Below are 72,089 nucleotides of genomic sequence, written 5' to 3' on the forward strand. Positions count from 1 at the left end.
TACTGTGTTCCTCCCAACCAGAGTCGGCGATCGATCACTCTAAGCCGAACCGATTCTTACTACCTCATATGTTAGACTAATACCTTAATTAATTAATCTAGGACTAGGGTACTAATACCTTGATTGAATAATCTAGGACTAGGTGTGAGTTCTTATAAGGTCAACTACAACTTCAATTGAGTCTTTTGACAATTGCATGATGAGACGGTACTACATTCCTCCCGACTAGAGTCATCGATCGATAACTCTGAGTCGAACCAATTCTTACTACCTCATATATTAGACTAATACCTTAATTGATTAATCTAGGACTAGAGTACTAATACCCTAATTGAATATAGGGTCAACTACAACTTCAATTGAGTCTTTTGTCAATTGCATGATGAAGCGGTATTGTGTTCCTCCTAACCAGAGTCGGCGATCGATCACTCTGAGTCGAACGAATTCTTACTACCTCATATGTTAGACTGATACCTTAATTGATTGATCTAGGACTAGGGGTGAGTTCTCATAATGTCAACTATAATAGATGACAACGCCTATTTAATAATTTACAACAGATAGGTAAGCTATTGCAACATATGACTCAATCCATTTGATAATTTACAACAAATGGGTAATCTGTTTCAACAAATGACTTAATCTGTTTGATAGTTTACAACAGATTCGTGATCTGTCGCAACAAATGGCTTAATCTGTATGATAGTTTACAACAGATGTGTAATATATTGCAACAGATTACATAATCTGTTTGATCCAACAAAAAAGACATCTATTGCAACAGGTTGAACGTTTGTTTATATATAATTCAATTGAGTTCATATGTTAGACTAATACCTTAATTGAATGTGAGTTCTCATAGGGTCAACTACAACTTCAATTGAGTCTTTTGTCAATGATGAAACGGTACTGCGTTCCTCCCGACCAGAGTCTGCGATCGATCACTCTGAGCCGAATCGATTCTTACTACCTCATATGTTAGACTAATACCTTAATTGATTAATCTAGGACTAGAGTACTAATGCCTTGATTGAATAATTTGGGACTAGGGGTGAGTTCTCATAGGGTAAACTATCGATTAATCTAGGGCTAGGGGTGAGTTCTCATAGGGTCAGCTACACCAGATGGTAGCGTCTATTTGATAATTTATAACATATGGGTAATCTGTTGCGACATATGACAATTCATTTGATAATTTACAATATATGGGTAATTTGTCGCAACAGATGACTTAATCTGTTTGATAATTTACATCAGATTCATAATCTGTTGTTACCTAATCTGATTGATAATTTACAACAGATGAGAAATCTGACGTAACATGCTGAACATTTTTTTTTACAATTTCAATTGAGTTCATATGTTAGACTCCTAAATTGATTAATCTAGGACTAGGGGTGAGTTTTCACAGGGTCACCTCCTAGAGTACTCGGTCAACTACAACTTTAATTATTTTTATATGATTTTAAAAATTACGCATATATTTTATGATTTAAAAATAATTAAGATCATTTCGGACCAAATTAATATTTTCAAAACTACTTGTCTTTCTTTTCCAAAATACAAATCAATCCATACAAAACGTTTCATCATTTCAAATCTCAAAGTCTGTCTTTTTCTCTCTCGTTCTCACTCAATAATACAGTACAGACAACAACTTTTCAATAAATTTGCTCAACCCTCCATAACAGATCACTTTTCTTCTCATTTTCGACCACATAGGTGTTATTTTCGACATCATTCTTGCTTGCATCAGTCATTTTCTTTGTCTTCATAGGCAACAGAGTTCGAGAAGAGCTCTATATTTATTTTTTTTCTAAAAAATAAGGGCTTTTAATTTAATGATGCAAAATAAAACTTTTAGTTGTATTATCTTCGAGAATGGGTTTACAATTTTGAGTTTTGTGGTAAAATCATAGGAAGAACTTGAGAAATCCCTAGTTTCTATCGCAGTGTTCTGTTGACTGTCGTGGTATAGTTGGATGGTGTTGGTGGTGGTGTTTGTGGTCGTCGTGGTGGCACCGGTGGTGGCATTGGTTGGTGGTGTTTGTGATGGTGTCGGTATTTGTGGTGTTTGTTTGTTTATTGGCGTTGGTTGGTGCTATTTGTGGTGGTGGCTGTTGGTGTGTCGGTATTCGTAGTGTTTGTAATGTATTTTTTAAAATCTATGCATACATCAACTATAATGTAAACTTTTTTTCTTTGTCTGTAGGTAAAACATATCTCCTAAAAGAAAAGAAAGTGAAAGTGGATCAACGTCTAACCACTTAAAAAAAAGGCTACAGTACAGATGGATTCAGCTTCCTGAACAATCTCAGTCAGGAAAAGGTGAAGCTGAGGAGAGATGTGAAAACAACGTTGAAGAAGGTGGACAAGGGTCCATAGATGGTGATGAAGAAAATGAAAGTGAGAAAGAGGAGGAATTAGAGAGTCAGAAAGAGAAAGAGGATGATCATCAACATGATGATAATGGATCACCGACGGGGCATGAGTTAATATCGACATCCCATCATGATCCTGTCAAAACTTTTAGTATTGACAGGTTTGAAGTTGTGATGTCGATAAATGACCCAGAAGGAAAAAAACTAACTGGTCAAATTGTACTTAAATGTCAGATGGGGAAAAATTTTGAACATTTTATGAAAATTATGAAGAACAAAAACATAGGCGGACTTTTTAAGAAGAGCTGCTTTGGACGCTTTCTTGAGCTGCCTGAGGACCCCTCTGCCTGTATCCATTTTCCTATGACGATGGTATATGGTCTTCTCAAGCGCAGGATCAAGTACACGAGGGATGATAAAGATCCGGAGGAGGGGGCAAAAGAAGATGGATGAAATCTGGATCAACTACTGTGGCATGCCTATTTGTTTTGGCTTGCAAGAGTTTGCCATAGTGATGGGCCTAAGATGCCATCATCCAGAAGGACCACTACCCTGCAAAAAATCTAAGGCAAGAAAATGCAACGAAAAAATAGATGGGTTGTTTGACATTGCTCGACGTGGCTACAAAGCATCGGATTTGTTGACAGATCTCGAGGATAAAACTATACCAGAGCAGTACAGGGAGCAATTATGCTTAGTTTGGTTTACCCATTCGGTCATATTGGCAAGAGACGTCAACAAGGTCATAGAAGTGATTTGTTGGCGCGTACTAAGGATTTTAATAAATTCAACAATTACCCCTGGGGATATGACAACTTCTACTTGACTGTCCAATATTTACTGACAAAGCTATCCTCAGGGATGACCACATTATATGGCTTGCCTTGGGCTTTCATGGTAAAATTAATCACTAATTTTACTCATCCATTAATTTATATTGAATATAGTTATTATGATTTATTTTTTTTGCTTGCTTCCTATTTACACTTTTTAGGCTTGGGCATTTGAAGTCATTCCTCCCTTCCGAAAGCAGTTAATGGATTACCTGGATGAGGTTTCTCATCCAAGGATGTTTAGGTGGTTGGCTGCAAAGAGCAACACCAATATTAAGGAGGCTGATCTCTTTAACCCTCCGGATGATGCAGTACATCTTCTTCAAGTAAAATAATTCTACTCAACTATAAAAAAGATATTGAATAGATGTTATATCTGGTGCATGAGATGTTATACCTGATGCACCAGATGAGACATCTGTTGTGATGGGGTATATCTTGCATCAGATTACCCATCTGTGGCTTTGGTTCTCTGAACCCGACTCCTAAAAGATTAACCATCTACTGTAAATTATGCAACAGATGTTTAATCTGAAAATATATCACTCATCTGTTGCGATGTACAGATCATATGTTGCATAACAGATTACCCGTCTTGTGCAGCTATTGCAACAGATGATTGATATTTTGCATCAGATTATCCATGTGTTGCTCTGTTTCTCTGAACTAGACTCAAACGGATTTTAACCATATACTGCAAACTATGCAATAGATGGGTCTTTTTTTTAAATGTAGCCCAACTGCGAAAATTATTATATTATATGATTTAAATGCATCTATCTTTTTTTTCTTTTTTATAGGTTGTGCATCCATGGATCGTGCCTACTGAGGAGGAGTGGGTGATGACTTCTTATATTACTCTAGATCATGTTGATACTATTGCAAACCCAACGGTGGAGTTAATAAAGAAGAAATTAGCTGGAGCAACAGCCATAAGAAGAGCAGTTAGGCAAAGTCAGCCTAATGTTAAGGCTCTTCATGACCAACCTTTTACTAAGGCAGATGCGGGTGCTTTTTCTGGTGGAGTTGTTGGTGTTGATGGCAGGCATGTTGATGCTGCTACCACTCATGATGATGAGCATGTTGATGCTCAAGAAAAAATAAATATATTTGAAAACACTCTTTTTCGTCCTTACACAGGTCCCTCTCACCCCTCTTCACCCTCGTGTTCTCGTTGCGAATGTGATGAGTGCAAGGACAGACAGGATAAACTCTTTGAAAAAGTAGAGGCTATCTCTAAAGCTATCAAAGAATTTAAATCCAAGAGGTGTGTCATATCATCCAAGAAGGTGAGGGATCCACACACTCCTACAGCGTTGGTTAGGAGAAAGAAAAGAGCAATTAGAGACGTACTCTCCGCTCAAAAATCAAAAGAAATTGCAATTCCTCCCTCTCCAAAAGTTGTTGAAGTTTCGGGGCCAGTCAAGAAAGTGGACATATATGCGGAACTTGGCGCTGAAGAGAAGAGGGATCTGGAACAGGCCAAGAATGCCAAGCCAGGCGCACTAGATTAACCCAGGCCTCCCTTTCTTCCCCAAGACTTCCATACTATGACTGATATGCGTATGCTGTATGAGGACACGACAAGTTTACTTTTCCTAACCTAGCCCTTCTAATCTACCCCATGAAGAAGAAGCTACGCAACAGATTTCATATCTGTTGCAACAGCTGGGTATACTGGTACAATTGGTACAACTGGTTATGGTTCTGTTGCAACTTATTATCCATCTGTTGCATAAGTTGCGTTAGATTATTGATTCAGAGAACCCTATCCGTTGCATCTTTACAATTACTAACCTATTTAAAAACTGACTTCTTATCTGACAGCATATTGACATAATTCTTTGCCTCATGAGGAAAAGGCAATTAATGTACCGGGAAGCTTATGATGTTGTCGATAGAATAATAGATCTCGACTTCTTCAAGAAGCTCAAGGATAGGTATGATCAACTCAATGGAGAGGCTTCAGCCCTTGGCGTGGGACTTGATTTCCTAGTTCTTACGTTGGTCTTGGATGAAGGAGAATGCTAAGATATGTTAGAGGGGACAGGCCAAATCCATACGGCAAGAGCTGGACCGAGGCAAAAAGGATTCTTGCAGTCATTAGCGTGAATGGCATGCATTATCGGGCTGTTGAGATACTACTCGAGGAGGGAAAGATCAATGTTTATGACTCCAACGTACCTCTCGTCGACGATTGATCTTTTTCTCCTCGTGAATCCACTGATGGTGATGTTTCCCATCTTATTGAGGGAGAGTAAACTGATGAATCATTTGCCAAAGGAAGTGTTGATGAAGAAATCATGGTATTTTGAAGGTCGAAATAGGGGAATGATCCTTCCAAAAGATGATGTCGCTAAAGCGAGCGGCTCGCACGCTCTTGCACACATCGAATATTTATTGACCGGCACAGAAATAGCCGAGCCAATAACTTTTATGTGCGACAACGCTGTGGCAAACCTGCAAGAGGTCAGGGCTTATGGGGTACTAACTGGACGCTTGAAGCCTGTGTATATAGAAGATCCTGTGAAATAGAAATTTTTAATTTCAAGTCACCCTTCACTTTATTACATGTACATGTAGTGACGATAATTTTTTTCTGATGAAAGTTGAGTTTTTTATAATGCAATAGATTAGATTGTCAATCTGTTGTAAAATATCTTGAATCTGTTCTGGCAAATAGTTTATCTGTTGCAATAGGTTGGTCATCTGTTGCATTACGCCGATGTTATTTCTATGAATATTCTAATAATTTAAGTTAATATGTTGCAACAGTGGGAAGAGCTGTTTGATAATTTTCACAGATGACCTAAATTTTACAACATATGTCTAAATCTTTTTGATATTTTTCAACAGTTACGCTTGAATATCCATGTGCTCATCGACAACAAACCAGTAGCAAATACACACACCACCATAAAAATTTCAGCAATTAGGCTTCAATATCCATGTGCCCAACAACACCAAATTAGTAGCAATAACGGCAACAATGTAGTATCTTCTTGCTCGATTTTGTTTCTCTTCATATGCCTTGACTTTGTTCAACAAACCCCAGATTACACGATTTACTTGTGAAGGGTGTCGTTCTTCATACCAATCAAAGTAATCACATCCACCCAATTTCTATGAAAAAGAGAACACAATTACAAAATAATTACAAGTCAATAATTAATCAATTAATTAAATAAAAAAATATTACCTTTGAAATCTTACAAGTAAAAAACCTACTACCCAGATTTTGTTAGTTCAAGAAGTCTTTAATGGAGCTTTATGATCGTACTTACAATATAAAAAATATTTATCACAAAAGACAGTGGAAGATGTGCTCGACATTGTCAAGGTCAATATTAGACTTAATAATTTGAAGAATTTGAATAGATAAAAGAAGATGATGATGAAGAAGAAGATTTGGGAATTTAGGTTTAAATTTTAGGAGGAAGATGAATATATAAGACAATGTGGGGGGGGAAATAACCATTGGGGGCCAAGTGACGGCAAGTCAGCGAAATGTGTCAGGACTGACACTAACACATTTGATGCCTATTTTATTTTACGTGTTTAAAATGAACATGTCTACTTGATGCCTATTTTATTTTAGATGTTTGAACTGAACACCGTCGATGAGTTGTGCCTTTTTTATTTCAATTCATTTAACCTTTTTACACGTAGTGAAATTTTTTTATGTCCAACGAAAGTTGAATTTTTATAATGCAACAGATTCTTCATCCGTTGTAACAGTTATCCTACCTGTTCTGACATATAGTTTATCTATTGCAATAGGTTGGTCATCTGTTGCATTATCTCAGTGTTTTTATCTAAAGTCCATCTATTGCAACAGTGGAAAGACCTATTTGATAAATTCCAACAAATAACCTGCCTATTGCAACATATGTAAAAATCTGTTCGATTATTCCAATAGATGTGTTGTCTGTTGCAATAGATAAGTCTATCTGTTGCAATATATATCTAAACCTGTTGTTTTTTTCAATAGATGTGTCATCTGTTGCATTATCTTGATGTTTTTATCTAAAGTCCATCTATTGCAACAGTGGGAAGACCTGTTTGATAAATTCCAACAGATCACCTAACTGTTGCAACATATGTCTAAATCTGTTCAAATTTTCCAATAGATGTGTCGTCTGTTGCAATATTTGAATCTAGTATTCCTTTTCAATTAATAAGTTCAAATCTAGGGAATAAATAAAATTCGTAGACAAAATAAAATAAATCGAAGCCTTCATAAATTAGCTGAAATAAGTTAACGAATAAATGAAATGTAAAAAAATTGTTATGGGTATAGATCTCAACAAATACATCAATAACAATTTAAGTATACTGCCAAGGATTGCTTTGACAGGCTCAAGCTATAAAGATCTACTCAGTATGGACAAGTTGTTCTTCATCCGGTGCTATGGAACTCGGCTTTGCTCGTCATGGATCTTCATTATCGCTTGCGTACGGTTTCTGCGCTTTCTATTCTCCGTATTTCCATAAAAAGAGTAGCATATTGTCAATGCTATTCAGCAGTAGCTTCTTCTACATCCACCTGGATAGCCAGAATTGGTCCCAAACATATTATATTTCTGTTGCAATAATGAATCAACTGTTGGGATAAATTTCTACATGAGAAAGACCCTGTGTGATAATTTCCAACGGATGAACCATCTGTTATAACATATGAATCATCTGTTGCAGCAGATAGGTCGTCTGTTGGTACAAATAGAAGTTGTACGAAGAGTTGTTTGATTTGCTAAAATAGACGCGACATATGTTGCACCAGATAAAGTATCTGATGCAACAGGTTAGTCAAATGTTGCAACAGATGTATATATCTGTTTGATAATTTTCAACAGATGTGTCATCTGTTGAAACAGATATGTGTCTGTTTGTTTTATCAGTTGGAAGACATAATATATTCACCTTCTTCAGCTCGTGATGCTCTCCTTTGAACATTGTACGTTTCTCAGTGCAACATACCGAAAGAGAAGTTGCAATTTTGCTTTTTTAGATGCCTGATAATGCCCTGGAAATCACTCTCATTCTCCTCTTAGCCCTAATCTTTAATGGAGCGGATTGAGCGAAAAAAATGAATAATATCATAATAGAAGAAAGAAACATTTACCATGAAAGCCCATGGGAATCCATATAAGTTGACTGTCTTTGGCGCTAACAGAGTCACAAATATTTGACAGTTATTTTAAAGCTTTAATACCCTCATGGATGACTGTTAAACGCCTCAAAATTATCGAAGAGCTTTGTTAAACCGAGGCTTATGTTTTTGTTAACGTCTCTCGCCCAAAGAATATTATGTACAAACCAAACCAAGCACAATGACTGTTTGTGCTTCTTTGAAAGTCCTTTACCTTTCAACGCTTCTATCACATTTTTATTTTTGAAGCTTGGACCAACAATGGACACTAGGTCATCACGATTACACGACTTACCTTTGCCTTTTTTGGGTGTGCGGGGTATTTTTTTGGGTTAGAATAGGTATAACTTGAGAAGGAGGATAACATTTTAGTCAAGTAACTATGGCAAACTCCTTCCAACCAAAACAAATAGGCATGCCACAGTAATTTATCCATACCTCATCCATCTTATCTTTTTTTTCATACATAAACCTACGCTTGAGAAGTTCATATACCATTTTTATTTGAAAACGAGCATTGTTGTCCTCCGAAAAATCAAGAAATTTCCCTAAGCAGCTGTCCCTGAAATAAGCATCCAATTTTGTTCTCGAAGTATTTTTCTAAAGGCGTTGAAAGATTTTTTCATGACTGACTTAACCACGAAATCACCCATTAAATCTGCTACACCATCGCACTGCATTTTCACAGGATAACAATCAATGCTGAAGGCTTTGATCAGCTGTTCGGTGGAAGGGCTATTAGCATCTGCATCATCTCTTTTGAAATATTCCTCCTCCCCGTGTTCATCATATTCTTCCCCCGATTGAGATAACGCTTGTAAAGCAAGCTCATAGAGTGGTGGATGTAGCCTAGCTGTTTCATTTGTTTCTTTACTTGGACTTGATTCAGTTTCTGTTCTTTTGAAAATCATATTATCTAAAATTAACAGGAACATAAAATAATATATTATTGTAGATTAATGCATCGTTAAAAAGGATAACAGAAAATCAAACAAGCAAAACAGTAAAATAACAGTTGCAATAGATCATCGATCTGTTGCACCAGATAGTATATCTATTGCAGCATATAACCAAACTGTTACAGCGGATGAGTAATCTGTTGCAATAATATAAAACATACCACTCATCTTTTAAGACAGATGAATGGTCTGTTCAACAGATCACACAACTGTTGTGATATCATCTGTTGCAACATATAGGTAATCTGTTGGAACAGTTAAATAATCCGTAGCAACGACTGAGTAATTTGTTGCAACAATACAAAATATTTCACTCATCTGTTTGGAAAGATTAATGGTCTGTACAACAGGTCATACATCTATTGCAACATATAAGTGATCTGTTGGAATAGTTATCAACAATCAATATTATTTAGATTTCTTCTGACATAGGATCGTCTATCGCGACAGATGAATGATCAGTTGGAAAAATCAAGTCTTGAACTTTTCCTGTAGGAAGAGTTGGTAGGATTTTATCCAACAGGAGGTTCATCTGTTGCATCAGATCATTAATCTGATGGTTTTTCCATTGCACCAGATGGTTAAATTAGTTGAATCAGATTTTTTATCCGAAGCTTAATCTGTTGCAACACATAGTAAAGCTGTTGCATCAGATTATTAATCTGTTGCATCAGAATTGTAATTCGATGGTTCATCTGGTGCATCAGATGGTTGATTTGTTGCATCATATGATGAATCTGTTGCATCATATAGTTAATATATTGCACCAGATGGGTAATCTGTCGGAGGAAACAGTAGCACGATTTTGTTAAACAAAAAATCGCAATTTCACCATTTTTACGAAGAACAAGAACAGAACAAATCAAACCAAATTGTCCTTTTATTTTTATAAACACAAACAATAAAAATCAAACTTCAAAAAAATGCAACAAACAACAAAATATCATAATTCACTTTGAAAAGAGAAGAGAAGAGAAGAAATACCAGAAATTAGGGTTTTATTCAGACCGCATTTTAAATTAGTGCAACAAATATTGAAATTCTTAACCAATACTATAAGAGAAGTTGGCTCAAGTTCCTCGTTTTCTTCAAAACTAAAAAGGCCATAAATTTTTACCTGTGAAAGAAGAAAAGGACCGATGAAGAATTCAAAGTTGTTGTGGCCGGAGAGCAAGGTTGTTATGTCGATTGAAGTCGAAAAGGAACTGGAATCTCAACTATTTGTAGTCGGATATTGAAGTCGTCGAGGATTGAAATAAGAAATTTGCAGAACAGTTGGTTGGGAGAGATTTGAGAGAAGCTGTCGAGAGAGGGATAAGAAACAGGTTGATTGAATTGAAGAGGAGAACTTGAAGCCCAACTATTTGTCGTCGAGGGTTGAAGGGAGAAATTTTGCAGAACTGTTGGTTGGAAGAGAGTTGAGAGAAGCTGTCGAGAGAGAGGGGAGAGTGGTTGATTTAGATTGAAGAGGGTGTGGGTTGGGTTGATTTGTATTTTTGAAAAGATTAGAAAGTTTTTAAAATATTAATCAAGTCCACAATTAACTTGATCAAGTTTTCTAATAATGTTTGACCCTATCTGTTGGTCAGTATCACCAATCCTTCATTCAAGACTTACAAGACACCTATTCTTCAATTTTCTCGAGTAACATTAGGGGACGGATGACAATTTGTATTTCTTTAAGTAATAGAGTACTCCGTATTATTACTCCTTCCATGTATTACTTCGTTTTACTTGCAACTATTTTTCTATATAAATTTTATTTTTATTTATTATTTTAATATATTAAGAAAATATAATTTTTTTTATTTTACCAATTATTTATGATCCAAATCATTTTTAAGAAATATTACTTTGAAGAGTAGTGACGTAAAATAATTATATCAATAATTATTTTTTTTAATGAATATATCATGTCAAAAAATAACCAGTAAGAGCAAATGGAGGAGGAAGTATATTATTTATTTGGATGCTAATAACGTAAAATTAATTCGTATTGACACCTTTTATACTATTGACCAGTCTTCGTGATTCAATATTTTGTTTTGTTGCTCGCATTAAAGTTCTTTACAAACCCTACAAATTAATTGGGAAAAAGAATACTTTATAACGCTTTTTAAAATAAATAGTCCAAAGAATACTTTATAACACTTTTTAAAATAAATAGTTCAAGTTTGAAAACTTTTTAAAATGTGGACAGTCGGATATACTATTTCCTCTTTATAATCATTTCCTAATTTGGATTATTTTGGCCTACATAGTCCATTTACAATGCTGATACAGTTTATATACAATACTGATATAATATTCAACTTGAGCAATTCGACCCTTTTAAAAATATTTCAATTTTTTTTGCTATAAATTTTTTAACTAATCAAATCTTCTATTTTTTCATTATTTAGAAATAATAATTAAATTATATAAAAATGATATAATTGTTAAATAGAATATGTATCTATGTAAGATATATGTATAGAAATTGTATAGTTCTATTCAAATATGTATATGTATAAAGTATATATAAAAAAATATATAGAAAGTGTATGAAAATTATTTATTTGTTGTATAAAATGTGAAAAAAAATACAGTTATTGTATAAATTGTGTATCAAAACTATATAATTTTCGTATAGAATATTATATGTATAAGATTTGCATAGAAAATGTATAGAAGATGTAGATGCGGTATAGAACAAGTCGGTAAATTAAAATGGCTAACGGTGAAATTTAAATTCCATGGCCATGTCCGTGGAAATAGCTTAATTTGAATTGTCGTTTCTGTCCTTTCCCCAATTAATTAAACATACTTTTCCTCTTTAATTTTCTAATATATTTGCTAATGGATTTCTACCTCATTCACGATAGTGATATTAATTGTATATACTTTTTTTTGTCAAGATAGTAGAAATACATTGAATATGTTATTATATTTATCAGCGGATGAATTATTATTTAACGCCACAAGTAATTAGGAAGTAAATTAAAGTCAATTAACAACTAAGTGGTGTTTTAAGTTGGATATATCTGTTAAGAAATTTACTCACTCTTTAAAAAAATATATTTTCGAAATTCGACAAGTGAAGTATAATAAGGATAAAACATTTCCACAAATGAACTTTGAAGAGAATAGGATATACCTTATCGTCCAAAGTGGACAAGTAAAAAGTGACATAGGGTAACTTAGGATATTTTAAGAAATAAATGTTGGTTGAGTTGGATGAAACATGAAAGTTAACCACTAGCAGATGTGGTACAATGGATGACATTGCTCCTCCCTTAATAAGAGGTTTTAGGTTTGAGTCTTGGGTATGAAAAAATTCTTGGTAAGGAGCATTATACCAGAATGGGCCCTACCTGGTGCGAATGTACCGAACACAAGACGAAAAAACAAAAAATAAACATATTATTTGGAGTATTTAGCACTTAGATCTTATCTTCTTTTTTTTAAAAAAAAATACGTGGATCTGTCTAAAATAAATAGACAAGGCTTAATTTGTTAATTACCATGATCGAGGATGTAAAAAGACGTGCAAATATGTAAATTCCTAGAGGAAAAGTCCTTTTGGCCATAATTTTTTTGCCACAATTTAACCATAATAGGAAAAAGTTATATTCACATTATGAAATATTGATTGTGATTATCTTCAAAACTATGTGCGATTAAAAGAGGGGCCAAATTAGCAAATCCCAAAACATTGATTTTGAGAATTGAGAAAGCTATGTTCAATGATTTAGCACCACCTCCTTTTGATTTTATTTGACATTTGCTAACTTAACAATTTTCTGAAATTAGTTTATTAATTGCTCTTTGAAAATTTAAGTGAGGATTGAATTACTTGAGTAGCGTGCCTTTGTGGATCATTTGCAAAAATAACCTTACTTTGAGAAGGTCTTTAATTTTTATCGTTCAACGTCTTAAAAAATAAAAATATGAAAAATATTCCTGAAAACGAAAAAAAATATATATTTTAGAAGAAAAATTTTGCAAGACAAAAAAATTCTCAAGGCACAAAACCCAAGTTATGTCTTACAAGGCAAAAAAAAAAAAACTCACAAGACGCAAATGAGTTTATTCATAAACTTATACTGATAGAAGCTCAGATTCTAATCTTATGTTCGGACAAGACAAAGATTTTCTAAACTTTTTCACGAATGAGATACTATACAACTTATGCTAGACAAACCAAAAGTTCTACGCCCCAAAATAGGGGCAATCAGCCGGTCATGTGTGGGTCAAGCAGAATGGGCAAACTTTAGTATGGTCCATTGAGGCCCAATAAGTATCTTTTTCTTTTGGGGAAAATAACACTCTATAATACTTTTTAAAATAAATAGTTTAAGATTGATATCTTTTTAAAAAGTAATCAGTCAGGTATATTATTTTCACCTTATAGTCATTTCCTAATTTGGATTATTTTGGTCTAAATACTTCAGATACAGTCCATATACAATATTGATACAGTCCATATACAATATTGATACAATTTTCAACTTCGCCCATTTAGCACTTTTAAAAATATTTTTAATTTTTTTTTGCTATAAATTTTTAACTGAAAAAAATTTCTGCTTTTTTATTATTTAAAAATAATAATTAAACATAATTATATAAAAACGATACAATTATTATATAGAATATGTATCTATATAAGATATATGTATCAAATATGTATACGTTTAAAATATATATTAAAAATATATAGAAAATGTATAAAAATTAAATAATTATTGTATAAAATATGTAAAAAAAAATACAATTATTGTATAAATTGTGTATCAAAATTATATAATTTTCGCATGGAATATTTATATGTATAAGATATGTATAGAAACTATATGATAGCTGTGTAGAAACGGCATAGAACAAGCCAACAAATTGAAATGGATAGAAAGTGAAATTTAAATTCCATGACCATTTTCGTGAAAATAGTTTAATTTGAAGTGTCATTTCTGTCCTTTCTCCTTTCTTTTTTATGTACTTAGATCTTTCTTCTTCTTTTTCTTTCTTTGTGGATGGACTAGTAGTGATTTTTTCTCCAAAAAAATTCTAAGATTTAATTTAACACACGTTTTTCATCTAGTTAATAAGATTTAGTTCACACATATTTCAATTCTATTTTATTTGTCATTTTGTTACTACCCGTTATTTCTCCTTCTTATTATTATATTATGTCATTTCTCTAGATAGTTTTTTTTTTGTGAATCGGGTTTTATCAAAAACATCCTCTCTACTTTCTGAAGTAGTAAAATAGTAATACGGACCGAGTATACTTTATATTTCCCAAAACTCCTCTTTTATGAGAATATACTAGAGTAATTGTTCTTGTCGACTAAGTATGGGAGGTGTTAGAACTTGGCATAGTTTACCTAAATTTCAGTCTGCCAAGTGCCAAAGAAGTAAAAAGCAAAAATAGTTAGCATGCGTTCCAAATTTACTTCCATAACACAGGGTTCATTCGAACTTTCTTCGTCGGAAAATTATACTATTTTTACATGATCAAAAATATTTTTATGTATGTATAGTAGATGTTGAACCCCTTTCGACTAGTTCGTATATTTACTTCTGAAACTCCTCAATAAAAATTCTGACTCCGCCACTGATAACATCACATGCAAAATAACAATACAACAGCGGATGTCAGGCTAGAAAAAGGGGGGGGGGGGGGGGGGAGAAGAGAGATAAACAAATAATTAAGAAAAAATTCTCACTAACGATAACAAAAGTGAATCTGAAAAAGATGAGGGATACGCCAAACCTTAATTTTAACTTATAAGATAGAAAAGTTGTATCTGATAAACTCTTGACTTAAGAAAATTCATCTCTCTTTCTCTCTATATAAATGGGGATGCTGATGTGACATGCTTCTAAAGCCATCATTTTCATTTTTCCTTTTTGTGATATTTTAAAAAAAAATTGAGTTTTTTTTTTTATACATAACCTATTTACTAAATCACTTTAATTACATATAATATGGGCTGACAAGAGAAAGAGGCATTAAAATTTTTAATTGATGGTGATTAAAGTGACGAAGTTAAAAGGCCACCACAATTAAGTAGAAAATTGATCCGATTTTTTTATTTTTGACTAAAAGGTACTTTATCATTTGATTCTTTTCATCTTCCTTTATCTAAGATATCCTATTTAAAGTCACGTAGAAGGAAAATTGAATTTGCAAGTCTCATTTGATTTCTTTGCTTAAGAATCATTTTCTCATCTTTGTTTTATCACTTTTTTCCTTTACATTTAGTTCTTAATAATGTCTTTTTGCATACGATTACATGCTCTGGTGATTAGTGACATTGATTCTGAAACCAGGCAGGCACAGGATCTCATAGAGACCTGATTAGGGTGGGATAGTTTATTATCAAGGCTTCCTTTTCGGTAGTCGGGAATATGTTTTATTAGTGTAAGATATTTATTTGTCCTTTGAAAATATATAGTGTTGGTGATATTACAATAAAATTGCAATAATATTACAACTGAATTACAAATGAATAAAGAAAAATATCTTTCTTCTTCAACGGCTGAGGCGTGGATATCTCGCTCTCTTTAAGGAGATTCAAAATCACTGCGGTAATTGTTTCTCCGGTCTAGCAGTAACACGCTTTGACTTGTCCCCTCCAGGATACACCAGCCTACACAACATAACTCAATACTTTGGACTCGAATTGAGTTCAAAGTTCTGCACAATTAAACACCTCTTTTTAACTATTAAACTCTCTTTTATATAAAATGTTAATTTTTCTTTCTTGCGTTTATGTTTTTCTTTCTTTTCTTCACCTTTTTATGACTATGTATAAGATATCCACTTATATAGAAGGATTTTAAACATACAAAGATGGAAAGTTATTCCTTTATGCATTATATAATCAACAATGCAAAACATAATAATACATATAGGATACTTTTTGAAAAAGTGCCTTTTTAAAAGTTAAAGCAAAAATTATTAAAATAAAGTGTAATAATAAGGTTAGGGATAGGATAAAATAATAATATTAATTAAAATGTTATCTCAATCCCCACTCATTTTTTTAATATTATCAAGAGAGTTCAATAGTTGACGGAAGATTATTATGCATAATGAAGGTGTGCTCTGCATTGAACCTCTACTTAGTAAAATAGTAATTTTTACTCTAGAGTCGTAGTGGTCTCGGACTTGAACTATGACTACTTTGGGAAAATAAAAAGTTACTGCTTACACATAATAATCAAGGTGTTGAAATGAGCTTTTAAGTCAGCACGTTACGGCCTTGTGCTATCCCGATTTTAATGAGTGTCTTTAGAGAATGAGCCTAATTTCCATTAGGAAGCGGCCTACCTCCACACTCACTCCTTCGAGAGTGCTCCTGTAATTTAGTACCCCACTCATAAGAGCTATTAATATTCATTATGAGTTTAATAAACTCAACCTCACAATCATTACATGCAAATGCACTTACATCACACGGAGGGATAAATAAATAGTGCATTTTTCAAAACAAATCATCAGGTGATTCGTTTTTTTCCATTGAACCTGGTTATAGGATCTCTAGTCCCCAAGTTGGGTTTTCTTACATATGACTTGAGATTTAATGGGCTTCAATCCCATCCCCCTCGATGTACTCCATACCTTTTCTCTTGCTAAGGCCTTAGTCAACGAATCTGCAAGATTATCATAAGATTTGACATAATCAACACTAATGGTACCATTTGTCAAATATAATCTCACATTTCTATGCTTTCTCCATATAGGTCTGGATTTACCATTGTAATAACGGTTTTGAACTCTACCAATTGCAACGGTGCTATCACAATGAATTAATATAAGAGGAATTGGTTTTTCAAGATAAGGTATTTGAAATAACAAATCTCTCAACTAATTCACTTCCTCACTAGCTGAAGCTAAAGCAATTAGTTTAGCCTCCATGATAGAGTTAGCAATAATTGTTTGCTTTTTAGACTTCCAACAAATAGCACCGCCACCCAAAGTAAAAACATAACCAGTTATGGATAAGGAATCACCTGATAAAGTATTCCAATCCGCATCACAGTAGCCTTCAAGTACAGCAGGATACTTTGTATAGAACAAATCATAATTTTTTATTACAATTAAATATCTCATTATTCTATTTATAGTATGCAAATGTTCATTACCTGGCTTGCTAGTAAACCTGCTAAGTACTCCAACTACATGTGCAATACCAGGCCTAGTGCAATCAGTCACATATCTCAAACTTCCAATTATGCTAGCATATTCCTTTTGATTTATAACATCTGTTTCACTTGCAACAGAAAACAGGTGAACACTTGAATCAAATGGAGTTACAACATGCTTGCAATTATGAAAATTATATTTTTTCATTATTTTCTCAATATATTGTGGCTGGTCAAGAAAAATTCCATCACATGTTCTAGTAATTTTTATTCCTAACATAAAATTTTCCTCACCAAGATCTTTCATATCAAAATGGCTTCTAAGAATATTTTTAGTCTCATCAATAATATTCATGTTAGAGCCAAAGATCAATAAATCATCAACATATAGGCAAATAATAACATGCGAATTATTTCAAGACTTATGATATATGCACTTATCACACTCATTTGTTTTAAACTCATTTTCAATCATGCAGGAATCAAACTTTTCATACCATTGCTTTGGTGCCTGTTTTAATCCATATAGGAATTTATTAAATTTACACACTTTGCTTTCTTGGACAGCCTCAACAAAACCTACGGGTTGTTCCATGTAAATCTCTTTATTTAGGTCTCCATTTAAAAAAGCAGTTTTTACATCCATTTGATGTATTTGTAAATCAAAAATTGCTGCAATAGCAATTAAAAGTATGATGGATGTAATTCTCGTTACCGGTGAAAAAGTATCAAAAAATTCTAGGCCATCTAATTGTTTAAAACCTTTAGCCACAAGCCTAGCTTTTGTATTTATCAACAGATCCATCCGATTTTAATTTTTTACATAAGACCCATTTACATCCAATTGTTTTACAACCCGGTGGTAAATCAACTAACTTCCAAGTTTTATTAGAAATTAGCGATTCCATTTCATCATTTACGGCCTCTTTCCAGAAAATAGTATCATGTGATGAAAAAGCTTCTTTTAAAGTGATAGAGTCATCTCCAACGTTAAAAATGTAATAATCAGGACCAAAATCCTTTTTTACTCTAGCTCTTTTACTTCTTCTTAACTCACATCATTTTTATTATTATTTAAAGTAGAAGTGGAAGAACTAGGTAGTGATAAAAGATTTTCTTTGGTCCTTTGACCCCCACTATTTTTAGAATCAAAAGAAAATTTATTTTCATGAAAAATAGCACCACCTGATTCTATTATCACACTATCTTCAAATTAAAAAATCTATAGGTTGTACTATTTGAAGCATAACCAAGAAAAGCACAAGTAGTAACTTTTTTACCCAACTTAGAGATTTTGAAATGGAGTTTTTCTTTGAACTGCTGATATTAGCTATTTTGATCTGGTTTAATTAACTAACGTTCTGAAATTCTCTCTCTCTCTAACGTTCACTAAACCCACGACCACTGTCCCTTGACTGGTTGACGCCGGCAATGGCGTCGGAGCGCCGGTAACAGGCAAGGATAACCCCCACTCCCCCCTTCTCTCTCTCCCTAGTTCTCTCTACCCTCTTCTCTCTCCCGTTTCTTTGCCCCCCATTTTTCGAACCTCTTATGCTTTCATCGGTGGCCAAGGTCTCCGTCGGTTTGAATCAGCAATACAGGCAGCGCGCAGCTCCGATCATAACTGGCCAATTCGCGCGGGTCCATCTGTCGGTACTTCTAGTTCCGACCAGATCTGGTTCCCACAAGTTCGGATTTCGGAGGCACTCCGGCGAAGCTACCACGCAGGAAAAGAGACTTGGTCTACAAGCATAACCCAGTGACTTCTAATCTTTGCTATTTCATTCTTCGTATAAATTATAGTATTATCTCCTGTATCTTGACTTGCGCTTAATTTGTTGGGATTGTCTGTTGTTGTATATTTTTGGTTTATTCCATTGCTTGACTTAGTTATAATTGATGGGTTTGACTTTTCTTTGTTATTTCATATTATATACTGTGCTTGTGCCTTCTATTTTCTGTTGTTACTTGATTACTGGTGTTGTGTGTTTTTTTCTGGGAGTTGTGGTTGTGGGCATTGATGGTAGGATAGGGTTATGTTTGAGGGGGTTGGGACGGGGGCCTGTGTTAGGGGTGTGGGAGGAGAGAAGAGCGAGTGTGGGAGTGGAGGCTAAGCCCGACATTAGGGGAGGTAGAGGAAGACGGTTTGCTAGAGTTGATAGCTGCGGGTTGGGTCTTAGAATATAGGTACTCTGCAGGATAAGTCTATAGAGCTGGTGAAGATTCTTAGAAAGAAGAGGATCAATATTGTATGTGTGTAGGAGACTAAGTGGGTAGGGTCTAAGGCTAGGGATGTGGATGGTTACAAGCTGTGGTACTCTGATAGCGAGAGGCGTAGGAATAGAGTTGGCATCTTAGTAGATGAAGAGCTTAGAGGGTAGGTAGTGGAGGTTAAGAGGATCAGCGATAGGTTGATGACTGTTAAGTTGGTCATTGGGGGGTCTACTTTGATCGTATGCAGTGTTTATGCACCACAAGTGGGCTTGGATGGGGAGGAAAAGATGCGGTTTTGGGAGGCGTTGGATGAGGTGGTGAGAGGAGTGCCTAGTTCTGAGAAGATTGTTGTAGCAGGGGATTTCAATGGGCATATTGGGGCATTATTGGGAGGCTTTGGTGATGTGTATGGCGATTTTGGTTTTGGGGAGAAAAATGAAGAGGGAGCTGCTCTGTTGGATTTTGCGAGGTCCTTTGGGTTGGTAGTGGTTAATTTGAGCTTCCCGAAGATGGACGATCACCTGATCACCTTTCAAAGCGCGATAGCCAAGACGTAAATTAACTTTTTGCTGCTTAGGAAAGAGGATAGGGTGTTGTGTAAGGATTGTAAAGTCATCCCGAGTGAGAATCTTTCGACTCAGCATAGGCTCTTGGTAATGAACTTAGGTATTAAGAAAGAGAAGAAGAGAATAGGTGAGGAGAGTAGACCTAGAATTAAGTGGGGCGGCCTTACGCTAGCAAATGCGAGAGAGATAGGAGAGAAGGTGACAAGAATCGAAGAGTGAGAATGCAGGGGGACGTGGATAAAATATGGGATAGGGCGGCTAGGTGCATCAAGGAAACTGCTAGTGAGGTGTTGGGTATTTCCAGGGCTATGCCGACCATCGTCGAGAGGATTGGTGGTGGAATAAAGAAGTTAGGAAAAAAGTGGAGACTAATAAGGGAGCATATGCTAAGTTGGGTGAGAGTAAGGATGAATATGAGAAGCGGGATAATAGGGAGGAGTACAAGATAGCTAGGAAAGAGGCTAAGTTAGCAGTCACAACGGCTAAGACGGTAGCATTTGAGATCTTGTATGCGGGGTTTAAGAAGAAAGAAGGGGAAAAGAGGTTGTTTAGGCTTGCTAAGGCTAGGGAGAGGAAGGGTCGTGACCTCGACCAGGTAAAATGCATTAAGGGGGAGGATGGTAGAGTATTGGTGTAGGATGGTCACATTAAGAAGAGATGGCAGATGTACTTCGATAGGTTATTGAATGAAGAAGGGGATAAAGTTATTGTATTAGGAGAGCTGGAGCACATAGACGAGTGTCATGATTTTAGTTATTATAGATGTTTTAAGGTAGAAGAGGTCAGAGAGGTTGTTCGCAGGATGTGTAGGGGTAGGGCGACGGGGCCTGATGAGATACCTGTGGATTTTTGAAAGTTCTCTGGCAAGGCTGGCTTAAGGTGGTTGACTGAATTATTTAACGGTAATTTCAAGTTGGCGAAAATGCCCGAGGCTTGGAGATGGAGTACTCTGATCCCTCTTTATAAGAATAAGGGTAACATTCAGAGTTGCAATAACTATAGAGGTATTAAGTTATTGAGCCACACTATGAAGATTTGGGAGAGAGTGGTCGAGTTGAGGTTGAGGAGGATAGTGTCTATCTCGAAAAATCAATTTGGATTTATGCCCGGGCGCTCGACGACAGAGGCAGTTCACCTAGTGCGGAGACTGGTGGAACAGTATAGGGAAAGGAAGAGAGATCTGCACATAGTGTTTATCGACTTGGAGAAGACGTACGACAAAGTCCCTAGGGAGGTGCTTTGGAGATGCTTGGAGGTGAGTGGGGTACTGTTGGCGTATATTAGAGCAATCAAGGATATGTATAATGGAGCTAAGACTCAGGTGAGGATGGCGAGATGAGATTCGGAGCATTTCCCTGCTTTGATGGGGTTGCACCAAGGTTCCACTCTTAGTCCATTTTTGTTTGCTCTGGTGATGGATGTGTTGACACGGCGTATTAAAGACGAGGTGCCATGGTGTATACTTTTTGCAGATGATGTAGTTTTAATTGATGAGACGCGCGGAGGGGGGGGGGGGGGGGAGTGTGAATGATAAATTAGAGCTATGGAGACAGACCCTTAAGTCTAAAGGGTTCAGGTTGAGCAGGAGTAAGACAGAATATTTGGAATGCAAGTTTAATAACGTGAGGCAGGAAGACGAGGTGATAATAAGGCTGGATTCCCAGACGATGTGTAAGAGGGATAGTTTCAAGTATCTGTGGTCTATGATTCAGGAAAATGGTGAGATTGATGAGGATGTCTCCCACCGTATTAGGGCGGGATGGATCAAGTGGAAGCTCGCCTCAGGGGTGTTGTGTGATAGGAAGGTGTCACCCAAGCTTAAAGGTAAATTCTACAGGGTGGCAGTCCGTCTAACCATGTTGTATGGAGAGAAATGTTGTCCAGTCAAGAACTCTCACATTTAAAAATTGAAGGTGGCAGAAATATGGATGTTGTGTTGGATATGTGGGCTTAATATGGGTGATAGAGTTAGAAATGAGACTATTCGGGAGAAGGTTGGAGTGGCTTCAGTAGAGGACAAGATGCGGGAAGTCCGATTGAGATGGTTCGGACATGTGATAAGGAGAGGCACGGATGCCCCGGTTCGTAGGTGTGAGAATCTTGTGTTGGATGGTTTCAGGCGGGGTAGGGGTAGGCTGAAGAAATACTGGAGAGAGGTGATCAGGCGGGACATGGAGCAGTTACAGCTCACTGAGGACATGACCTTAGATAGGAAGATTTGAAGAACGCGGATTAGGATAGAAGGCTAGTGTCAGTTTGAATCGTGGGGTAGGACATTACTTGGTAGATGTATTATTCTTGCTAGGACACTTTGTTGCATGCCTTATTACGAATGTGGCTACTATTCTTTGTTTATTATTCCTTGTGGGTGGCATATTTATGTCTTAATATCTTGTTCCATGCTTTATTAAGTATTTGTTTATTGCTCCTTGTCTTGAGCCGGGGGTCTATTGGAAACAGCCTTTCTACTTCTCCTGAAGTAGTGGTATGGACTGCGTACATCTTACCCCCCCCCCCCAGACCCCACTAGGTGGGAATACATTGGGTTTGTTTTTGTTGTTGTTGTTAGAGATTTTAGGGTCCATTAACCTTACATAGGCTAAGCAACCCCAAACTTTTAGATATTCCAAATTTGGCTTATGACCTTTCCACAATTTAAAAGGCGTTAATTTCATGTTTTTATAAGACACACGATTTAATACATAACAAGCAGTTAAAAGAGCTTCACCCCAAAAACTTAAAGGTGCACACGACTCAATTAACATGGCATTAGTTAACTCAACCAAAGTTCTATTCTTTCTTTCTGCTACACCGTTAGATGCAGGAGAATAAGGAGGAGGAGTTTCATGAATTATACCCAATGATCTTACAAAAGAATTGAACTCAAGTGACTCATATTCATGGTCTCTATCACTTCTTATTCTTTTTATTTTTCTATTAAACTCATTTTCAACTTCATGGAGAAAATTTTTAAAATTCTCAAATGCATCACTTTTATTTTTCATTAAGTAAACATATGTAAACTTAGAAAAATCATCAATAAAAGTGATAAAATATCTATTTCCTCCGCGAGTTAAAATTCCACCAAATTCACAAATATCAGTATGAATCAATTCTAATAATTCAGTTTTTCTTTCAACTTGGTAATGAGGCCTCTTTGTGATTTTAGCATTGCTACAGCTTTACATTTTTCAAAATTCTTTTTGATCATTGAAATTAATCCTAAACTACTCATGATTCCCACATAACGTTCATTTATATGACACAAACGAGCATGCCAAAAATTAGTAGAAGAAAGCATATAAACAAAAGTAGATGTTTTGTGTATTTCAACATTCAACTTGAACATACCATCACATGCATACCCTTTTCCCACAAAAATATTATTTTTCACAATTATATACTCATCAGATTCAATAATCTGTTTGAAGCCCGCTTATTTAGAAGAAAACTAGACATCACGTTTTTTCTCATGGAAGGAGCATAAAGTACATCTTTTAAGATTAATACCCTTCCAGAAGTAAATCTCAAATCGACATCCCCCATTCCAAGTACTTGACTTGTGTGTGAATCTCCAAGCATGATGGTTTTGGGCTTCTCAAAATTTTTATAATTTTTAAATCAGTCTTTGTCATAACAGACATGACGGTTTGCACCAGAATCAGCCCACCATCCATCAACATTCACCACTATGTTTGTGTCTGTTATCAGTGCCACAAAAAGTTCTTCGATAACGTTTGTCTAAGGTGTAGGCCCACGTTTCTGATATCTGTAAGGTCGAGCAATATGCCCACTTTTGCCACAGACAAAGTACGGTCTTTTTTCTTGTACATGTTGATTTTTTGCGTGGTTATTCTCACCACAATTATTATTGGGATGTCTACCATTATTTTTGTTGAATATTTTCTTCTTAGGCTTCAAAGTAGTATTTTTGTTATTTTCAGGGATAGCATTAAATGAAGATAAAATTTACCTTTGGTGTGATGTTGTTCTCTTCTGTTTGCATAAGTGCATCTTGGCCTCTAGCCGCATATTTTTTCGCTCTCGCCTCCTCAGTGTTATATTTACTCTGCAAGGCTTTTCAAATTTTCTTTGCAATAGAGTAAGTTCTATCATAATAATCATAAAAATTATCTGATAGACAATTAAGTAAAAGATAACGAAACTTGAAGGAGTCACTATTGTATTTTTTAACTTTCTCTTCCAAAGAGATAATTTCGTTGTCAGTCATGGAAGAGTTATCTACTTTATTTGGATTCTTCTCAGTTAACACATAATAAATATTGAGAAGACTTAAGTAGAAAAACACTTTACCCTTCCACTTCTTGAAGTGAGTACCGTTGAACCGGAATGACTTGTTGAGATCTCCCATCTTGACATCCGCAGAATTTTCAGTTGTTGCCATCTCTGAATCTCCTTAAAATTATTGAGATAACATTTTTAATTAATATTATTATTTTATCCTATCCCTAACCTCATTATTGCACTTTACTTTAATAATTTTTGCTTTAACGTTTAAAAAGACACTTTTTCAGAAAGTATCCTATTATGTATTATTATGTTTTGCATTATTGATTATAATAATGCATAAAGGAATAACTTTCCATCTTTGTATGTTTCAAATCCTTCTATTTAAGTGGATATCTTATACATAATCATAAAAAGGTGAAGAGAAAGAAGAAAAACAAAAATGCAAGAAAGAAAAATTAAAATTTTATATAAAAGAGAGTTTAATAGTTGAAGGGAGGTGTTTAATTGTGTAAAGCTTTGAACTCAATTCGAGTCCAGAGTATTGAGTTATATTGTGTAGGTTGTTGTATCTTGGAGGGGACAAGTCAATGAGTGTTACTGATGGACCGGAGAAACAATTACCGCAGTGGGCTTGAATCTCCTTAAAATTCTTTCTTCTTCAACGGCTGAGGCGTGGATATCTCGCACTCTTTAAGGAGATACAAGCCCACTGCGATAATTGTTTCTCCGGTTCAGCAGTAACACTCTTTGACTTGTCCTCTCCAGGATACAACAGCCTACACAATATAACTCAATACTCTAGACTCAAATTGAGTTCAAAGCTCTACACAATTAAACACCTCCCTTCAACTATTAATCTCTCTTCTATATAGAATGTTAATTTTTTTTTCTTGCGTTTCTGTTTTTCTTCCTTCTCTTCACCTTTTTATGACTATGTATAAGATATCCACTTATATAGAAGGATTTGAAACATACAAAGATGGAAAGTTATTCCTTTATGCATTATTATAATCAATAATGTAAAACATAATAATACATATAGGATACTTTCTGAAAAAGTGCCTTTTTTAAAAGTTAAAGCAAAAATTATTAAAGTAAAGTGCAATAATGAGGTTATGGATAAGATAAAATAATAATATTAATTAAAAATGTTATCTCATATAGAACTGTACCTTTATTTTCATTATTGTAATATTGGAACATGACGAGCTTAAATGGAATGGTATGGTCAGAGAGGATTCATATAGCCGATTCTAACTTATTTGAAATTGCATAGTAATAGTTGTTTCCGGCTTCTGCAGTACTCTTCCCTTTTTGAAAATATTTTTTATTATTGTGGCTTGGACTCTTAATGTACTCTCTTTCACTTTTGGGGGTTCTAAAGTTTAATTCCAAGTTCTCACAGTACACACACAGTGGCGGATTCAGGATTTAAAGAGTGTAGGTACTTACTACAGTGCACCTAACCAACTAAATGTCAGTGCACCTAACCAACTTCTTGTTTAGTGAGTGCTTTTATATAATTTATACCTATTTTCGCATTTTTTTTATGTAATTATACCTACTCTACGTCAAAATTAATAGGTGCCGGAGCACCCAAAAATTATGTGTAGGTCCGCCCCTGCACACACATAGCTTGCGTGTGCTATATATATGTAGCATAGTTATGGCAATTTAAGGTGCTCAAACATTTAAATAAAGCCGATAAGTATGTATTAGATTCTTGAAAAGTAATACTCCTTCCGTCTCAAATTATTCGTTTCAAATTAAGATGATGCATTGATTAAGAAAAATAATTAATAACATGACTAGTTTATCATAGTACCCCTATTAAATGATATTTACATTTTAATTTGAAGAAAAAGTAATTAATGAAAAGGGTAAAACATCGAAACAAAAATTGTCTCTTCTCGATTAATGAAAAAGACAAGTAAAATAAGGAATCAAATTAGGAAAGTGGGGACGGGTAATTTAGAATGGAGAGAGTATATCTTTAGAGTATTTAATATAGGAGTAAATGAGAAATAACATTTTTAAAAAGTACAGACATAGACAGAAATATTGTATATATAACATATTAATACATGAAAAACCTTGTTATAAGCATTTTTCTCAAATTGTATGAATTTTCTTTTATCTCTTCCTTTTTAAGCTTTAGCCATATTCATTATCGTCATCGCGTTTGCTAGAAATAACAGTGATATATATCCGGTGAGAATCTTCTTGATAATCGAAAACAATCAGTAAAGAAAAATACTTTTGTAAATATCAAGACAGAATCTACAACATGCAACATACAAACAACAAATTAAAGATGGACAAAAAAAGTAAATTTTTTTCTATGTGGAACAAGAAATTGATCGTTGATATACCTATGCATGCATGTCATCTAACGATGGAGGTTCAATGCAAAACTTCGGAGGTCGAAACTGTTGGAATCGCAAAGGTTTCGACGTCCTATTTTATTGGAGGAATTTTGCAGGAAGATTATTTGCATTTTTTGAGTTATAGGCTTAGGGATGAAAATGGTGAGAAAAATGGGATAATTATTTTTGTTGTTATGGTTAAGAATGCACGTCGTCGTTTGAAAATGTGGGTTGTGCCGTCACTGCAATGGAAGGCGTCGTCGGGGGATATTGAAAGTAGTTATAAAGGTTCTTATGTGGTTGTTACGGATATGTCCGTTTATCTTGGGAGTTTACCAGACAATATTAGTAATTTAATGGCGAATAAATTTTAGTTTTTTTTTAGTACTATTTTTTAATTGATGGAATGTGTATAGATATATCTTGGTTGAATATGATTACCAAGAAAGGTGCAGTTTTTTTATTTTTTCAATTGAGATAAAGCTTAAATTTTGTGTAGACATATTTTGACAAAATATGATTATGAAGAAAAGTCCATTTTTTTTAATATTGAATTAAAGATCTATTGCTTTTATCAAAAGAAATATATATTACGTTTATTAGTTCGTTGATTATGGAGAAAGTAGGACTATACATTTGCTGATGCATTGCCTTCTAAGACCTAGAATCATATTTATCTTTTTTGTGATTTTTTTGAGATTTTTTCTTAATTTTATAAAGCTGAAAAATTTACTATAAAATTTTATAGAATATTAAAAATAGTTATATTTAATTAATTTGTTATCAATGCTATTAATTGAATCTATTGCACAATTCATCCAAATAATTCAAGGTTTAATTTATCCTATTTATTAAGTTTCATTAAATTTGTTAATAACCACAATAATTTATTATGTATAAGTTACTAGATTAATATGTAATTATTATATATATTAATGGAGAATTGAAAGGTATAATTATTAGTTTAAATAGCATCATTTAATTCATTTTAGTTTGTGCTTATTTGTGAAATATTCTTCATTGTTCTTATTGCCTTATGTCCTTGTGCATGGTAGAATAAATAATATTTAGCTAAAAGTAAAATGTAGGATTTTCAATAATACCTTTTAATATTTTAAGGTTTATTTTTAATATCTAATATATTTACAAGGAGTAACTACTCATAACTCATACATTTTAAATTTGAACTCTCAAGTCTCAATAACATTTGTAACTCTCATAATTTTTATATTTATAACTCCTCAAACTTTAATTTTAAAGTCTTATGATCACTTTCGTCTATTTTGCTATATAAACTCATATTTTGTTTCATGAAGACTCTCACTCTTTCTCTTCTCTAACTTTACCTCGTGAATTATAATATGCAAGACGAAAGAAGTATTGGAAGGCAAGAAATATTTCATTCTCATAAGTATTGGAAGGCAAGAAATATTTCATTCTCATCTTTTTCTATTCATTTTTATGTATTTGGTCATGCTTTCTTAATTTTAGCATTTTTTATATGTATTTATATTCTTTTGCAAAATAAGTATAATGAAGAAAATCTTCACGATACGAAGTAATTTTGGTAGTCATTTCTATGAGATTGATCAAAAAGTCAGCTTGCGATAGACACTAAATTAATAATAAATTTCTTATAATATTTGTTAAATTTCACAGGATAATGATTTTTGATTGTTAGTACATAATGATTTTCGATTGTTAATACAATCTATTTTTCTTTGTTTAAGTGTTATGTTGTATAGGTTCGATCTTTTGCCTCTTTCTAATATGGTTACATTGAAACTATTTGAATTCTTTAAAACTTCTACTTTTAAATATTATTCATATCTGTTGTTTGTTAAACATGACACGTAAATTAAAAAAACTTTTAAAAGAAATTGATATTTGTACGAAAGATAAGTTCTCAAACAAAAGATAACGAAAATTGAAATAAAAAAATAATATTTTTAATTTATCACAGTAAATTATTGTTTTAAAATATAACCTTTTATTCTATTTACTTCATCACTCATACACTTTAATTGTTTTTAAACTTTTTTTGTTTCTTACCCAGAGCTAAAATTCGAAACCTTTAACTAAGAGTAGAGTAGTCTCACCACTACACCACAACTCATTTTTTTTTAATTCAACTACGTACATATAAAAGGCTTACTTCAAAAGATGTAAAATATTTTGATTGTATGTATTAACTATTAAGAAAAAAATTAAAGATCAGATCGTTATTTTGGATAAAAACAGAGATCTACATTATTTTTGTTGATCTAAATATAAATATTACCTACTATTTTATTAAAATAAAAAACTAACAATCTATAAAATTAATATTTATATTTAATCAGAGAAATGTATTAATTTATTATTTTTTTAATTAATCGTGGTTATTCTTAAAAACAGGGTTCACAAGTACATGGGCGAAAACTTTGGTGCTCCATCACTAATAATTATGGCTATTAAGTGGGCTGGGCCGGGCCAATCCAGAACCGGCCCGTGTATTTAATCGGGGTTGGGGTCTAAGTGGGCCGGGTCAGACCGGGCCCAACAGTAAAAAAATCAAAAACCACCCTAACCCGGTCCACTTAACCCAACCTGGTCAAACCCATCTAAACCCAGTCAAATCCGTTTAAAAAACCGGTCAAACCTGGTCAAAAATATATAAAAAAAAAACTTTTTTTCAATATACATTATCAATACCCACCTATATACATTATAAATACGTTAAACAATATATATACACTATATATATAGTATATACTACATTAGAATTTAAAAAATATATACACATATACAAAATTACACATATATACGCACCATCCAAATATATATGTACTACTTTAAACTTTAAAGTTTAAATAAAATATACTATAATATATATATATAATTATATATATATACACATGTATACGTTAAATATACACGTCTATAGAAGATCTATTCACATATATACACTCTATTCTATGAATATGTAATACTTTAAATCAAATATACTATAATATATAAACATTACAGTATATATTTGTATAGTTATATACTAATTTATAAAACATATACACATGTATACTTTAAATATACACGTCTATAGAAGATCTATTCACATATATACACTCTAATCTATGTATATGTAATACTTTAAATGAAATATACTATAATATATAAACATTACAATATATATTTGTATAGTTATATACTAATTTATAAAACATATACACATGTATACGTTAAATATACACGTCTATAGAAGATCTATTCACATATATACACTCTATTCTATGTATATGTAATACTTTAAATCAAATATACTATAATATATATACATTACAATATATATAGATATACTTATATACTAATTTATAAAACATATACACATGTATACGTTAAATATACACGTCTATAGAAGATCTATTCACATATATACACTCTATTCTATGAATATGTAATACTTTAAATCAAATATACTATAATATATATATACATTACAATATATATGTGTATAGTTATATACTAATTTATGAAACATATACACATGTATACGTTAAATATACACTTCTATAGAATATATATACACGTGTATACGCATCATTCAATGTATATATAGTACTACTTATAAAATATACTACATTATATATACATTACAATATATATAGATATACTTATATACTAATTTATAAAACATACACACATGTATACGTTAAATATACACTTCTATAGAAGATATATGCACAAATATACAAAACATATGCTACTTAATATAATAAATTAATAATATTTGGTAGTAAATTAATAATATATTAGAAGTAAGTTTTTAATTTAAAGTAGAAAACTAGAAATTCAATTTAAAATTTTAAATCGTTAAATGAAAAAAAAATAAAAAGCAAAGAGTAAGGAGTGAATGAATTTGGGGAATTTTATTGATTGCAAAATGATCCAAAATTTATAATTTACATGAATGAAAAATCTATAAATTATGCATCATTTTTTCCAACTCATTCAAGTTAATATTAATGGGAACTTGCATAGGATAGTCGAAGTCAACGGGGGCAAAACCATGCATTGGACTTGATTCTGCTGAGTTCTCCCGTGAAGTCATAATTTCTTCAAGTTTCAGCTCGTCGCTCGGCTCCGGTTCCATTCCTTGGTTTCTTCTTTCCGCTCTAATCCAATCTCAGAGGCAAACTAGAACATTCATTGCATTGCTTCCCAATGAGTGTCGGTTGTCTCCAAGTTGCTGTCGTCCCTGACTAAAGACGCTCTCTGATGCAACGGTTGACATTGGAACATTCAAGATATCTCTAGCTAATCTTGAAAGCACAATATATTGTGTTTCATTACTCCTCCACCAATCCAACGTGTTGATCCGTCGTCTGCGATCCTCTGGTGCCGTCCGAAGATAATATTTCAGCTCTTCTTGATAAGTTGATGTGTAAGTTCTCTCATCAACACTGTTGCAACAATTTAAATCATAAAACGAATCAGAAAAACCACTATGTGCTGGCCTTTTAGAAGATGATGGCTCCTCGGGAGGATGAAGAGCGACAATTGGAGTGATATTTGTAGGTACTGCTAAATCAAATAAATCAGCATAGTGATTATATAATTTTTCTATGTAATCCTTTGCATCAGTCGTAGCCGTCCACAAATCAGGTTGTACTTGTTCAGAATCATGATTAGTATTTATTTCTAAGTTAGTATAAATAAGAGTACTAAAGTGACACATATGATTATATTTCATGCACGGATTTAGCATAGCACCAACCAAGTAAATAGGGGGAATCGGGAAAAAATATTTTTTAAATTTCGTAAACATGGCGCCAACAACTTCTTTATAACCTTCTTTATTTTTATTTTCTTTGAGCAAACCAGAAATATCGGCTATGTATGCCAAAATATTACAAACAGTAGGATAATAAGCACCGAAAAATTCAACCGTAACTACATAAAGTTTTTCTAAAAACTTAACAAGATCATCAATTACAACCCAATCAGAATCATGTACCATGCAAACAGCAGAATCAGCAAATGAACCGCAATGTTGGTTAAAAGTTAGTGTAATAGGAATTCTATATTTATAACAAGTTTTTAAAAATTCATACGTAGAATTCTATCTAGTATCAATTTCCTCAGGCATCAAAATCGGTGTAAGTTCATTTTCTTGACATTTAACTTTAAATTCTCTAATTCTCAATCTACGATTATTTCCTTGAATAAAACCAACGGCAAGACGAATTTTTTCAATATAAAACTCAAAAAACTCAAGACCATCTTTTACAATTAAATTATATATATGACATGCACACTTAATATGAAAAATTTCAGTCAAGGGCGGAGATAGCGTAGATTTTATTTTTGTTATAGCAGTCTTGTTGTTAGAAGTGTTATCAAAAGCAATACATAAAATTTTATTTTCGATACCATAATATCTGGCAATTTTAACAATAGAATCAGCAATAAATTGTCCGGTATGTTTACGATCTTCATCATATAAAAAAGCAAGAATACGTTTTTGCATCACGAAATTACTATCCATCCAATGACAAGTAACGGTTAAATAATCATTTTTATTTACAGCACGACCAAGAGCAAAAGTTAGGGACAATCTACATTGAATATTTTTTAACAATGTTGATAAATAAAAACAATATTGTGAATGGAATCTAAAAATATAAGACCGACAAGTAGTTCTAGGAATACCGTTAAACATAGGATTATAAATTGCTTGTATATAACGAATAAAGGCATCAGAAGAAGGAAAACTAAAAGGCAAACAACCCACAACTACCATTTTAGTTATTTCTTCCATGTCCCTCAATTTATTATACTTTTTCGCTACGTGACCGGTTGCTGAGTCCATTCTAGTTTGCGTTGACCCACCAACATCTCCACCACCTTTTGCAATATTTAACTCTCTTTTGTGATCTTCAGCTACATGTCTCATTAACGTACCCGTACCCCCTTACTTGTCTCCACTTCTATGCTTATATATTTGTTGACAAATATTGCATTGCACCTCAATATTTGATATACGTTCAAAAAATTGCCATGTAATATTAGCTCTTTTACGAGGTTTTGGGGCACTGGGAGGACGGAAAGGGAGATTAACTGATTCAGATCTAACGTTAGCATCTCCTACTGCGGGTGTCTCAACAATATTTTCATTATCTTCGTCTAAATTAACCGCATCTACTTCATTTTCTTCTTCTATATCGTAATTTTCCTGAGCTTCTACATAATCCATATCGTAAGCACCTACACCTATTTCTTCCTCAAAAGGTGTACCAAGCGGTACGGAGGCGAAGGTACACGGGTATATCTACTACTTGAACTACCTCTACCGCTAGTAATTCGCTTTTTACTACCACTACCGCTTCCGGAATAAATTTTTTTTAACACCTTTAGTAGCGAGGTTTCTTAATTTATCCATAATATAAATTAAATTAAACTAAAAATATTCAAAATACACAAATATAATAAAATTAAATATTAAACAATTAATACAATAAATAAAAATTAAACTTAAGAGATGAAACGACAATACCAAATTTTGGAAGTATCCGAAGATTGCGACTTTAGAAACTTCCGCTCATACTTTGTAAAAGAAAAATTTAAAAATTAAAGTGAACACTTTAAGAAATTAAATATATTGAATATTTGAGAATTGAGAATTGAGATTTGAGAGAGAATGAGATTTGAGAGAGTGAAAAATTGTGTGAAAAATGATTTGAAGTTGTAGGGTATTTATAGATATTTTTTTGGGATTATAAAATATATTTTAAAGTTTTTTCTTTTTTTTTTTTTAATAAATGGGCCCAAAATAGCCGTTTGGACCCAAAACCGGCTATATAGCTGTTGGGCCAACGACTAGTTTGGCCCAAAAGCCAAAATATCTTTTTTTTTTTTTAAATTTTTTGGGCCGGGACGGGCCGGGCTGATTAATCGATAGGCCTGGACCGGACTTGGTCCGGACCGGGTTAACCGGGCCCATTTTAAAAAATAACCGGTCCGGGACCTGAAACCCAAAACCCGAAACCCTAAAGTCCTAGGGCTTACCGGGCCGGGTCAAACCGGGCTGGGTTAGGTACGAGGACCCGGCCACTTGACACCCATACTAATAATTAAATAAACTATGATTGCATGAAAAATACAATACTCTAACAAGTTGCATGTTGAGAAGCCATGCATATAAATATACACCATAGAAAAATAAGGATTTGAAACTGAAATTAACCTCCTTCTTGTGTACGTAAATTACTCTTAGTCACAAAAATTCAAAAACCACAAACCACAAGTTTTTAACCTAAAAAATCTCCACCACAAACAACTTCCCATGCCTATCTACAATAAGCTTCACTTATTTCACATTCACCTTTCGCCCATCCTTTAAGTTTCTCTTCCACCCTTATTTTCCCATTCTAAAGGAAGGGCAAAAAAAAAACACAAAAAGTCTCACAAACAATAAAAACAAACAAGAGTAGCATTGATCATTCCCCCATCTTTTTTAAATTCACAAATCAATTCCAAAGATGGCCAATCGATCAATCGTTGTTTTCATGCTCTTTGCCACCCTGGCATTCGCCATGGTAGCAGAGTCTTCATTGTCCTCCCACTTCAACGACCCTGCATTCGGCGTACTTGTCCGCACTGATGGTGGACTTGGTGACCTGACTGCAGGTCGCATCGGGGACACGCTTTTCGAGGATGAAGAGATGATGATGCCTACGGAGGCCGCCCGTAGGGCCCTCAATAACCAGGATCACATCAGCTATGATGCGATGGCTAGGAACAAAATCCCATGCAATCGTCGCGGCGCATCGTACTATGAGTGCACCCGCATGCAGAGGGTCCGGCCTTATAGACGTGGCTGCGCCAAAATCACCAATTGTGCAAGACGCGGTTAAAGCGTCTAACTCGAGTTGCATGGATATATACCATGCAACCATAACGAGTTGCATGTATAGATGTAAGATGCAACTATAAGCATCGCAAAAAAATATAAATATTTTTAAAAATTGGAATGGATATAAATTGGAATGGATATAAATCTTCTAATTTGCTGGATGGTTTTGTTTGTCCATTTCATATATTATTAGAACTTTCCTTCTTGATGTTTACATTGGATAATTTTGTACCATCATTAGAAGATGATTCTTTGATGGTGAAGAATTTGTAAATTGGTAAAATAATATTTTTACAGATTCTCGATGTATTTCTTCTTCCTTTTTTTAATAAAAAAAAATTTTGTTCTTCATCAACAACTTTTATTATTTATATAAATGTGCAAAGAGCTGGCTGTTGGAAATTATGTTCAAAGAACACAAAAATATGAGGAAGAACACACGATGAAAGTTTACTAGTTTAAACAACGAATATAGGATTTGAGACTTGCAACACAAGCAAAACACTTTCCTAAAAACGATATTTACTCTTTCTCCTCTACGAGATTGTTATAGAATTATGTGTAAATAATTTTAATGAATATTACAAACCTATATAAAATTTATCGGGCGGGTTGCATGAAACCGTCCTGCACCCCTGTAGAGCCGCCCCCACATGACCCACAGCGTGAAAAACGTTTGCTAATGTGCAGTTTTTCAAAAGTAGATCCCTTTTTTATGCTCACCTAACCCAGTAATTAGTAACCACCTACCATCTTTTTATTCAACTTTTTGTAATTTTATTGTATGATGATAATACAATTATTTTTCTAAATCAATCTGATATTTCCACATGTGAAATATAACGGAGCTGAGATTTGAAGTCTGTGTGTTCTGAAATTAAAGAAGCACAAAAAATCGAGGTCTTTAAAGTGGTCCATCTATCACTGGGCCAAGCAACGTTATTTGTTAATGGATTTACACTCCATGAATGTATACATATATTTAGATTTTAATAATATAAATATTAAGTCTATGTAAAAACTTTTGGGTTCGTCAGAACCCCTTAAAATACTGTAGCTCCACCCCCATAGATCATCGTGCCGTTTCCATTTTTCTGTCAGAGTATTATTTTGGGACATCAATTAGAAAAGAAAAAGTACTTCTCAGTTCTAAAAGTATTAAATTTTGATCAACTACAAGTTAATTGGGTACAGCAATTAACTATAGATTTGGAATATTTATTCGATCAGATTTTATAAAGACGATATTCAAATTCAAGTTTCCAGTAATTAGCTCAGACTAATTTTTGAGTTTAATGGGACTTGTAATCTTAAAACTTTAAATTTTCCCAACTAAAATTAAGCTTTAAATTTCAAAAATTATAACTTCAAATCTATAGCGAAACAAGAGTTTAATTAAATAGTTAAACTTAATTTTCCTTCTATAATGTACCTATAAAAACACGCTTGGTTCGTCTCATTTTGTATGGAGGCATAACTATTTAAAAACTAAAATAATCTTTTTAGTTCTTTCAAAATTTACAATATTAAAATTAAATATAATAAATCTAAATATACAACAATTAAACTCGTTCATCCCAACCCCTCATATATAAATAAATTAAATAGACGTTCGACATAATTATTATTCATAATATTTTAAAATATATTTTCACTTTATTTTGAAATATTTGTTTGTTCGCAAAAATTAAAAACGTATTTTAAATACGTTTTCATAATTTTTAATTTTAACATCAAATTTTTCATTCAATTTATAAAAAAAATATATTCAAAATCTAAAATATTTCTATAGTCAAACACAATTTCAGACTGCATTTTCAAACTCTGACTGATTACTTTTTTTTTTTTTTTTTTTTTTTTTTTTTTTTATGGACAAACATGTACTTAAAATAGAGCGACCAGTATTTATTAGTACTAATTTAGACCAAAAGAAAATCGAATCTTTTCCCTCTTCTCAACCTTTTACATAGACCAAAAATAATGGCTGCAGCATCAGCAGCACAATTGGCAGTAAACGGAGGTGTAAAAATGGCAACTAACAGTCAAGCATATTTAGAAGGTGACAAAGTCAAACAGACCAAATCATTAATCGCCGAACTCTGCCGTCATTTTTACAATCAAGGTTGGGTTTCCGGTACCGGCGGCAGCATCACTATTAAAGTTCATGATGATTCCGTTCCCAAATCCCAGCAACTTATCGTCATGTCACCTTCTGGTAAGTACCCTTATAGACGATTTACTCGTTTGCTATGTGAGATAAGATGTGATATCCGAAATTAAGTTTGATCGTAGATTTAATTTTATGTTTGGTTGATGATATAAATTAATCGTGGTATAAACTTATGGGCAACCAACATAAATCCCTACAGTTTGAAGCGTCATTACAGAAAATTCGACATTTTATGTAATTACTGAAAATTACGCTTTTAGGTTTGTTGAGATACATAATTAGCTCTCGATACATTCAACGAAGATGCAATTTTCCTTTATAAATATACATAATTAGCTCCCTATATATTTTTTCCAATTTTGGATTTGTCCATATACATAATTAGCTCCTCGATAAATCCAACAAAGATACATAATTAGTTGAAATTTTTGTAATTACTTTGTAAGGATGAGGATTTGTGTAAATATGCTGAGTTAAGGTGTATATTTTTCCTAAATTTATATCATCAGCCAAACATGATGTAAATCTATTATCAAACTTTAGTCTTGGGATATTTTTATACCACCTCCCATATGATGTAAATTAGTCAGAGATTATAATCTCGTGATAATTTAGTCTACGTATCAAACAACCCCAAGGTCTCATTTGGTCTGAGGGAGAAGGGATTGCTAATCCTAGGATTAATTTTACGATGAGTTTATCCCATGGTTGGTTAGTGATTAGTAATTCCGGGATTATTGTGTTATTTTTATCCTACATTGAGAGTGGAATAACGATCCCCAAGGATAAGGGATTGTTTGGCAGGCTGACTAAATGATCATGAGATTATAGTTCTAAGATTATAATTCCTGGACTCAGAGGCGGACCCACATGTATAGGTGGGGGTGCACGTGCACCCGTTAACGTTGAAAAAAATTGTGTGTATATATGTGTATATATCTTGAGAAATTAGGATACAGGTAATAGTGCACCCAGAGAAAATTGGAAGTGCACCTTGGTTGCGGTGGTAGGAGCCAGTAAATCCGTCCACGCGACCCGGGATCAAACCCCGGGTAGCGCAACATTTTCGTTATTATTTTCAGTACTTTAAGTTTAAAGGCTAAAACATCAAAATTGTTGAACTAAAGAATTGAACCCGCGACCTTGTTGCATGATGAACAAGCCTTTACCATTAAGCTACAACAACCAATTGCTCTAAAATGTTAAAAGTCAGCATATTAGTTGAACTTCATATTTTAAGAAAGTAAACTAAAGTTATTAGCTTAGAACTTATATCTGTTCTATATATTTTTTTTTTTAGTATTGTTCATGCTATTGACGACCAATTAAATATGATAGTATTCCTTAATCGACACTGAAGGTTTTGCTAACGTCTATATTAAGATAATATTAGTGCACCACAGTATTATCAAAAATAAAAAGCGCAAAAAGCTTCAAGGTCCATTGTGTTTAAGCGCAAAGTACAAATAAAACATGAGATTAAATGAAAAAAGACTTAAAGGGAGAATATATATATATATATATATATATATATATATATATAGTGTCCAAGACTAATAATATAAGCATGAATGACAAATATATGAACAAAGAAATTGTTTTTTATAAAGTAAAATATCAATTATTTAGTGTTCTTCTCTTTAGAAAGCCTCATTGACACGGGAAAGTATGTCTTAGAAATTAGAACCTAAACTGCACATTAAGCGAGGCGAATGCTCAACACATTTTGAGTCTTGCTTCACGGCTTATGCGTGCCTTTGACTACACTGGTGCACCCACAGACTTCAAATCCTGGGTTCGCCTCTGCCTGGACTAATTTATCTCGTCTGGAAGTTGGAATAAACTAATTCCAAGTTAGATGGGACAAGGTGGGATAATTCAGGATTAATCTTGGGATGGTACGTGGGATATGTTCGGTGTGAGGTATTAGCTAATCCCGAACTGTTTTATCCACAATTTGTACTAAACTGTGAATATTACTATCTCATATGAAAGGTGGGATAAAATAGTCTATACTGCTTATCACATTGCATGTACTTAATGCCCTTAATCATATATGTTTATGCACATATTATACATGGATTATACGTATATTATATATCTGCAGGCTATTTTAAGTTTATGCAGTGGAGTGGACAGTTATTCAGGCTAATTCTTCTTTTTTGGGTTTTTGTTAGGGGTGCAAAAGGAAAGAATGGTGGAGGAGGACATGTATATTTTGTCATCAGATGGTTCAATTTTATCTGCACCGTTGGCTAAACCTACCCCTCACAAACCTCCCAAGTGTTCTGATTGTGCTCCACTTTTCATGAAGGTATAAAGGTTTCTATAATCTTGATGAATTTCCTAGTTGCTGCAGTATTCTGGATTGAAGTATTAACAATTTGAAAAGTTGGAACTAAGGTATAGTAGAAGTAGAATTGTTGATTTTGGCTAAAATTCAGAAGGGTAATTGAAGTTGGTGTTTATTCTCAGCAGTCTAAACTTCATTGTTGAAGAGGAAAAAGCTATTTTTATCAGGGTATAATTGTTTTGCGAGGAAAAAGCTATTTTTATCAGGGGATGGTTGTTTTGCATTCATGTCTATTTGATATACTGAATTAGAAAAGAGCAGCCTTACACTAAGCTCCCACTATGTGCGGGGTGGGGAAGAGCCAGACGCGAAGGTCTATTGTAGGCTGTTTCAAATAGTAGTATTTGAAATATGAATTGATTGTAGTATTGTTTTTTCAGTCTTTGTGTTGTCTGTAGTCCTTTCTGTTTTGGTCAGCTCAACGAACTTAGCATATTTCATTTCTCTTGGATTCACCTCAGTATTGCCTCATTAATTCTCTGCTGCCATCTGTTAAATTTGATCTCTCTATGTAAAATATCTAGTCAAATCCAGGACCTAGGATTATCAGTGCTGTAGCCTGCAAGCTGCATTCTCTTTTTTTTTTTTCAATTGAGTTCTCTTTGTTCATTTTTACTATTCTACTTCATGGATTGTAAGTTTCTTCCTTTTCCTTTTTTCCTCAGGCATATCAGATGCGTAATGCTGGTGCTGTTATCCACAGTCATGGGATGGAATCCTGCCTTGTAACGATGCTCAATCCACTAGCAAAAGAATTTCGGGTAAATATTCTAGAAACTTTTTTGAAGTTTACACCATCTCGATGTGATTCTTATATGGCCTTTTGATTCATCAAGAAAAAAGAAAAGGGAACTTTCAATACAGTCCGTGCAATGGTGACTATGATATTTGACTTTTTATTGAGATTCTGAATTTTCTTTCAAATAAAGATACTTCTTCTGTTCCCAACATTATAAAGTGTATTCCAAATGCTTCTTCCCTTTGAGTGTAACTGTATAGGCCAGACTTTCTCCAAATATTTTTTTATGTAGTAACTTTATGTGGCCAATCCAACTAGTTTTGGATTGAGGCGAAATTGATTGATCTCTTGATAGAATTTGCATTTGGAACTTTCCTTTTCACCAATGTATAAAGTTGCTATGTACACCCGACCTCAATTGATAATATCTTAAAGGACGTAATTCTGCACTGTAAATTACTACCTATTCACTAATCTTTGTTGCTTGATTGACAGATCACTCATATGGAGATGATAAAAGGAATTCAAGGGCATGGTTACTATGACGAACTTGTGGTTCCTATCATAGAGAACACTGCATATGAGAATGAACTCACAGAATCACTTACTGAAGCTGTATGCCTCTCCCTCTTCTAAAAGTCACAACCTTTGTGTATCTTCACCTGTTTAGGTTTCTAATTTTGCTTCAACATAGTTTTAGATGCTTTTACTAGATTTTTTTTAAATATGTCAACTTCATTCCTGTTTTTGTTTGGCTATGATCACCAAAACATCAAGGCAATACATTGTTATTGCTATCACTCATTCAATTTCCCAATATTATCATCACAATATCTGTTCACTGTCTGCGGTTCCTCTTGAACAGATCAAAGCTTACCCAAAAACAACAGCTGTGCTGGTTCGCAATCATGGTATATATGTATGGGGAGATTCATGGATCAGCGCTAAAACACAGGTTTGTTGAATTATATCACTCCAGTACTTCTATTCGTGTTTACTAACAACTACTATCTTTTCTTGGGCATATTTCCCTTTTTGGTTTGTCCCAAAAGGAATGTCATCTATATTTAGAAACAATTCAGTGTTAAAATTTCCATTTTATCCTTAATGAGATTATTTAAACAAATGTATAAGGCGAGCACAAGTTTCAAAAGTTCTCCATTCTTTTTAAACTCCGTGCCTAGTCAAGGTACCACATAAGACGGGACAAAAGGAGCAATAATTATGTTACTTCGTATGTCATTACCACCCACCCTACTTCGCAAAATTCATTGACTGAGTTAGCACTATCCTTATTTTTTGTTACTTTGTGGGGGTGGGGTGTTAGGGGGTTTGATGTGGTTACATAGAAGATTTTAGATCTAATAAGATCTAATTTTGGTGTGTTAGTAAGTTAGCATGACCTCTTGAATGAGTTTCTATATATATGTACATATTTTAATCTATTTAAGAATGTACATATGGAAACAGTCTTCAGATCAATAAGTTTGATGTATCTGAGATTTATGTTTCATTTGGCACTCTTCTAATTGACATGCTATCTTCCAGTCTGAGTGCTACCATTACCTCTTTGATGCTGCAATTAAACTTCATCAATTAGGACTTGACTGGACAACACCAAGTCATGGTCCCATTCAGAATGCAAAAATATCTGCACTTGCTCCAAATGGCAGCATAAAGCCATCAAGGGTAAGCACATGAACTGTTTAGACTATTTTCGTACTTTCGCGAAACCTAAAGATTTATGTTTATGTGTCTTAGGTGTTTCCATTGGGTTCTTATTGTTGTCTGCATTGTAATATTTATACTTTCTTGCAGCAGTGCATCGTTTTGGATATTGAAGGAACCACTACCCCAATATCATTTGTTACTGATGTTCTGTTCCCCTATGCACGTAATAATGTTGGGAGACATTTGGATGCAACATATGACTCAGCAGAAACTCAACAGGATATTAAGTTATTACGCGCTCAAGTAAGTAACTTACTGAGAAAATAGCTTTGTGAAAAAGGTCTTCAAAAGAGCATTTTCTTGGCAAAATTTGCTAGTGAGATATTATTATGTCGTAATGGCAGATTACGTGTCTGTTTTAGAGAACATTAAGAAGGTTTAATAGAAACATTAAGAAGGTTTAATAGAACTTTTGTGTTAACTGTAACAAACCTGAAAAGTTGATGAGAAACCAAGTGGGGATTGATTAAGATTGTGCCAGGCTAGAAATGACATCCAACCTCCTTGGAGCTGCTGAATAAGTGCCGCCAAATGGCACCCAAAAGTGTTATCCACAATCTAGTCATTTTTGTCCTGTTTTCCTTGGCGTGTTAATGGATGAATTAAAAGTTTCCACCTTTGGTGTTTAATGCATCATATGTGTTAATACAAAAAGGTTATCACTTCATTTTTTTCCTGGTTATGTTGACAACTATAGAAAATAATGTTGACAACTATAGAATATTTTCTGCTTAAATTACCACATTTGTCTACTTTTGTATACACTTTTCTTTTCTTATTGGATCAGTTGTTCATTTGGTCTCCTGAATTTCATGTTTGATAACATTATATACCCGTTACAATTTACAACAGCACCACCTTTTGAATTTTCAATAGTAGGATAAAAATTCTTTTCACAAACACTAATTTAATGTAGTGACCTTTGCACGCAATCATACATACTTTTATTCAGAATTTTATAGGAGAGTGTCGCGATTTTGGCTTTTGTCGATTCAAGGGAATGGAGAGATAGATGAGGATGTCTCTCACCGTATTGGGGCAGGTTGGATGAAATGGTGGCTCACTTCGGGAATTTTATGCGATAAGAAGGTTTCCCCAAGTTTAAAGGCAAATTCTATAGAGTAGCAGTCCGGCCTGCTATGTTGTATGGAGCGGAGTGTAGGCCGGTTAAGAATTCTCATATCCAAAAGTTGAAGGTGGCGGAAATGAGAATGTTGCGTTGGATGTGTGGATTCACAAGGGCGGACAAGGTTAGGAATGAAATTATTCAGGAGAAGGTGGGAGTGGTTTCAGTGGAGGATAAAATGCGGGAAGTGAGGTTAAGATGGTTTGGTTATGTGATGAGGAGGGGCACGGATGCCCCAGTTCGTAGGTGTGAGAGGTTGGTCTTGGAAGGTTTCAAGCGGGGTAGGGGTAGACTGAAGAAATACTGGAGAGAAGTGATTAGACGTGACATGGAGTAGTTACAGCTGACTGAGGACATGACCCTGGATAGGAAGATATGGAGGAAAAACATTAGGATAGAGGGCTAAGGGTGTGGTTGAGTTGTAGTCAGTAGGTAGGGGAATTGTGGTGTCCTTTCTTTGGCAATGTACTTTTTTGTGGATGTCGTATCTATGTTATTTTATCATGTTCTATGCTTTTGATGTTTTTGTATACTGCCTTTTATCTTGAGCCGGGGGTCTATCGGAAACAGCCTCTCTACCTCGTTAGCGGTAGTAGTATGGACTGCGTACACTCTACCCTCCCTAGACCCCACTATGTGAGAATATACTGGGTTTTTTGTTGTTGTTGTTGTTGAGCTATCTTTACAATGCTTTGTCTTTCTCTGAAATCATTGTTACGTGTTAAATGATGCTTGAAAGGACATTAAGAATGACCAGTATATCAGATGGAGATCATTTTATTTGTGAATTGCTGAGAAGAAAGAGGGGTGGGGGTGGGGGGAATAAGTAATGAGAGCACTAGTGGAGGAATTTTGTAGGTAGGCAGCTGGCACGTGAGGTTTGGAAAAGCAGAAACTAAACCTGATCCAATTCGAGGGTTTCCTTTACAGGGTTGCAATGTAGATGTGTGATTTTCTCATATATTGAGTCCATTAATACACAACATGCTCAAGTTTCCTCTCCTTGCTAGGACATCATTTGGTGTTTCTCTCATAAAACTGTCTGCTTTCAGATTGTAAAAAGTATAAAAACAGTACAGATAGTTTGGGCTGCCTTTTTAACTTTTTTTTTTTTAATCTTACCTCCTTGATGATGTTCTTTCAGGTGCAACAAGACCTGGAAAATGGTGTTGCTGGTGCTGTGTGTATCCCATCTGATGATGCCGGGAAAATGGAGGTAATTGCAGCTTTGGTCGCTAATGTTGAGGCAATGATTAAAGCTGACCGCAAGATTACTGCCTTGAAAGAGTTACAGGTGAGCACAGTGGTGATGAAATTTCACCTACGCCCCTCAACTAAGATATTAATGTGATAAGGTTTCATCCATTAGTTTCTTACAAGGTGGTCTTTACTTCATATTCTAATACTCAGGGACATATATGGCAAACTGGTTTCCAGAACAATGAGTTAGAGGGACTTGTTTTTGATGATGTGCCTGCAGCTCTTGAGAAATGGACTGCTTCAGGCATCAAGGTTTCTTTCATCTTTCTCTTGTTTCCGTATACTGTATTCCTCATTTTAATAAGCTGTAGTTGTCTCCAAATTTTATTGCAAATGAAAACAATAATGATCATTGGGAAAAATAGCTCTATTTCTTCTTGAAAGGCTCCAGTTTGCTGCATGGTTTGCATGCTTTCTTCTTCTTCATTATCATAATGAGGTAATGCCGAAGTCTATAAGCTCCATCTACTAGTCAGATTAACTAGTTTTTTTCTCTCAGGTGTACATATACTCAAGCGGCAGCAGATTGGCACAGAGGCTTTTGTTTGGTCACACAAAACATGGAGACCTGAGGAAACATCTCTGTGGGTTTTTCGATACAACAGTGGGGTAAATTTCTACCTTTCAGTGGGTTTTTGTACTTTTGGTCCTTTGTCCTTTCGAAGTAATTCATCTTTCTTCTCATGTTGTAGCAACAAGAGAGAAACCAAAAGTTACACAGAAATAACAGCGTCGTTGGGGGTAGATAATCCATCAGAGATTTTGTTTGTGACAGATGTCTATCAAGAAGCGACAGCTGCAAAGGCAGCAGGTAATGTCCTGCTCATTTTGTATTAAAAGCTAAAACAACTGTATGTGAGATTGCTAGCTTTCTCATTCTTCAATGAATCCAAATACTAGCTGAAAAGGTAGCTTTGTATTTAAGTAGACAAACATAGAGGGACGTGCCAATTATTTTCCGAGTTCCAAACCACGTGCATAAGGGATTCCTCCGTTATAAAAAGAAATTGTGCATATACTTCACTGACATTGCTACCCTTTTTCTTCCTTCAGGTTTGGAAGTGATAATCTCTATCAGACCTGGAAACGGACCTCTTCCAGATAATCACGGGTTCAGGACAATCAGATCATTTTCGGAGATCTAAAGATGGAATATGTCAAACTTTTACCTTGTATGCTGTAACATTAACATAATAAATGGAAGCTGGGGAGTAGGTCCAATGCTTCTCTAGTTAGAAAAACTAGAGTTGATTGCTGCAGCTCTTATCTTCTTTCTGCCTGTTTCGACTTAGGATTAGTGTCAACTAGTCTCCCTTTTCAGGTTGTATTGAGATGGTATTAAAGTTTATCTTGTGAGAACAATTCCTGGAGACTGATGTTTTCATGTTTTCTATTAATCCAATCTACAGCAGATCGAATGTAAAACTGCGAAAATGTAGTGAACACTTTGTTGAGGAATGGAACTTCTGCTCTTGCTCTACTAACAGGGGTCGCGATTGAATTCTCAATAGGCCCTGTAATTCTAGCGTGTTGATCCACGCTAAAGATTTCGTGATTTATATATGTTACAAGCCAGTGAAAGGGAGTGCAAAATAAGGATTGGTATTAATCTGCTTGTCGCAGCTCAACCCATTTACCTATTGTCATAGATCAGAAGTTCCATTCCTTAATGTAGACCTTTTTATATGTATATTCTATATATGCATCCTGTATATGTATTTATATTCAGGTTGAAATTCTGGAAAATACTTGTATGTAATGTGTATAATATATGTATAGGAGTCATGTCCTTTACTCACATTCTTGCTCTACTAATAGGGTCTCGATTGATTTCTCGATAGGCCTTGCACATCATGTCGTTCCACTCTAAAGAATTCGTGATTTATATATGTTTCAAGCCAGTGGAAGGGAGTACAGAATAAAAATTCATTTTAATCTATTTATCGTATTTGACCATATTTACCTATTGTCAAAGGTCAGTGGTTACTTCTTTCTCGAATTGCAATTTCTATCAAGTAGGTCGTAGTTCGTAGTTCGACGATTTTAGTATAGGCGCCTTTAGTCTTTTGATTAGAGTAGAAGTTGCGAGAGAGCAGCATACCGCTTTATCATACCCACAAGTCTGTTTATAGTCGCAATTATTGTCATGCTGGCAAAAGCAAGTATTTCGATCAATTTAACCTATTATTAGATTTGAATCAATGACTCTTGCCGGGATGAATAAGAAAGCAAAGGAATCCTATGATATGTGGTGAAAAGAAATTGCAAAATCTTGTGTGGTACAAAAAAAGGGGACAAATGAGGGTCTTTTTCTAACTATTAATTATCCTTTCAATTTTCTAGTTTTTCAATCATAATCAGCTCCACTTATTATTTCTCCATTTCCCTTCTCATTCTCCAACAGCTTGGTAATTTATGTTAAAGTATTAAGTTATTTGCTGTTATTTTTCTTTTTGGTTTAGTAATTTTATTTCTGAAATTCAGTTATTTAGTTGAGATAGAATAGGATTTTATTAGTATCTTAGTTGAAAGTAGAATATGATTTTATTAGTTTCCTAGTTAGAAATAGAATAGGATTCTTTTGTCTATTTATATTCTCAGATGTGAATGAATAAACAAGCAGAATATTTTTAACCCTAAAACGACTGTTTTCTTCTTCTCTATATTCTGTAGAACAACAATTGGTATCAAGAGCCAATTTTTGAGGGATCTGTGAGAGAGAAGACCCCCCAAAAATAACCCTGCGTAAAAGTTAATATTGTTAAGGCTTCCAGCAATTTCTCAATTCCTTCACCCCCAATTTTTTCTGGTGAGAATTATCCAATTTGGGCTATCAAGATGAGAACATATTTGCGAGCATATGATCTGTGGGAAGTGGTAGAGGTTGGAGGAGAGGCAAATCCTTTGCCAAATAATCCAACTATGGCGCAAATTAAGAATCACAGAGAAGAGGTTTCAAAAAACTTTAAAGCTCTCTTTTGCATATAGTCAGCACTTTCGGAAGTAATTTTCGTAAGAGTTATGACGAGTGAGACTAAAAAGGAGGCTTGGGACAAGTTGAAAGGACAATTTCACGGAAGTGACAAGATTAGGCAAATAACAGTGATAAATTTGAGAAGAGAGTTTGAAATTCTCAGAATGAAGGATTCAAAAACTATTGAAGAATTCTCCAACAAGTTGATGAAGGTTGTAAACCAAATCAAACTTATGGGAGCTTACAGATTCAAGAATCGTGGAAAAATTTCTTGTGAGTTTTCCGGAAAGATTTGAAGCAAAGATCTCCTCACTCGAAGATTCGAAGGATCTCACAAAACTGTCACCTTCAGAACTTGTACATGTTTATCAAGCTCAAGAGCAAAGAAGATCCTTGAGGTTAGAAGAAGCTACTGAAACTACTCTTCAAGCCAGGTTCAAAGGGAAGATGCAAGTGCAAGAGGCAGGTAAAATCCCAGAAACTTCTACTAATTCTAGTAGAAAAAATCAAGGTGATTCTCGCAATGGAGTCAATAAGAAAGAAAACTACCCTTCATGCAAGTATTGTAGAAAAACCAATCATAAAGAGGATGATTGTTGGTTTAAGGGGAAGAAACCATATCTCTAGTGTAGATATTGCAATAAGCTTGGTCATAGTGAAAGGTTTTGCAGAGTGAAGAAGGAGAACATCCAACAAACTCAAAAAACCAACGTTTCGAAAGTTGAAGAACCTGAGGTGTTTGTGTTTACGGCGATGGCAGCAACAAGATTGAATGATGAAAACACATGGTTTCTGGACAGTGGTTGCACTCAACACATGACCAGCAAACAAGAATATTTTACGAAGTTGGAATCTGCCAAAGTTAGTGTCAAGTTGGCCGATAAAATCAAGTTGGAGATTGTTGATAAAGGAATTGTGGCAATTGAAGCTCCCAAAGATACTAAATTTATTCAAGATGTTTTGTTGGTACCTGATCTTGACCAAAATCTATGATCGTGTTGGTCAAATGCTAGAACTAGATTATATATTACTGTTCAAAGATAAAAAATGTGTTGTTTTCGAATCTAGCGACCATGAAGTGATTACGGTTGAAATGATAAAAAGAAGTCTTCATTTGGATTGGAACTCAAATTCTGAGCAAGTTTGTCAAAGTAGTCAATGTGACCACCAAGCACAACGATGACGAACAATATATCTAGGAATCACAAGCAGATGGTTCATTCACTATTACGAGGGATGTAAATGTTGAGCAATTGGGAAGAGGAACAAAGATAACTCTCTTCCTCAAGGAAGACCAGCTAGAGTACTTGGAAGAATGGAGAATCAAGGACCTCGTAAAGAAGCACTCTGAATCCATTAGCTATCCAATTTACCTCTGGGCTGAGAAGACTACTGAGAAAGAAATCAGTAATGATGAAGGTGATGAGCCCAAGAAAAACGGTGAGGGTTCAAGTAAGCAGGATCTACTTAAGCTTACACAAGATCAGGGTGAAAATTCTTACACAAGATCAGGGTGAAAATTATCTTTTCGAGTTTGATAGCTTCCCTGACCGTGATCACTGTCGGGACGTTGTTGCCTCAGCAATTGCAGTTTGTGGGGAAGTAGGGAAAGCTACTTTCGAAAAACATGATGTTCCGCATGATGAGCAACTCAGTACAACAGAAATGGGGCGTCGGATTAAGTTACTGCAGAAACTCCAAAGGCAATTGGTCATTAGAGGTATTCTATCAGAGGTTGATTTTTGGGCCGCTAGGAAGAGTCTGCTAGAGCAAACTGAAAACAAAAAGCCAAAACAACGGGTAGCTTTAAAAAATGACATGTGGTGTGTAAAACCATTATCCAATGGTCAGGTGAACAAAGTTACATTTAACTTGACTCCAGAGGTTATTCATCAGATTTTTCCTGAGAAACCAGTTGTCTGCCAAGCATATTTAAATTTTATTCCTGTAAATATGTCAGAAAAAGAATTCTGGACTAAATGTTCAAGGGCTGAATACCTCCACAATACAAAAAATATTGTTGCAACTTTTACCGAGGCTTCTGAAGATGAGAAGCATGTAGTTTTCTTGAAGCAAGATGCTATGTTAGCATTTGATGTTCGGAAAAAGATGAACAACATCAAGTTATATGTCTGGAGGGTGTTCATTATGGATAACCGTGAGGAGTTTATACCCGAGTACCTTGAATTTTTGAAGGGTGTTGTGGACTCTGGTGATTTGCCTCTCAGCATCTCTCGTGAGATGCTACAACAAAACAACATTCTCAAGGTGATTAGGAAGAACCTTGTGAAGAAATGTATTGAGATGTTCAATGAAATTGCTGAGAACAAGGAGGGATTGAAGTTCGCTGATATATTTACCAAAGCTCTTCCCAAATTCAGATTTGAAACTCTTCGTGAACAACTTGGAGTTACCAGCAAACATCTCAAGGAAGAGTGTTGAAGTATTGAGTTATTTGCTGTTATTTTTCTTAATGGTTTAGTAATTTTATTTCTGAAATTCAGTTATTTAGTTGAAATAGAATAGGATTTTATTAGTATCCTAGTTGAAGGTAGAATATAATTTTATTAGTTTCCTAATTAGAAATAGAATAGGAGTCTTTTGTCTATTTATATTCTCGAATGTGAATGAAAAAACAAACAGAATATTTTTTTACCCTAAAACGATTATTTTCTTCCTCTCTGTATTCTGTAGAACAACAATTTATAAGTCCACACCCAGCACTTTATTAGCTGGTAATTTAATTCATTTTGAAAAAGTGATTTATTCAATAATAACATATTTAGTGTAATTTATAGGTGGAATATGATGAGGATAGGATATACGCACACCTTTCTTCTATTTTTATGGGGCAGAAATGATATTTCTGATAGATCCTCGACTCAAGAAAAACGTAATTGATGCAAGGAAAGTAAGAAAGAAAAATGGGATTAATAAATAGCAAATATATAAAACAAGTGGAGCAACAAATATTATCACATTGAAGGAAAGAAACAATAGGGTACCTAAATCATAATACTCGAAGTACGACAACACTTCACTACATATCAACTTCCTAGCCTTATCCTCAACCCCTGTGTCTTTCTACATAAGGTCATGTCCTCGGTCAGTTCAAATTGTGTCATGTCTTGTATGTCTAATCACCTCTACTTCGGCCTATCGATACGTTTCTTAAATCTTGGTATGGTCAATCTCTCACACTTCCTCGTAGTAATATTCTCGCACCTCCTTTTCACATGTTCGGACTCCAAATCATCTCACTCTTGCTTCTCTTTATCTTGTCCATCATGAAGACAACACTACATACTTGAAAGGGAAAAAATACATTTCTTTCCATTATTGAAGGATCTTGCAACAATCAAAATAGTATCACATTAAAGAATAGCTTATTATAGAAAATAATACTTCTTTTTCCCTTTAAAATTCACATTCCATCATTAACATACAACTTATTAATATAATATTTCGTATTAATATATCTAGGATCTAGAAAGCTACGAGTCCTAGGAACACTATAAGAAAGGTGTGGTATAAAAACTCATAAAAGTTAGTTTCAAGTCAGAAATTTTTGCCAAATAGAAGGAAAAAGGATAAGGATCCCAAGAAAATGACATGGTGAAATAAAATCTTTTTGGAACACTAAAAATGAAAAAAATATCTAAGCAAAAGTGGGGGCCATTATGTCTATAATTGAGACTTTATGGTTGAATGTGAATCAAACATCCAATCATTTTAGCTAAAAAGGATTCTCCTAATATCTTTTTGATTTGATTATTCCATCTTAGGAATAACTCAGCAGACCTTACTGAAACACTCCACAAATTGAGGGGTCTTATCTCATCCTAACAAGAAAATGTTTTTCCGTCTTAATTTATATGACATTATTTAATTTGATATGAAAACTTTTAAAATTTTTGATCTGAAACAATCGTAAGCGTTTATATGACTATAAATTATTTCATTTATAGTTATTTTTATTTACAAAAATGTGACTTTCTTTCTGAAAATATGTAGTATAGATTGAGACGGAGGAGTATGCCTTTTTCTTTGCTCCTTTCGAAAGAAGCACAAGCAATTAGTATTTCAATTTCTTTGGCCAGTGACTGCAACTAACTCATTGACTTGTTTCTCTAATTTTTCTTTTTTTTCTTCTTTTCTTTTAGGCCTTTGTTGTCGAAAGTTTACTGACTCACTAATTTAAATCTGCCTTATATAGGGCCTATTGACGAAAAAACATTCTCTATCTACTATAAGTTTATCTATTTGCAAAGCTCGAAATCAATTTATTGACTTCATAATTTTTAGTAGGGTGATCCAAAATATAAATAGTGAATACAAAAAGAAGTTGCTGAATTCAAATATAGATATAAAAAAAAAAAAATTTATCTTATATCCGCCAATATAGATATACAAAAAAAAAATTATCTTATATCTGCAATGCTATTTTTAAGTTAAAGAAAATTCGAATGACTATCTTGCTCATTAAAAAAGTAAAGTCATAAAACTATTTTTTTTGTCTCATTAAAGTAATGGAACTTTGCCTACCATAAAAACGAAGTCACTTAACTTTACCCATTATAGAGTCAAAACCTACCTATCTATCAAGATGACTTTAATTTTGTTATATAAAGGGTAGGTTTAATTTAATTATTATAAGGGTAAGTCTAATTACTTTTTATGTGATAAAATATAGTTTATGATTCCACTGTTACAATGAACAAAGTTTTATTAATTCAATATGACTAAATATTTTACATCCTGTATATCAGTTTGTGCTGAAAACTCCTCTTCTTCTATTTTTTGGAAATACTTTAATTTCAACTTTCCACATGATATGTTTAAAACAACAAGATTAAAGGATATTTTGATACATTTGATATAACTTAAATTTAAGATCACAAAATTCGAAAGTCTTCTTGAGTCGGGGTTTATCGAAAACAACCGCTCTACTTCTTCAGAGATGGTGGTATGAACTGCGTACATTTTACCCTCTCTAGACCCCACTAGATGGGAATATACTGGGTATGTTGTTGTTGTTACTTTTTAAACAGAGGGAGTATGGTATTATGACTTTGATGAGTGAATCCAAGTATCTTAATCCATTAAAATATGCATACTCCTAGAATAATATGTTAACACTTCTTTTCTCTGTGTATATGTGCATATATGCTGATGATAAGATAATGCAGAATATGAATTTGATCCTACCATTACATACTTTTTTAATACTAATCACTTATATCAATTATTCCAAATGTTTGTATATATATTGGCAAACGAATACGAATTTGATCCCTCCACCAATACTAACATATGTTTAAGCTCCCGTTTGTCCATAGATTTTGAAACTGAAACTTAAAACGTTGAGTTTTTGAAGTAGTAATTTTGGAAGTTGTGTTTAGAAATTAAAAATGCATTTTACCCTGAAGATAAATTTTCAAAATTATGGCCAAACGCATGGAAACAACTTGCCTTCCAAATATAATCGGTAAAGCTGTGTATAATAGATCATCACAATCCGATCTTTTGCGGAACCTAACATATGAGCTTTAATGCACCGAACTTTCTTTTTCTAACGGCCTAACGCGAGCTTACTTTGAGAGGGACACTAGTTGTTGATATTCCAAATACAGTACGTAACTCTAAATTCTATTCTGCTATATTCTTTTAAATGACGACACTCTTTGCTCAATTATTCTTCTTCCATTGTAAATGTCATAGAAACGCCACAAAAAGATTAAATCCTTTTCCATGCAAAACTAAAGGCAGCCGGTAAACTAAAGCTTCTGCTATGTCCAGGAGAAGGGCCCCACTAGAGGGGTGTATTGTATGAAGTCTTACCTTGCTTTATGCTAGAGACTGTTTTCAAGACTTAAACTCATGACCTCTTGATCACATGGTAGCACGGGCAACTATTCCATGCAATACTAAAAATCGTAAAAGAAAAAAAAGAGGAGACACAACAACACTACTTGTAATAATATAGCCTAATCTCAATTGCTAAAGTATGGTTTTGGGTTGGGTTTGATCTTTTAATTAGGATATTTTTGTCCCCTTGAACTTTAACCCAAAATGTTGGAATTCCAACAATCTAATTCTTGAATCCGCCTCTCTATGACCCTACTTTTCTAATATCCGCGGTTAGTTTAAATGCGAGTCCACATAGATGAACGTGGTTGAAACTCTTAACTCTTGTGATATCATGACTCCTTAAGGCGGACGATGAAGTCGCCCGTATTCTTAAGCTAGGCTCGTTGTTACTAACGGAATTCTTGTAAGTAACTTCTTCAAATGGCACGAAAGACTAAAAGGTAAATGAGCAACAACAACGTACAACAATAGCTCAGTTTGAGGTGGGAAGGATAGTGTTTTGCAGACGTTATACCTACCTTCGAAGATAGAAAAAAAGTATGTCACCAAAATCCAAATGATGAAAAGGCTGAAAATGAAGGAAGAAGAAGAATGAAACAAAGTTATTTATTCCTATTTTTGTTTTTTTCAATCTCTTTTTTTGAAACAATGGAAAGAAGGGAGATCAAAATTATACAATTGAAACAAAGATCTCTACCTTTTTACTTCTCTCTTCTCTCTTCAAATTATCTCAAATCTCTTCCAACAAAGCCGTAGTCACATCATCACAAATCATATAAACGCCAATTATCATTACAACCAGTAAAATCCACCTTCAACGCCTCTTTCCCCTTTGCCTTGTTAGCCTTAAGAAGAAGAAGACCCCGAGACACTCGGAGAACTCAAGGGAAAGAGAGGCAAGAGCTGTGGCTCTGAATCCCTTGGTGTTCTTCGTGGGGAAGGGTGCAAGTAGAATTTCTTCTCAGCAATAGCTTTATCTTCTTCAGACAAGTTTGTCAATGGGGAAGACTTACTAAACGTGTCTTCATTCAATGGCGTAACTGGACTTAAAGCAAGAGAAGGAAAATCAAGTATGCTAGGTGAAAGTATCTCCGGTTTATTCCTAGGAGAGAAGCTCGAGTTATTATGCCCATAAACACCAGGAATCAAAGGACTAATCATGAGTCCATTTTTCAAGCTGTTTCTTCTCTCATAGAGTTTAAACCCGGGCTTTTTAGGAGCGGTGCGAATGGGAGGAATGGAACTTTTCGGTGAAATTGAGTTAGACAATGATGAAGATGGATCTGCAGCCGGCGACGATGATGATGATGCTTGTTTAGCAGTTTCAGAAGATCCAGTAAGCATTTGAACAACTTGTTTGAATGAGGAAGTATCAGCTTGGACAAAAGTTGTTGGATATGGGTTAGTTGTTTCAGATCTAGAAATTTGTGTTTTGGGAGTTACTGGTGGGGTACTTGGAATTTGAATAACTGATCCATTGCTGTTGTTGTTGCTAGTAGGACTGTTTCCGCTATCTTGAATTCTTGAAGTGATTTCCATAGAGGAATGAAATGCGTCGATTCTTTTTGTGTTGGTTTGATTGAAAGAAGAGAGGAGAAAGCAAAGTTGCTGTTAGTTGTTTGGAGTGAAAAACAAGGCTAATGGTGAGAAAGAATTGAAGGATTGATTACTAAGTAGTAGTAGTAGTAGTAAGTTGTGCTTTTGTATTTGTGGACTTTTGTGGGTTGTAGTATTTGTGAAAGTGCACTTTGTTTGTGCCTTCAAGTCTTTCTTTTTACACTAATTTTTCTCTCCTCAGCAGCAAAAAGAGAAGACTCTTTCTCCCCCTCTCTCTTTCTATCTCTCTTGTTATATTGCTTTTGCTTTTGCTTTATGGTGAGAGTGGGTAATCAACGATGTTTGTGGTAGGATGAATAAATATTTTCTTTTTCTTGATTAAATATTTTGGAGTTGGATGAATAGTCTGTTGGAAACAGCCAGATAAGATATGTGTATACTCTATTCCATCTAAATTAAATCTCACTTTGTGAAATTATACTAGATATCTTGTTATTGAATTTCTTTTAGAAAAAACGTTATTCCTTTTATTGGACCTTATGCACCACGAATATGAATTAATAGGGATCCTACAGCAGACACTAGATACAAGTAGCGAATTTAGAGTACAATCTATAGGTTCATTTGAGAAATATTTTGATTATAAACATAACTATTACGATTTGTTAACTTGAGATGGTTATACAAATTCATATACTTCAACTTCTGAATTGCAAAACATTAAAAAGTGAGGTAGGGGTAGGAGGGAAAAAGGTGGATGGTGGGGGTGAAAAGGGGGTGGTTGATTGGGTAGAGAGAAAATGCAAGGCACAATGGTCAATTTAGATAAGAAAAAATAAAGGGTTTGGGGTGTATTGGTGGAATATGGGGCGTCAGCATCAAAAGTGGCCATAGAGTGGGAATTTCAATTTCAATTTCAAAGTACATTGAGCCATACATTGACTTCAGAGCCCTGACCTCTGGCCCCCCATTCTTGTTCTGTGAACTAGTCACTTGCAAAACACACACACACTACACTCACTCCTCTTTTGATTGGGAGTCGACATGTTAACGTGTCATTACCGGCGGAGCTAGACTTTTGATTAAATGTGTTCATATTTTTTTTTGGGCAGAGAACTGTTTAAAAAACAAAGAAAATAAAGCACTGCTGCACCTATCAAGGTTCAAACCCGGGTTGTTGATGCGGATATGCACACTCTTGACCACTGGACTATGCTTCTCTAACTTGTCAAGGGTGTGCAACAACATGTATATAATCATAAATATCTATATTTAATCTATATACTCGAGAAAATTTTCCGACGAAGGGTGTTCATCTGACCACCCTTCGTTGGTTGTGGCTCTGCCACTGCGTGTCATCTCTACACTTGCATACTTTATTTTATTTTTTCGTGATATTCGAATCAGCTTGCATGCATGTATTTTGACTAAGCAAAAAACAATGTGATACTCTTAATCGGCTTGCATGTATTTTGGCTAAGCAAAAAACAACGTGATAATGTAATAAGGTTGCATGTATATTGACTAAGCAAAAAACATCGAGGTCTTGTCAAATGCGGGTGCATAAAAGAAAATTTCTTGAAACTCACTCGAACCCCGCAAGTCCCAGCCTGAATCATCTCGACAAGTCTCAAGATATTATATGGACATACAGAAAGTTTCGAGTCATGGAACAAGATTCAAATATTAAAAATTAAGGATCAAGATGTTATAGTGCTTGTGCTATCTCTCTCTCTTACTAATACAACTATACAAGTATCGAAATACCTTTGTATATCAATCGAGATGTTATAGTACTTGCTCTCTCTCTCTCTTAATGTATTTGTCTTCACACTAATATTTCAGGATTCTTATCTCGCTTCAATGATCACCGGCTACTCTCTCAGATACTGTACACCTGCATCATGATCGTTTATAGATTATAATTTAAGTGTTATATTTACATCTCTACCTACTCACATATTTATATACTTCAATGTCAAAATATTAAATTCTAACATATTTGTAAACTCATGATTGAAGTTCCTATACATTTTAATTAATTTTTTATTTTTTTTAAAAGAGAAAATAAATTTGTGAGAAACACCGTCCGTGACTTGGGCACTTTGAAAACTTTGCTGTTTTTCTTCCCTTCAAATCATTGAGAAGACATCTTTCTTTCATTATTGACCCTACCATTCTTTTTTACTCTATTCTCCCTTTTTTTTCACTTGATTTGTTCTATATTTTATGTATATGTAAAATTTGTGTACTAAAGTTTCACCAAACTTGGATTAAATAAGTATTTGGTATGACGAAAAATGATTTTAAAGGAATAAAAGAGTAACTATTTGTGAAAAAGTATCATATTCCAATCCAAACAAGTTACAAATATATTATTCCTTTGATTTGAGCTAATTATAATAATTATAATCAAATTCTTTTTAAAACATTTTCTTAATTATAATAAGTATTTGGATTATAATTATTTTAAAAAAATTAATCCAAATACCCTCTTATATTACCGACTTTATTAATTTGAGATCGAAGTATAGTTGATGACTTGATGGATTGAAAAATCTTAAATTTGCTATTTGCCTCTGTTTCTTTTTTTTTTTTTTTCTTGGAAGTACAGAAATTGCACTTTTTTTAATCTGAGGCTCCCTAGTGCCTGGTACTCGTAATGGGATGCCATCAAGTTCAAATTGTTTCATTGTAGAGCCAATTTTTAAAGGCGATACTTTTAATCGAATTTTTCAGAACTTGAATTTTAAACCTTTAATTGAGGGTAGAGCGATCCTAACCCTCCTATATTAACCTATATTAACAAAAAGCAAAGACCTCCTCCTTTCAAAATTAAAGGTGCTTCCAATTTATAAATATACTACTTGGCCTACCAAACGTATGGCCGTTGAATAGTAGCAAAAGATATATTGGTCCCAAAAAGGGTCAAACAATCAATGTTGCCAAACAAGTTTAGTCAACCACTTAACATATAGGATATGTTAGAATATGAAAATTTCAACAAAAAAAAAAAATTGTATTTAATTAACACAAAGCAATTTCATTAATTGAATGACTAATTTTCTATGTAAAAGTTTATTTTATTGCTACCATATCAAAATTTTCTATTCTAGGTCAAAATGAGAGATGGTTTCAACTTTCTCCATCTCAACTCTCAAATATGTCGTGATTTCTAATCATAGTTATCTGAAATTATTTATCATTTAGATCAAGATAAAATTTATTACTTTTTTCATTTTATCCTTATTTTGCAGAATACGAAGCATGGAGTGATGGTATATAAATGGAGTAAATATTTAATGAAGAGCAATTATATATCTTAAAATATAGATCATGATAAAATAGTTGAAATCTCTCCTAATTAATATTTTTGTAAGAGTCATGTAAAAGAAAACATGACAAATAATTTGAGGCAAGGAAATAGTAATAATAATTAATGATTGTTGGGTATTAAAGGTTTAAATCCCTTAATAAATACTTATTCGAAGTAAGGAAAAACTAAAACATTCTTTAAGCACTTGAGAAAAAGGTTTATAATCAAATTCCCATTCAATTGGAATTGGAACTAATGATAATTAAGGGGCATAAAAAGAGGTGGAGCACTAAATAAATTAAAATAAAGCATTAATCAAGTATTGCTATCACTCCATTTTCAAATGCAGGCACACCTTTCTTTGAATTAATTCTCCATTAAATTATTCAATGTCATTATTTATTTTATTTGTTTGAATAAATGGAGTTTCAAAAACCCTTATGAAAGTGAAATTTAATTATAAAACTTCTATAAATGATCATTTACTTAAAGTTAAACGACTAATCAACATGCTTAGTCTTATTGTTTTATCTTCGATGCTGACTAAGTTTGAGATTAATTAATTTAATATATGATCTATGGTAATCTTTATAATAATGTTCACTAATTTGGCCGGCTTGACTTAAATTGTTAGGCAATGTTTTCACAGTAGGTGGGCTGTAATTATTATTATTATTGTTATAATAATTATTATTGCTAGTATTATTTTGTGTGCTTTTTATGTTTGTAGTGACAAGATTAAGTGAATCCAACTCTGATAATTGCTGGCCTAGCTACTCCTAGCTACTAGGGTCCTAATTAATTTTCCATTGGTTTAATCTCTAAGTCACATACCTTCTTAATTATGATTATTATAATTAATTAGCATCTTAGTAGGTTGGATATTTAAGGGACTTAGTCACATGTGAGCTTTTATAATAAGTCCAACCCTAGGAAGCTGTCAAATTAGGAAATTGTACAACAATCCAAACACTAATATTCATCTACTTTTTGACTTTTTTTTCCTGTTCGACCAAATCACTCTTTTGATTTAATTTTAAAATCAATGAACCACCTAAAATAATTAAATTTATGAAGTAGATATTTGTTGTTAGTACAAGTTCAAAATTAGCTCAAAGGAAGGAGGAAAACAAGTCATATCTTCCCCCTTTCTTATTTTAGTGAACGTTCAGATATAAAAATTATAAAATTTAAAAAAAGAAAAAGTATTTTATATTTAAGTTGATGATATTTAAAAAACTGAGTTATATTATATTTAGATATAAATACAAATTAGAATTGTTTTAAATTTTTGTGAGCACTGAAGTGAACATAATAAAAATAATTTTTTGAATTCAGAACAAAATTTTAGAAAAAGATAAAAATTATCCATGATCGAACGGACACTTATATGTATATCATTAATCCATGATCGAACGGACACTTATATGTATATCATTATGCAGTGGCTCAATCATAGAGCAGTCGATTGTTAACCTATATGAGGGCTTAGTTTAATCTAGAAGTGATAAGTCCAAGAAAACATTTTTTTTATTATTATTAAAAAATGATTCTTGTAACTTCAAATGTCACAGTAACTCTTTGAACTATTTAATTTCCAAGCAAGATTTGCAGTTACTTTCACAATAAATTGTATGAGGATAATATAATTTAAATGGTAGGGAAAGGACAAAGATAGATAGACGTAATATAAGGTGTGGAGTCATTGCTTGTTTGTTGAGAATATACATTGGATTTGATATAGTTGAGATGAAATTGGAACATATATGTCAAGTGATCATGACAAAGATAAGAAAATCATCAACTTGATTTTTTAATTCACACTTTTGATGATAGAACATTATTTGAGTCAAGAGTTTATCGAAATCAGCTTCTCTATCTTCATAAAAGAGGAGTAAAATTTCGTATACACCATCTCTTTAGATCTCATTTCTGAGATGGATATGATCCTTCCATTTTTAACCAGAGGACATAGAGAAAAATCTCGTAACGAATACTATTTCCTCCTTACTTGATTTTATCGTGGCACGAATTCATTAGTTTGCGGTTCCAAAATGATATATGTAGCACCTTTCATCAAATTTTGTAAGTGGGAACTCAAAAATCTTGTAACGAGTACTACGTCCTCCTTACTTGATTTTACGTGTCACGAATTCAAACTAATTGTGGTTCCAAAATGACATATGTAGCACCTTTCATAGAAGTTGTCATCAAATTGTGTATACACCATCTCTTCAGATTCGATTTGTGAGACGAATATAATCCTTCCACCCTTAATCAGAAGTCTCATTGAATAAAGAAAAATCTTGTAACGAGTACTTCCTCCTTGCTTGATTTTACCTGAGACGAATTTAAGTTAATTGTGGTTTCAAACTCCCATATGTCCTTTCATCGAAGTTGTCATCAAAATTTATGAGTGGGAACTCAACTTTATATCAATGCTCGAGGAGAAAATCTAAAGGGAATCAATGTGGCTTGTCTTGTTTGGATACAGCACTGTCAGATTTACAATAAACTAAATTACAAAATTGATTTGATTTTCTTGGTTGGTTTCAACTTTCACAACAACTATGTCATGAGTAACAAAGTGCACTTTATAGTACTCTTATGTTATTTTTCTTAAAGAATATTTTTGAGGGGAATTTTTTTTTTTTTTTTTTAACACAAGGATGTGTAGTAAAAGAAAAAAGACAGAAGTAGGAACATATCCTCCAATATTATTTATGATAATTCAATGGCCACATGCAAGATCGTCTAAACGTCCTTTGGAAGGGGTAGATTGAAAGTCCTAGTTCATAATAGAAGAGCTTTAAGAAGCTTAGCTCAAGTTTATATGATACACGCACTTTCGTAGCTTTATGTGGTGTAATGCAAAAGATAATTCATGTGAGCCTAAGCTCAGAGAGGACAATTCATGAAAGCTTGAGGGTAAAGAGGGCAATACATGCACCATGGGTTTGGGTCATGACAATATATATGATATCTGAGCAGAGGTAGAGTCAGGATTTCTATTGAGGGACGCTTCAAAATCTGATGAAAAACTCACCGAAGGAGGGTTCAACATCTACGATATATACATAAAAATTATTTTAATCATGTATTAATAATATAATTTTTCAATGAAGGGGATTCGGACGAATAACTCCCTATTACTAAGTTGGCTCCGCCTCTGTATCTGAGGGAGTTCTCTCAAAACAGAGGCATGTGACATTCCTAACAAAGGATCTCTAACAAGTCAAGTAGGACTGACAAATTTTTAAGCTGGCAAGCTTTCAAAGATGAAGTGAGCATGAAATCTGGCACCTTAAATGAATTCCACGTCAGATAAAATTTGTACGATGCATAGCTTAAGTTCACATTTACAACACTTTTGGGGTGCGATGTAGCATAACCCAAAAATTAAATCCATATGAGCCTAGATTAAAAACATATAATACGTCATACGTGACATGAACTTGAATTGTAACCGCTAAATCACTTTGTTTTTTTTCCATTCCTCTCATATATAGTCATGATTCCCTTAATGCTTGGTATTGAAGAAGTCCTAAGTTGGTTTATGGCAGTCCCCTAAGTTGGTTTATGGCAGTCTTTACACTTTATTAAACTTAATTATATTATTAGTATATTTTTATTATTAAAAATGTGGAAAAAAAAATAGTGATGCTTTTTATTTTAAATTATTTTGTGAGCTTCCTAGGACGTGAGTAGTGGGAGAAAGAAACTGTAAGAGAAGAGAATCTTTTGTGACTTTTGAGAGTGATTATGAATTTTAAATAAATTGTACTTATAAGGTGGTGTTTAAGTTGCATAAATTTATGAAAGTCGTACTAATTGCTTTAATTTGGATCTCTGTTCACTTCAAAATCAAACAAGTACATAATTAGGATATTTAGTTTTTATCTAACGTTCAAGAGAGGGATGAGATAATAATAATTCGGCAAACAATATAAATTCGACAGCTTGGAGATTAATTACAGAAAATCTCAACATTTTGCATTTCGACATTTTAGATAATTACTAAAAATACCATTTTTGAGTCTATCGAGATACATAATTAGCTCCCGATATATCCAAGGAAGATACATTTTTTCTTTGTAAAGATACATAATTAGCTCCCGATATATATTGTTCGCTTTTGAATCTGCCGATACATAATACATCCAACAAAGATACATTTTTTCTTTGTAAAGATCTATAATTAGCTCCCGATACATATTTTTCGATTTTATGTGTCCAAATACATAATTAGCATCTGATACATCCAATGAAAATACATAATTAGTTGGAATTTTTGTAATTACTTTGTAAGATACGCGGAAATTTGTGTAAATATGATAAGTTAAGTTGTATGTTTATGTTAATAATAGGTCATGGTGTCTTTTGAAGCAACGATAAAATTATCTTCGTGTAACCTATAAGTCACAGGTTCGAGCCACAAAAGCAACAACTAATGCTTATATTAAGATAAATTATATGCATCACATCCCTCGATTTGTAGTCCTTCCTATAATCTTGCTAATGTGAGATACTTTCTGCACCAAACTACCCTTTAATTTTTTTGTTTCTAATAATAATGATGATGGTATGTACGATTTTTCTATAAAAGAAACGTGTTTTCTTATTCTACAAAGTGATTGATTTTGGAAATATTTCATTATTCAAACTAGCTGGCGAAGTGAGAGTCCTTCGCCGAATTTGTCGTCCCATAAGAATATTTCCATTTTCTTATTAATTAACTATAGTCTGTATAGGGTGGCTCAATAATTTTGATGTTAATTTTTTCGAACATACAAGACTTTGACTTAACGATCAATAAACTGAATGAAAAATCACGAAGAAATTGAGTCATTCACATTCTAATAGAAAAGCAAATCATTTCATCTGCCTGAACTTGATGCGTAGAATTACTTAATAGTTTGAGAAATGACAGAGATACATTCATTCATTGTCGCTCACTTGTACAAATGTTTGAATTGACACAAAAAGAATTGTTAGTATTGTGGAACAAAACATCTATAAATTTAAATCTCGAATACGTTTTGAGTTTAAATATAGCAAAAGAATGAGTTATTCGGACACATAAAAAGGAACAAGTGAAAGGCCATATTTGAATATGTAATCTATGACTATGAGTAGGGGTTGATATTAATACCATTTAATTGAAGGAAATTTATACAAATATTAAAATCTATAGTCAGTCCAAGGGACAATAAAAGGGGACCACTTCAAAATTTACATCTATGTTTTTTTTCTTATAAGGTTCATGAATAGTAGACAAAATCAAGCTGTCACAATTTTGTTTTTGTTTTCTCGTTTCCTTAATATCTTAGTAATTAGTATAGTAAGTAGGGATTTACTTTCAATTTTAGGAAGTTTCGTACTCTGAATTGTACTTCATTTTCTTATAATAATAATTCATTACCCTTTGTTATTGTAAGTGTATTTTGCTACTGCAACAGTGAGGGAGGTGGAAAACATGATTAGATTTTTTCAAACTAAACTTGATGGAAACACCAATGATATTATGGAGGAGACAGGCTTTTGAAAAGGTCAATATTATTAATTATTGTTATGATGATGTTTACTGGAAAGAAAATTTTAATGCTCATTTTAAATCATAGAAATCAACATATTGTCCAACTAGGTATAGTGAAGTTACTATTACGCATAATAACACTTGACCCTCGTTGATTGGGTAAATGTTCATAAAAAGAGTGCTCAAATTCTTTCATATGGTATCAGAACCAAACTTTCATATAATTTCATAAACATAATTTTGAAAGAACTAATGTTGTGCTATGGAACAACAAAGGTAGGGTGTACTCGGCTTTGAAGGTAGAGAAACTGTGTCACAAGATAGGGAGAATGTTTCTGATAGATGTTTTGACAAATTGAAAGTTAAATGTGCAGCAACAACAACAACAACATATCTGGTGTATTCCCACCAAGTGGGGTCTGGAGAGAGTAAAGTATACCCAGTTCATACCACTATGAAGTAGAGAGGTTGTTTGTGATAGACCCGGCTCACGACAAATAACAAGTACGTACAAATAGGATACCAAAGGAGTACAAATGGAGTGTCGAAAAGAGAGTAAAGCTGAAATTTTCTTCAGCCACTAAAGAAATTAGATTTGTAGTTTACTTCAATCATCAAAGGACCTTACATTCATGAGCTTAACAGAACCTTAGAGCTAAGATACACGGGAAAAAAAGAGAACAAAATGCTGACAAGATATCTAGACGAAAATAATGTTGAGTCACTTACTGAGCATTAGTTGGATTCACCAGATGTGAAGCCAAATAAGTTGTCAGCCAACTATGATAATGAGTGAATTTGGTGTCTGTCAAAGAGCTCTAGCCACACTTTTGAACTCGTTCAAGCAAGAATGCAGGATTTTTTGTCTCTTCTGAAGCGATTGCCGTTCATTTTCTAGAGAATCTATAGCTCCAGGTGCAACAAACATGTCCATGAACTTCTCATCATTCACAGCAAACAAATTCAGCCCAAGTGCAACAAAAAGCCGTTCTCGACTGTCCACAAATAGGAAATAATATTCGTCCATCAGTTTTGTAATTAATTGGCAACATTGAGGAAGTATAGAAATTTAAAAATGTGCTACAAAGAGGTGTGTATGATGACAGTCTTGTAATATTGATCACTAAAACTGAAGCTGAAGATGTTCATTTCCACAAGGGCACATGCTTATAACAGTTATAGTCCCTCTCTGTTTAACTTTGAGTCTATTATTTTCTAGGATCTGGTCCTGATTTTTATCTGAAATGAGACCTTATGTCTAAAGACACATCGGCTAGAGTTTGAGAAATGATCTAGTGAGCTCAATGCTAAATCACTGTTAATATGCATTGATAAGTATACACATAATACAGGAATTTTACAATAAACTAATTGGGGTCAGAGAAACTTAGCAGCGTACCATGGAGTTAAAAACCCAGAATTCAATGTTGATGCTACGCTGCGCTCTACCAGAACTTCACGTATTCGTGCAAAATGCTGGGCAGCTGATGAGCATATTTCTGCATAAGTAGAGACCGGTCTTGATATGTTGTCCCCATTTCCAAACAAAATGCTCTCACCATTTTGTCCACAGTTTCTAGCATTGCCTGCAATTCTAGGGTGGCGTTTTCTTGCTCCAACCTCGACACAATTTCCAAGTTCTCTTTTGATACCATAATTTCCATCAGAAGGTTGGTCAGGAGATGGGGTCTCGGGCACAGTCATTTGGCATTCTCGTAGGGCTTCCCTGTTCTGTGTAACTTTTCCGGGTGTGGTTTCCTGAGTATTTTTTTCAGGGGGCATGTTTTCCTGGTCCTTCATAGCTTCTTTGCGCAACGCAGCACCTCCATCAGACAACTCGAGGCATAATGGACCAGTTGTGGCTTGATTTAATTGGTAGATTGGGCTTGTACCAGAGCCGATACTCCCAATGAAGTTGTTTTCGTAGCAGACATGAGAATATGGACTTGTAACAGAATCAAGATGATGGCGGAGTAGTTGCTTGCACTCTTTGGATAGATCTTTCATGAAATGGTTGTAGGATTGCCTTAGAGCAGCATGAAAACCTATGTATCCTTCCATATCTACTGATCTATGTCCATCTGCATTGTAAAAATGACTTTCAATTTATCAATAACTGTAATGTGAAGTTGAGTTGCATGTGCTATTCCAATAATAGTTCTGCTCCAAAAAACAGCATAACCTTTTTTTTCAAAACTATCAGTTACTTAAGATTGATCATTGCATCGCATAATCTAAAGAAAGGATGAAAAAGACAAGAAAATAAAAGTTGATAAAATACTAGATACAGGCCTCCTAAAGGCCAGCTTATCCATTTCTTAAAAGAGAATATCAGCTAATATAGGTTGTCTAATGAAGCAGCAAGTAGCTCAGACTCGGAACAAAAATAGAACTTAAAGTCTTACTGTTGGAGTCATGTCCGCGATTTTTCTCAATAGAAATGTCGAAGAGGTTTTCCAAAACAAAAGCCAAACGATCACAAGCTGTATCAAGAAGAGGAGCAAGCCAAGATCGAGCTGCAGCTCGTGCAATCTCTGCAGCTGCCTCAGTAATTCCTCTACCCCCACCACGGCCAGTATGAGCGAGTAAAATGTTAGCCACCTGTCACCAACTCTGTTAAATTAAAATTCCCAATTTGTAATATGAAAGTTTTGTTTTTCTTTCAAAGGAAATACCTTCTCCCTGGACACAGGAGGACATTTAATTGAATATGTTGCGCATCGAAATTCATGCATCACCCTCTCAAAGGCAGCACCACCATAAAGTCGAAGGGTTGCATTTGGAGGTTTAATTTCAGCTGTAACACTAGGCCAACTCCCAATACCACTCTCTAATCGTTCTTCCTCTGTTGTTTTGCCCCATTGCTCAGGGGCTGGATCTGCTGCACCATCAATAAGTGCCTCCTTCATCAAAAAGGAAAAAAAAAACAATTCAGAAATATTTTCTTCACCAAGAGATACATTATACTTGGTAGAGCAAAACGATAGTGGAATATTCAAATCCATTGCTGATACTATGGAAGTAACACTTCATACAGATCACTCAAAAAGCTAATAAGGAGTACATATATTATGTATATCTTAGGACCAGTACTGACCACATGATTGCATAAAGAGGCAGCGTGCAACATGGCAGATTTTCGAAGATGTGCAACATCAGATGTTGCATTTATCTTGCACTCCATTCTAGCTAATTCAGCAGTGACTTCGCCACAGCGCTGTTCCAGAAGTGCAAGTGTTGCTGGTGCAGCTTCTTTGTATCTTCTCTGGAGTTCAGCCTCCAAAAAATCCCTCAGGCAACCAAACCCAATATTGGACCTGTATTTTTCTTCATCAAACCCACCTTTAACACTATCACGCAAATAATGTAACATCTCTGCATCCACTTGAGATATTTGACGGCGAAACTCATCATTGGAAATTGTGCCTCGATCCTTAGGCAGCGCGACAAAAAAAGGACGAGTATTCTCCCCAAGATAACCACTTGCACTCAAATACCGATCTACTTCCCAGCGTTCAGTGAACTCCTGAACATGGATTATGTCACAATTAGATCTACTACACTGAGAAGAAAAGCCAGTCTCTAACAATTCATTGAATAGGAAGAGAAGAAAGCAAATAGGTAAGACCACATCAGGTCTTATATACACATCTTATCTTACACTTACGCAAGCTATTTCCTCTGCTTGAACATGTGATAGCACGGAGGCTCCGTAAGAAGGCAAATATGTATCAATTGAACGTTAACATCTAAGAAATATCACTGATGATTAGTAACTGTACAAGCATACTTCCCTAATAATCTATGAGATGATTTCTCCAGCTTCATTTTCTTCAGTATAAAAAAGAAATGACTTCGCATTTGCATTTTAGAAATTCCTACTCTCATCACATTATTTAGATATTTGTCTATTATTGTGAACAAACACAGAAACAATAGAGCATATGCAAGAATTTCTTATAATCAATATTAAAACATGTGCAAGAACGAGCCAAGAATTTGGTGTTGATACCTTCAGTCGATTATCAAATTTGGAGACAACAATCACTGTCCTCCTAAAGCTTGGATCTATCTCTCGAATAGTGTCCAGCCATAAAGATGAGCACCATTCCACACTGCTCTGCTGAAGGAACAGAATAATTCGATGCGGCGGACTGGCTAGTGACTTCACCATGGATAAAATCTCCTCAGGTGTTCTCTCTGGTTCACCCTTCTTCGCCTGCCAGACAAATATAATCATCACTACCAAAACATGTGTGCTATTCAAGTATTTGCATGTTCAGTGCCAGATGGAGTAACTTACTTTTAGAACAAATCCAGGTGTATCAATGATGGTAAGATTAGGACAATGGGCATATTCAGCTCTCATGACAATGGGCTTTGAAGAGACTGCGTCTCTAGTCTTTTTCAAAAGTGATTCAGTCCGCAACTTTATGGCATCTGCAATTGCAGAGGCCAAGACAATAGGACTTCCATATTCTTCTGAATCCTCCTCCTGAACCAAAAATCATATTCCAGAATATCAGCATTTCATTTTCTCTAAATTCAGCACACGATTATCTCTCCCTAAGTAATCTAAGGTTGATTTGTCAAATAGTCACTCAACTAATTGTTATTATCTTAGAAATTCACTTTTTCTTCTTAATTTCAATTTTCTTCAACAAAGATAGTGACGTTCTAAGATAATAAACATTACTTGAGTGATCATATGAGAAATCAAATCAAAAAATCTCCAACATCTCAATTGCTAAAATCCAAGGTCTAATCCCTATAATATTTATCCATTTATCTTGGAGCATAGTGATATTCAGAGGACAACTAACTAAAGCTACTAAGCTAGAATCAAAGGGTGTTCCAGTAGTTTGAGGGTCAACATAAAAATAGACGAATAATGATAATTCTCTTAACAGATACAGAATTCACATAACCAATCCCAACTAGTTTGGATGGTTTTGCCTATAGTATTGTGGTATTAGTTTAACTACTATGTTTGTTTTGATTGTTTCTTAAAAGTTATTGTACCATATCGTTAAATTCATCACTACTTAAGAAAAGTCCCATTTTATGTGACGACCAATTTGGTGTGATCGTGTCATATCTTTCTCTTCTCATTTTGTCTTCATATTATCTAATAATCATATTTTATCCTTCATCCTACCTTTTCTATAATAGCTATACCCCGTACCCTACTTGTCTTATAGGTTTGCCCTTCAAATTGCTCATGTGTGGCATTATATAACAACGAAGAGCGATACAATCTATCCAAACAATGCATTCATCAAAACAGTAAAATACAGTATAGAGTTCGATGGTCAAAAACCACACATAAAGTATCCCCTTTTTTTAGTTTCATACCTTAACTATCACCAACTATTTATCCTAACACACCTTAACTATAATTGTTCACTTTTCCTACTAAAAGTTCAGGTATGAAACTCAAATAATTAATAGTTGACGTGTGTTTTGATTAATAGTAGGTGATAATTCAGGTATGAAACTCAAAAAAGGGGATACTTTAGGTGTATTTTTCACCCTTCACTCTATAATATAGTATGATACATTATGAAACGATATGTAACAACTATCCAAACAAATTGTTAGTTAATTGAGGTCAGCTATGTGAATTCTCTATGTACATTTCTCTCTATTGACAACACGTTGTAGTACATTAACTAACTGCAACTATTTAGTAACCACTAAAGAGATAGTAACACCAGACCTGAAAGCGACAACGAGGCTCCAAAGCAGACGGATCATGAACCATTTGTAGTATAAGAGGGCGTCGAGTACCCATTTCAACTTCACGAACATTAAACCGAAAGCCCAGTAATGCTTCAAGGAGTGAACTCTTCCCATCGGACTGTCCACCAATGGCAACAATTTCAGGAATGGGGAGTTTTTCACCGAAGGCTACGGCGGCTGCTTGAAGGCGATTGTAGGCTTCGAATCGGTCCTTGAATTCGGAAACGGATCGATTTGGATCCGATGAATGTTGCTGTTTGTGGCTGTGTTTTTTGGAAATGGAAGTTGTTGTTGTTGGGGTTTTTGTTGGTGTGTTAAGGAAGCTATTGGGAGTAGCCATTGTTTGATGGAGCGTTAACAAAGGAAGAGAAAAAAGCAAAATTGAGGATTTAATTTGTGCAATTTTGAATTTGAATTTAGGGGGGAGGGGGAGCCGTTGAGGTTATTGGGCTTTAAGTTTTGGGTTTGGGCCAAATGGAGGCCCAGTTAAGATGCACTTGATATGGGCCCTAATGTGGCCTGAGCAGGAGTTACCTTTCGTTAAGGGCAAACAACATAATTCCCTATAGTTTGGAGTTTAACTACAGAAAATTTCGATATTTTGTATGATTATTGAAAATTCTGATTTTGGGCTTGTCGAGGTCTATATTAATTTCGGATATATCCAACGAGGATATATTTTTTTCTTTGTAAAGATACATAATTAGCTCCCAATATTTTTTTCCGATTTGGGTCTAACGAGATACATAATTAGTTGAGATTTTTTCAATTACATTGGAAGGGTGGGGATTTGTGTTCATATGGTAAGTTAAGGTATCTGTTTATGTTATTTCCCCCCTTAAAGGAAGGGATATTTACGCGAATAGCGAGGCAGATTTATTGTTTACTTTATAAATTATATATTTGCTATTATATACATATATTATATGTTTTATTAGACTATTTTTAGTTTTAAAATTACACAAACCCACAACTTAAGTTTCACTTATTACAAAAAATCTCATCTCTCCAAACATATTACAAAAAAAATATTTTTCTCTAAAAATACATATACATAGCTTTCTATATATATGTCGGCCCTGTTATGTATATGAATCGGCTTTGTTATGTATATGTCGGCCATGTTATGTATATGTCGACCTTGTCATATAAAAAGGTTTCTATGTATGTGTCGGTTTTGTTATGTATATAAATCGAAAGAGAGAGTAAAGTAATTAAGAAAGTGGGAGAGAGTGTAAATAATTCTAATAAAGTTGAAATTTATGTTAGTTTTACTTTTTAGTTTAATCAGTTTAATCTCCTAATGTTTGAGGGCCAACAACAGTGTCCTGATGATTTGAGGCCCATTTCTCGCTATTGTTTCTTGGGCTTCTGTTTTCTTCCAATATTAAGAAGGAAAAATTACACAAATCTCATATTTAAGATACCATATTACATAATATCCCTTAATGTTTAAAAAATTACATAAAATCCCGAATTCATATTTACTAGTGATACATATACTATATGTATCACTACTGTATACATATGTATATACTAGTGATACATATAGATATGTATCACTGCTTAGCATATGTATCACAATTCAAAATTTCGAGATAAGATGTAATTCGCAAACTATCCGAGATTTTATGTAATATTGCTGAAACTATCCGGGATTTATGTAAGTTACTCTATTAAGAAGGATAACTTACATAAATCTCGGATTTTTAATGGGTTCTAACACTTTTTTTCATAATTTTGTTTAATTACATGATATTCCAAATTTTAATATTTATGATACATATGCATTGTGATACATTTGTAATTTAGTGTCTAGTTAAATAAGGAAGTAATTGATTTTCAATTATTACGGGAGTAAAATTAGGCACAAATCGTGGAAATGATACATCTGGCTTCAGATGTATCGCAATGATACATTTCGTAAAATTACTCACTAAGCATTAAAAATTCAATCTCACACTAAAATAAATAATTTACATATATCAAACATATGTTAAATGTATCAAACATTAATAAATAAATTAAAACTATGAATCATTATCACAAAGTATATGTCATATGTATCACCAGTATTCCAACAACAAATGTATCATACTGGTAATGTATATATTTTGATAATTGATTAACAACACCAATACATATTTTTTATATTATTATTTCAGGATTACACATATCGTTTCTCAAAGAATAAAATGTATCAATGGTCCACATATAAAATGTATCACAAATTAAATAAAATATCATATGTATCAATTGAGAAATATCCAAATTGAATGAAGGTGATGAAACCATTGAATGAACAAAAAATATTTGCATCATCGTTAAAATTATGAAATGAATATACAAGTTTTTGATATATATTTATAGATGTATTAAATACATTTATTTGATACATATGTATATGTCTTGATACATATGTAAATGTCTTGATACTTATGATTGATACATATAATTTTCCTCCCCCTCCGTCATTCGTCCACACCATCACCACCACCTTGGCTACCTCACCCCCTCCGTCGTTCGTCCGCCCCACCACCGCCACTTTGATCGTTATCGTCAGAAATCATACAACTGATCGTTCAATTTACTTATGATTGATACATATAATCCACCACCACCACCCTCCGTCGTTCGTCCGCACCATTACCGCCGCTTGGCTACCCCACCCCTTCATCATTCGTCCTCACCACTATAGATACTTTGGCCGTTCTCGTCGAAAATCTAACTAATTGTTCAATTTCTCCTCGGGTACTGACTTAAAAGTTGAAAAAGAATTCAAAATTGATAAAAGAAAAGTTGATAAAAAAGATTAAAAAAAAAGACAATGAAATTGGTGAAGAAGTTGCAGTAAAAGAGATGAAAGTTGTCTCAATTGATGATAATTCGGGAGAGATTTTAGGGGATGAAATATTTGGAAAAAAAATCTTTCAAGATAAATAGATTGCATGCATTAATTGTGAAGTAAAAGTAG

At 33.9% G+C, this 72,089-nt stretch overlaps 4 protein-coding genes across 5 annotated transcripts; 2 read left to right on the forward strand and 2 right to left on the reverse strand.

The window, feature by feature from the left end:
- The first annotated feature begins 34,366 nt into the window (after positions 1-34,366).
- LOC107876903 (protein RALF-like 22) lies at positions 34,367-34,741 on the forward strand. The gene has a single exon (XM_016723720.1). The coding sequence runs from the start codon at positions 34,367-34,369 to the stop codon at positions 34,739-34,741; it is 375 nt and encodes a 124-aa protein (XP_016579206.1).
- Positions 34,742-36,581: 1,840 nt separating this feature from the next.
- On the forward strand, positions 36,582-45,599 carry LOC107878650 (probable bifunctional methylthioribulose-1-phosphate dehydratase/enolase-phosphatase E1 1). 2 transcript variants are annotated; one of them, XM_016725716.2, is made up of 12 exons: positions 36,582-36,955; positions 39,088-39,224; positions 39,929-40,024; positions 40,498-40,617; positions 40,868-40,957; positions 41,551-41,691; positions 41,821-41,976; positions 44,004-44,153; positions 44,270-44,371; positions 44,619-44,728; positions 44,812-44,930; positions 45,173-45,599. In XM_016725716.2, exons 1-12 carry the CDS (start codon positions 36,721-36,723, stop codon positions 45,262-45,264), a joined length of 1,548 nt encoding a protein of 515 aa, XP_016581202.1. In that variant the 5' UTR covers positions 36,582-36,720; the 3' UTR covers positions 45,265-45,599. The 2 variants fall into 2 exon arrangements, with proteins under 2 accessions (XP_016581202.1, XP_016581203.1); XM_016725717.2 differs by having other exon boundaries at positions 41,824-41,976.
- A 7,957-nt stretch (positions 45,600-53,556) lies between these two features.
- LOC107878651 (VQ motif-containing protein 4) lies at positions 53,557-55,004 on the reverse strand. The gene has a single exon (XM_016725718.2). The coding sequence runs from the start codon at positions 54,501-54,503 to the stop codon at positions 53,811-53,813; it is 693 nt and encodes a 230-aa protein (XP_016581204.1). The 5' UTR covers positions 54,504-55,004; the 3' UTR covers positions 53,557-53,810.
- Positions 55,005-63,912: 8,908 nt separating this feature from the next.
- LOC107878652 (dynamin-related protein 5A) lies at positions 63,913-69,492 on the reverse strand. Its single transcript, XM_016725719.2, has 8 exons — positions 69,093-69,492; positions 67,677-67,868; positions 67,386-67,592; positions 66,471-66,899; positions 66,049-66,276; positions 65,779-65,974; positions 64,773-65,454; positions 63,913-64,368 (listed from the first exon to the last, which is right to left on the reverse strand). Exons 1-8 carry the CDS (start codon positions 69,453-69,455, stop codon positions 64,182-64,184), a joined length of 2,484 nt encoding a protein of 827 aa, XP_016581205.2. The 5' UTR covers positions 69,456-69,492; the 3' UTR covers positions 63,913-64,181.
- Positions 69,493-72,089: the final 2,597 nt, after the last annotated feature.

This window comes from Capsicum annuum, chromosome 7 (assembly GCF_002878395.1).
Source record: "Capsicum annuum cultivar UCD-10X-F1 chromosome 7, UCD10Xv1.1, whole genome shotgun sequence".
Classification (NCBI taxonomy): Eukaryota; Viridiplantae; Streptophyta; class Magnoliopsida; order Solanales; family Solanaceae; genus Capsicum; species Capsicum annuum.

Bases quoted from the DNA above. Each gene is read 5' to 3' on its own strand.
- LOC107876903 (XM_016723720.1), top strand. From the start codon at position 34,367: ATGGCCAATCGATCAATCGTTGTTTTCATGCTCTTTGCCACCCTGGCA.
- LOC107878650 (XM_016725716.2), top strand. From the start codon at position 36,721: ATGGCTGCAGCATCAGCAGCACAATTGGCAGTAAACGGAGGTGTAAAA. The intron at 39,225-39,928 runs GTATAAAGGTTT...TTTTTTCCTCAG, and splicing joins GTGCTCCACTTTTCATGAAG to GCATATCAGATGCGTAATGC. The intron at 41,977-44,003 runs GTAAGTAACTTA...ATGTTCTTTCAG, and splicing joins TTAAGTTATTACGCGCTCAA to GTGCAACAAGACCTGGAAAA.
- LOC107878651 (XM_016725718.2), bottom strand. From the start codon at position 54,503: ATGGAAATCACTTCAAGAATTCAAGATAGCGGAAACAGTCCTACTAGC.
- LOC107878652 (XM_016725719.2), bottom strand. From the start codon at position 69,455: ATGGCTACTCCCAATAGCTTCCTTAACACACCAACAAAAACCCCAACA. The intron at 67,869-69,092 runs GTCTGGTGTTAC...TTTTTGGTTCAG, and splicing joins AGCCTCGTTGTCGCTTTCAG to GAGGAGGATTCAGAAGAATA. The intron at 67,593-67,676 runs GTAAGTTACTCC...TTTGTCTGGCAG, and splicing joins CACCTGGATTTGTTCTAAAA to GCGAAGAAGGGTGAACCAGA.